The 60,948-nt window shown below is 46.4% G+C and overlaps 2 protein-coding genes across 2 annotated transcripts; one reads left to right on the top strand and one right to left on the bottom strand.

Annotated features, from left to right (window-relative positions):
• Positions 1-653: 653 nt before the first annotated feature.
• Positions 654-29,051, top strand: hdac1 (histone deacetylase 1). The gene is made up of 14 exons (XM_052036441.1): positions 654-777; positions 10,465-10,577; positions 14,319-14,436; positions 15,470-15,544; positions 16,540-16,678; positions 17,204-17,345; positions 19,041-19,133; positions 19,371-19,479; positions 20,342-20,482; positions 24,055-24,163; positions 25,331-25,461; positions 26,670-26,819; positions 27,107-27,164; positions 28,350-29,051. Exons 1-14 carry the CDS (start codon positions 726-728, stop codon positions 28,384-28,386), a joined length of 1,467 nt encoding a protein of 488 aa, XP_051892401.1. The 5' UTR covers positions 654-725; the 3' UTR covers positions 28,387-29,051.
• Positions 29,052-38,115: 9,064 nt separating this feature from the next.
• LOC127581674 (MARCKS-related protein 1-B-like) lies at positions 38,116-41,776 on the bottom strand. The gene is made up of 2 exons (XM_052036275.1): positions 41,579-41,776; positions 38,116-39,618 (listed from the first exon to the last, which is right to left on the bottom strand). Exons 1-2 carry the CDS (start codon positions 41,759-41,761, stop codon positions 39,046-39,048), a joined length of 756 nt encoding a protein of 251 aa, XP_051892235.1. The 5' UTR covers positions 41,762-41,776; the 3' UTR covers positions 38,116-39,045.
• Between the last annotated feature and the right edge of the window lie 19,172 nt (positions 41,777-60,948).

Here is a 60,948-nt window from a genome sequence, read left to right as displayed (position 1 = left end):
CCACACCCCCCTCCCCCTCCCCAACACCCCCCACACCCCCCTCCCCAACACCCCCCACACCCCCCTCCCCCAACACCCCCCACACCCCCCTCCCCCTCCCCAACACCCCCCACACCCCCCTCCCCAACACCCCCCACACCCCCCTCCCCAACACCCCCCACCCCCTCCCCCTCCCCAACACCCCCCACCCCCTCCCCCTCCCCAACACCCCCCACCCCCTCCCCCTCCCCAACACCCCCCACCCCCTCCCCCTCCCCAACACCCCCCACACCCTCCCCCTCCCCAACACCCCCCACACCCTCCCCCTCCCCAACACCCCCCACACCCTCCCCAACACCCCCCACACCCTCCCCCTCCCCAACACCCCCCACACCCTCCCCCTCCCCAACACCCCCCACACCCTCCCCCTCCCCAACACCCCCCACACCCAACACCCCCCTCCCCAACACCACCCACATTTGCCCCCCCACTTCCCCCCCCAACTACCCCTCCCCCTTCAGAGGCTACTGTGCTTTATCAACCAAACTTGCTAGCGCGGCAGCTCCGCCCCTCTATCTCGCCATTTGTTACCTCTGGTCGACGTCACAGAGTTTTGCGCGCGATCCCGCGAACCAGCGGCGCTGCCATTGGCTGGGCCTCCATCAATCAGCGTGACGCGGCCGAGCGAGCTTGGTTGCGGGCAGGGGGGGGTCGGCCGCGGAGCAGCGAGGCCGGGCGGCGGCAAGATGGCGTTCACGCAGGCGGGCGGCAAGAAGAAGGTCTGCTACTACTATGACGGTGAGGCCGGGGCGGCGGCGCCGGGGCTCCCGCACTCACAGCGCGCAGCGGCTGCACCCGGCGCGCCTTCAGCCGGGGCGCGGGGGCAAATCGTGGCCGCGGATTGTGGGGGGAGCGTAGGCCCGAGAGCCGGGGGCCGGGCCTGGGGTGGCGCTGCCCCGGTGCCCCCGCTCCCACCCCACCCCTCCCCTCCCCCCCCCCGCTCCCAAAACCCCGGTCCCCCCTCCCTCCCCCAACCCTGGTTCCCCCCCCGCTCCCAAAACCACGGTCCCCCCTCCCTCCCCCAACCCTGGGTCCCCTCCCCCCCCGCTCCCAAAACCCCGGTCCCCCCTCCCTCCCCCAACCCTGGTTCCCCCCCCCCGCTCCCAAAACCCCGGTCCCCCCTCCCTCCCCCAACCCTGGTTCCCCCCCCCGACCCCTCCCCCCCCCACTCCCAAAACCCCGGTCCCCCCTCCCTCCCCCAACCCTGGTTCCCCCCCCCCGACCCCTCCCCCCCCGCTCCCAAAACCCCGGTCCCCCCTCCCTCCCCCAACCCTGGTTCCCCCCCCCCGACCCCTCCCCCCCCGGTCCCCCCTCCCTCCCCCAACCCTGGTTCCCCTCCCCCCCCGCTCCCAAAACCCCGGTCCCCCCTCCCTCCCCCAACCCTGGTCCCTCCACCCCCCCTTCCCCCCGCCTCCCCCCTCCACCCCCCTTCCCCCCCATCTCCCCCCCACCGCTCCACCCCCCCTTCCCCCGGTCCTCCTCCCCTCCCCCTCGCTCCACCCCCCCTCCCCCAGTCCCACCTCAACCTCAACCTCAACCCCGGTTCCCTCGGCCGCTACTCACGCCAGTGCGCTGAGAGGAGGCATCGACCTCCACACCGCCCCCCCCCCCCCCCCCCCCCCCCGCTCCTGTAGTTTCTGAGCATATAGTGGAAGAAGTTCCCTTGATCCACCTCTTCAGTGCCAGTCACTCACCAGGGTAGAACTGTGTCACAAAACCAAATGGTGCGCAGTGGATAGACTCGGTTGTTCCTCAACTACACCTAATATTTTGGAATACCTGTTTCAAGACCTTTTTTTTTGCCAAAGTTCCCTTCCAGTAAAGATGGACTGAACCAAATGGAGACGTTTAAAGCTGGTACATTGTGCTGAACTTGATTCATTTAAATTCAAGAGCTGTGAAGAGCGCAGGAGGATGATGAGAGATGTAAAAGGTGTTAGGATAATATGGAAAAATGATGCATGAAAAATACTAGCAAGTAAAATCAATGAAAATTATAAATATAAGATGTAAAGGTGATTTAGGAAATGGATCTATCAAGTAACTTGCATGGAGATGGAATGCATCTCTGGGTGTAGATGTGAATAGTTTGCATTTGCACAAAGGAGAGAAATGGTGCAGGTTTATTTTGGCAAGAATAGTGAAACCCAGGATGAAAGTGAGTGGTGAAAGGAAAGTTGAGTTCACTACCTTGAACAATGATAAATCATCAAACCCATGCTAAGTATATTTCAAGCTATTTAGAAAAGAAGCAAGTGTGAAAATTGGAGACACAAGATTCTGCAGATGCTGGAATCTGGAGAAACACACACACAATGCTGGAGGGACTCAGCAGGTCAGGGAACATCTATGGGAGGAAATAATCAGTCGAAGTTTTGGGTTGAGACCCTTCATTAGACCTGAAAATTGCAGAGACTCTGGCTTTTCAGCCATCTTTAGTTACAAGTATACTGCTGGAGGGCAAGTAACATTGTCCCTTTTTGAAAAAACAGTACAAAGCGATAGGCCTTTCATCATTGGTGCAATTATTGATAGAAATTGAGAGACAATATCTTCATTTTAGAAAGGCACGGATAAATTAAGAACATGATTTCTTAAAGACATGTCATTTAGCAATGAAATGTTTGAGGTGAGAATAAGTAGGATTGATGAGGGAAGTGATTTGATGCAGTTGATATAGACTTCTGCAAGTTTGTGATGAAGTCCTGAATGGCAGGCTGGTTCGAAAAGTAACAAGGTCATAAGAACCAAGAGGAAGTGTTATTGGATCAAACTTGGCTCATGGGCAGAAATCAAAGAGTTGTGACTGGGTATTGTTGTGAGTGGGAGGCTGTTGCCAGTGAAGTGCTGCAAGACCCATTACTGGGACCCTTTGGTGATGTGTGGTATCACTTGTGTTTAAATGTGGGGACAGGATTAAGAAATTGGCAGATGATATAAAAATTCCCCATGTGATTGATGGGGAAGAAACCTATGGACTTTAGGGAAGTTTCTGATTGAGTGACAAATAGAACTCCATCCAGAGAAGAGTGAAGAAATATGTTTGCGAAGATGACAAGTCTCAACGGTAAAGGCAATAGACGTGAGGGTTCTGTGAAAGCTAGAGCGATAGTGATGTGATTGCTGAAGGTAACAGGCCATAGAGTCACAAAGTACTACAGCTCTGAAACAGGCCCTTCGGCCCATCTAATCCATGCCGGCCTGGTTTTCTGCCTAGTCCCATCTATCTGCACCCGGACCATAGCCTTGCGTACCTCTCTCGTCCATGTACCTATCCAAACTTCTCTTAAACGTTACAATTGAACCTGCGCCCACCACTTCTGCTGGCAGCTCATTCCACACTCGCACCACCCTCCGAGTGAAGTAGTTCACCCTCAGATTCCCCTACACCCCAAACCTACGACCACTAGTTGTAGTCTCACCCAGCCTGAGGAGAAAATCCTATGCATTCACCCTATCTATACCCTCATAATTTTGTATACCTCTGTAAGATCTCCCCTCATTCTCCTGCTCTCTAGGGAATAAAGTCCTAACCTGTTCAACCTATCCCTATAACTCAGGTCCTCAAGCCCTGGCAACATCCGTGTAAATTTTCTCTGCACTCTTTCAAGCTTATTGATATCTTTCCTGTAGATAAGTGACCAGCACTGCACACAACACTCTAAATTTGGCCTCTCAACATCTTGTACAACTTCAACACAACATCCCAACTCCTGTACTCAGATTTATGAAGGCCAATGTGCCAAAAGCTCTCTTTATGACCCTATCTACTGGTGATGCCTCTTTCAAGGAATTATGGATCTGTATTCCCAGGCAGGCATGGTAGTGTAGCGATTAGCGTAACACTATTACAGCAACCCAGGTTCAATTCTGGCCACTGTCTGTAAGGAGTTTGTATGTTCTTCCTGTGTCTGCGTGGGTTTCCTCCAGGTGCTCTGGTTTCCTCCCACACTCCAAAGACATATGGGTTAGGAAGTTGTGAGCATGTTTGGTCGGCGCCGGAAGCGTGGCAACACTTGCAGGCTGCCCCCAGAACACTCTGTGCAAAAAGATGCATTTCACTGTGTGTTTCAACATATATGTGACTAATAAAGATCTTTGTTCTACCACACACCTCAGAGTCACTGTGCAAGTCTGACCCTGGTTTGTCCTCCCAAAATGCATCACCTCACACTTGTCTGCATTAAATTCCATCTGCCATTTTTCAGCCCATTTTCCCAGCTGGTCCAGATCACTTTGTAAGCTTTGATAGCCTTCCTTGCTGTCCACTACGTGTCATCTTGGTGTCATCTGCAAATTTGCTGATCCAGTTTAACGCATTATCATCTAAATCATTAATATAGATGATAAACAACGGACCCAGCACCAATCCCTGTGGCACACCACTAGTCACAGGCCTCCAATCAGAGAGACAGCCATCTACTACCACTCCCTGGTTTCTCAAGCCAATGTTGAATCTAGTTGACCATGTGGACAATCCATATGGGTGAGCTGGTTAAGATTGTATACAGGATACATTTCTTTATTACTTGGGATGCAGAATTTTAGCTGGAAGGAGATTCCAGAACTACATAAAACACTTGTTAGATCACAACATGCCTATTGCCTACAGGGAGGATATGATTGCAGTATAAGAGGGTACAGCATATTTTTAAGGAAGTTGCCAGGGTTGGAGAATTTCAGACATGAGTTTGGCTAGACTGGGCTACTTTCTGTGGCGTGGTGGAGTGGACCATATTTAGTTAGGATGTATAAAATAATGAGGACATAAGTAGGGTGCATAGGAAAGCCATATTTAGCAAGGTCAGTAGTTAGGTGGCATAGATTTAAGGTAATTGTGGGATATTTAAGGGGAGCTTAGATCTCTTTTCATTCAGAGGGCATTGAGGGTGTGGAACTCTCTGCTCATGAGGCAGCAGAAGGACAAACCCTTGTTATTTTATATAAGAAAAATCTTGTGTAGCCAACAGCTCTTCAGTTTCTCATCCAAGACATGGATCAAGAGCTAAGAAGTGCTTGATGGGAATGGATGGCCCCATGCTGTAATTTCCATCTTCTGTGTAGGTGACTGGTATAAATATTAAACTTTAGGGTAGTGATGCCATAACTGGCATCATGTTCCTTGCATTTGACGTCTTGTGGAGAGAAGGTTGATTACATCCAAGGGCTTTCAGCTGTTGTGGTTGGAACCCGTTTCAGTAGGATAGTGGCAAGGAGTTCCTCTTATCTGCTGCCTGAGTAATTAGGCCCTAACACCTGGTAAGTAAATTTCTCATTTCCTTGGAAATGTAGGGAGGGTAAATGTGATCTGTTTAGAATTCCCGAGGCTCCAGGAAGATACTTTGGTCCGGGCATATAGGAATAAAGGGAATGAAAATATTTTTAAAAACTGCCATTGCTGGAATTCTGAAATAAAAATAGAAAATACTGGAGTCACTCAGCAGGTCAGGCAGCATCCGTGGAAAGAGAAACATTTAATGATTGAGGTCTAGAACCCTTTGTCTGAACTGAGAAAGGGAGAGAACAAGTTAACTTCAGTTGCATAAAAGGTGTGGGGGGGGGGGTGGTGTGGAAATGGGTTGAACAAAGGTAATATCTCTCATAGGATGAAACTAAATAAGTAAATATAGCATTTAGACATCGTTTTTGTGTTGCTAATAGCAGGGTTGTGGGGCAGGTACTGTTACAATGTGTTAGGTGGTGTGAACTGGTTTCAGCAGGATAGTGGCAAAGAGTTCCTTTTATCTGCTGTCTGACTAATTAGGCCCTTTTACCTGAAAGAAAATTTCTAATTTCCTTGCAAATGTAGGGAGGTAAAAGTGATCTGTTTAGAATTCCCGTGACTTCAGGAAGATACTTTGGTTTAGGCGTATTGGAATAACATGAAAATAAAAAATCCTGCAGATCCTGGAGTACTGAAATGAAAACAGTCAAATACCAAAAACACTCAGCAGGTAAGGCAGCATCTGTGGAAAGAGAAACAGAGTTAGTGTTTCAGTTCCAGAACCCTTTATCAGAACTGAGAAAGGAAGAAAAACTGAGTCAAAATCACAGATGGGTGACGGGCAGAGATGGCCAGCCCTGGGGCAAGGATGGTCAGTTCTGGTACAAGTAAATGAAGTTTGGGATATATGGCTTTTCCCCAGGGCTGAATTGGTGGCCACAAGGGGACATAGGTTTAAGGTGCTGGGGAATAGATATAGAGGAGATGTGAGGGGTAAGTTTTTTACTCAGAGAGTGGTGAGTGCGTGGAATGGGCTGCCGGAAACGGTGGTGGAGGCTGATACGATAGGGTCTTTCAAGAGACTGTTAGATAGGTATATGGAGCTGAGTAAAATAGAGGGCTATGGGTAAGCCTAGTAATTTCTAGGGTAGGGACATGTTCAGCACAGCTTTGTGGGACAAAAGGCCTGAATTGTGTTGTAATTGTTCTATGATCTTTTAGTCTTGAAGACAGGTGGGTCAGAGTGGGATGGAGAATTAAAGTGGCAGGTGACTGGAAGCTCAGCATTCACAATGTGGCCTCTTCAATATTGGACAAACGAAATCTAGATTGGATGATTGTTTAGTGGGAGACTTTCATTGTCAACTGAATGCAGTACACTAGGTTGGAAGTAGAGTATGTGAATTGCTGCACCTGGAAAGTCTGTTTGGGTCCCTGGATGGTGAAAGGGCAGGTGTTGCGTCTCCTGAGTTTGTATGGGGAAGCGCCATAAGACAGGAGGTGGTTGATGTAGGTGGAAGAGCGGACCAACGAAGGGAGCAAGCCCTTCGAAATGCACGGAGGAAAATCTTGTTGGACTTGGCAAAAGTTGTGAAATGAAGTGATCAAGAACTTCAAACTGCCCACTTATGGTCATTTGCTGATCTGTAGGTTCTAAAAGATCTTTTATTTCTCATTAGTAAGATCTTTAAACTGATGTGATGGTGTGTTTTCTATTAATCTGAACGAAAAGGATTGAGTTGTGTCCCAAACTTCATTTAAGTATTCTTGTCATCAGTTTGTATCTGTGCTTTTGGTATTTAATAAATGAGTGCACACACCATAAATTAATGCAAAACATTACCAGAAACTTTGTAATGAATTTTTTTAAACAATAGTTAAAAGGTATCCATCTGTGCTAGACAGTGCCGACAGAAACTGGGATTCAGCTGGGATTACTGTTGATTGCCATGCATTGAAGCAAATGAAAGAGAGAAAGAGCAGGACTGTTTGTGTAGGAAAACAGGAGTCAGCTGAAACGCGTGTGCCTATCTCCCCAGCTGTATAGTAATACAGCTTTGCAAAAGTTCTCTACCGAGACTTGTGTGTAGAGAATGGATTCATTGGAAAAATTGCCCCTTTCACTGGCCAGTGTAAATGTATTGACAGTTTTGGGGGCATGTTAGTGCTTAATTTACTAGGCATACTGCCAGATGTTATCTATTGATCCATAAACCAGAGTTTGAATCCCACCTTTGGCTGCTGTGGAATTTAAATTCAAATTATTAAATACATTTTGACATTTAAAAAAACTCAAACAGCAAAAAACAACTTTGTTGGAAAATATATCTGATTCCTTAATGTGCTAAGGGGTAGCATATCTTCCATCTTTGACCAATCTGGTCTGTGTGTGAACTCAGTTCACAGGCAATTTAAGATTGACACTGAGAACTGACGCTGTCAGCAACATTTGCATCATTTGAATGAATCACTGTGTTGACACCGTCAGGAGGGAAAGGAAGAAAACAACGTGTGTAGGGGTTTTGTGCATTTTGCTCAAACTCTGTGTCTAAACTATGATTTCTGATTCCACCGATCTCGGGTCTTCAAATGTTCCCAGGCCTGGAGGATTAGAAAACCAGTCTAAGGAGCCCTCACCAGTCCAGGAAAATCTAAAAGTTCAAAGCTTTCAAATGTTAGAAGTACGAAACGAGAAGGGTTGGGCAAAGCACTGGTGATAAAAGCAGAATGAGTAATAAAATGCAGATTAATTGGCTGAATGGAAATATCCTAAATGAAGAACTGGCAACAGGCATATTTTTCAATGACATGGCTACATATTTTATGTCACTTGCATTTTCTTTAATTACGTGCAGCTTGTCTGCTCAATGACACTTAACTATTTTGAAGTGGAAGCTTTAGAGAGGGTGCAGAGGAGATTTACCAGGATGCTGCCTGGATTGGAGAGCATGTCTTATGAGTATAGGTTAAGTGAGCTGGGGCTTTTCCTTTTGGAGAGGAGGAGGATGTGAGGTGACTTGATAGAGGTGTACAAGATGATAAAAGGCATAGATCAAGTGGACAATCAGAGACTTTTTCCTAGGGCAACAATGGCTAACACAAGGGGGCATAATTTTAAGGTGATTGGAGAAAGATGTGGGGGGACGTCAGGGGCAAGTTTTTTTACACAGAGTGGTGGGTCTGTGGGACGCACTACTGGCAGAGGTTGTGGGGGATACATTAGGGGCATTTAAGAGACTCTTAGACACTTGAATGACAGAGAAATGGAGGGCTATATGAGAGGAAAAGGTTAGATAGATCTTAGAGCAGGATAAAATGTCAGCACGACATTGTGCTGTAATGTTCTATTTTCCTGCGCCAAAAGGTTATATCTGTAGTCGTTGTAATTCAAAGGTAGACCAGTAAAATGTATATTTTTCTTTAAGAAAACAAAATTGGATATTTTGTGTGTCATTCTTTGTTCCATGGCTCAACTAGTTGGTGAAGCACTGAAAATGTCACTGCCATCTGTGCTGCTGGCTATCCAGACTCTGGCCAATAAGCTTAATTACAAGATGGGTCCTGTTGTGCATAATCAAACTTCAGTAGTGCAAAGAAATAATTGTAAGGTCTCGCCTCAGACATGAATTCAGGGGGATAAATTTAAGCATAATCTGATTCTTCCTTCATCTACTTGTTAGAGTTGGGCAGTTTTATATTTGTTTTAGATGTTTAATGTCAGTCTTGAATTTATCACTGATTTTTCTTTTGCATTTGCAGTTGCTTTGCTATAAATAATTTGTGGCCAGTTTGGAGTCACCTTTACAGAGCTACTACTAAAATAATGTGAGAGTATTTGATTTGTTAGTAAATACGAGCAGTATTTTGGTGTAGTTAGTGTTTAATTGATTGTAAAATAAGGGTGTCATAGAGGGTAAAGGCTGCGCTTGTTGTCAAATATTGATAAAGATTCAGATTTGGTCCCAGCACCTCTGGTCCAGTGTGAGGAAATAATGCTAAAGAGTTTCCAAATCTGAGTCTTAATGAAAAATAGTTGTTCTTGCCTGTGTTACCTTTATTTGAAAAGCTTGCTGATGCTCTGTCTGAGATACTACTGATACAAGTGTCTGAAGTGTCACGTCCTGTTTAAGAAAAAAGAGATGCTTGAGTAGCAGATGTTAATCCACGCCACTTGATATTCTGCTTATGTCCCAGTGTGTTTACTGTGTGGCAATAACTAGAAACATTGGAGTGTTTAAATATTCAGGGATTGAAAAAAATAACTATAGGGACTATTGAAGTGGGCATAATAGGTAGTTAGCTTATGCCGGAAATGGGGTTGATGGTTTGGATGCCCTTTTTTTTCCTAAGTACTTTCATATTTTGAGTTGTCATTTATATGAAGAGGTAAGAAGTGATGTTGGAGTGAATCAGTTGATGTATAAATTATTAGGTTGTATCTTGGTTTTATGCTTTATGGTTCAGTTGTGTCATGTTTTGTTGAGGTTGCAGCCCACCTGACTTGTGCAAACCCTCTCTCTCCTAGAAGTGGTCATTTTACCCCAGAAGTTTAAAGCCATCTCTCCTTCATTCCTTTGGTTGCCTATCCGTGTGGAATATCTTCCATTTTCTGTACTCTTATGATGTAGTAAATGCTGGACAAAGGGTCTTTGACCTAAAACATTAAACCTGTTTCTCTTCCCACAGATGCAGCGTGACCTGCCAGGTATTTCCAGCATTTTCTGTTTTTATTTTAAGTCTTCATCTGCAGTCTTTTTCACTTTTGAATGCTCAAGTTGCTGCCACTTTGGTCTAGTTTTTGTCTTTTTCTTGTAATCAGTGTGCTGGAGCACATCCCTCCTGCCTTTAGTATTGATGTACAGGACAACCTTTGGTTATTCACCCTTGGTCTTATTCTGTCATCAAGAGTGTCACCATCCTGGAATTGTATGTGACTAGAATGCTTATCTGCATCTCCAACAGTTTAATCCTTACCTCAGTTGCTTTCCTACCCTTCCTCCTCCCTCCCCCAACCCTACAATTCTCCACCCCTAAATAACTGGGTTGCCCATGATAGAAAGATACTCTTGCAACCTTGCTTCTGAAGTTTGGGTCAATTGATGTAAGATATTCTAATTGTACCTCTCAGATTTTCAGATGACATCAATAGTCCACCATTTGCATCCATAGACCTTGTTATACTTTTCATATTTTTAATGCAGGTGATGTTGGAAATTACTACTATGGACAAGGTCACCCAATGAAACCACACAGAATTCGAATGACTCATAACCTGCTGCTAAATTATGGCTTATACAGAAAAATGGAAATCTATGTAAGTATTATTAAGTGGAAATTTTTTCGTGCAGTTTATCTTTTTTCCGTGTTCTATCTGGTATAGTAATAAATCCTACACAAATAATTTGGGGTGAATATAGTCATGTTGCTCATGTGGATCATGGAGTCTTTAACAGGCGTTGGGCTGCAGTGAGAGTACAGCTGCAAAAGCTTAAACTGGAGCAATGTATGCATGCCAAGTAACTAAAAATCTGACCTTAAACTGATGTGTCTGACATACGTCCTGGAGAAGGTCCTATGTCTTTTTCTTCAAACCCAGTCATGGTTTGTTCAAAACATCACTCTGTCAGCCTTATTGTGGAGATTGATTTAAGTCCAATTGATTATTTGAGGATCAGGTAAGTGTCAGTTTGCTAAATAATAATCAAATTTCTTTTTGGCCCATGTATTTAAGAAATGGCCAGTGCAACGAGTAAGACTAATTAACAATAACAGTGCTTTCTAAACTACTGATTAACCACATTGTACTATGTTGGTAAAGGAAACATTAAATTTAGCCACTAAATCTTCAGAATTTCTTTTTGCAATTTTATGGCAGCTTTCCTCTAAAGAGGTTTCTACAGGTGATTCCAGGGTTCTGACAAGCAGCTGGAGGGAGCAGTGCTGATTGTTCTTAAGCTGTGAGAATATTGTACCTCTGTTCGGCAACTCTGGCAATTAGAAGACTGCCAGTTTTATAGTCGGGAATGTGTCATGTTTTCTCCATGTCACAGTTAAATAATCATATTTACATTAAATGAAGATTTAAATATAAATTATGCACTGCAACAACGTACAATGAACTAGCAAGAATTACTTGACCTGGTGATCTATAGTTTGGAACTTACTGTGCAGTAGTTAAGAGCACTCTGGAGGTAAATGTATATGTGCAATATTTTTTGTCTGTCATGCACCATGATAATATCTAACAGACCATTCTGCCCATTGTGCACATACTGTCTCTGTTCAAGAGCTATCAGTTTAGTACTCCTTCCCTTCTGCTTTATAACATGTGACAGTGCAGTTTAGATTGAGATTCCAAATCAGTTGAGGGCAAATAGTAAACAACGGTGTAATGTCTTCCACATTGCGTTGGAAGTGTTTCATAGGCAAAAGTGGCAATTAATTTGTGCATCCTAGTCTCAAAAAAGAATGAGATGAATGCCCAGCTGGTAGAAGACTAAATGATATCATTTGCTTTGGAATATTGTCATTAAAATTTATTGCATCTGCCTGAATGAACAGAAATCACCTCCGTTTTAACATCACATTCAAGGATGGCTCCTCTGGCAAAGCTGTAATTCCTCGGTGCTATACATGATGTCCGTCTCATTCGTGCTCAGATCCCTAGAGTTTACTTTGAATCAAAGGCCTTTTTCCATTTGAACTCTTGCTGAGTTAACTCCTGAAAAATGGCATGTACAAAATGGCTTGCCAAAAAGAAAAAGGGCGGACAAAGGAAGATCACATTTGGGGTACTATGTACGTTCCTGGTCGCCTTGCTATAGGAAGAATGTCATTAAACTGGAAAGGGTGCAAAATTTACGAGCATGTTACTGGGACTGGAGGGTTTGAGTTATAAGAAGATGCTGGAGAGGCTGAGACATTTTTCCCTGGACTGTAGGAGGCTGAGGGGGTGACCTTGTACAAATTATGAGGAGCATAGATAAGGTGAATAGCCACAGTATTTTCCCCAGGGTAAGGGAATCTAAAGCTAGAGGCTATAGGTTAAGGGTGAGAGGGAAAAGGTTTAAAAGGGACCCGAGGAGCAACTTTTTCCACAGAAGAGAGTGCATGTAGGGAATGAGCTGGCAGAGGGAGCGGTGGATGTGGATACAATTATGGCAATTAAAAGACATTTGGACAGGTACATGGATAGGAAAGGTTTAACGGGATATGGGCCAAACACATGCAAATGGGACTAGCACAGAGAACTTGGTCGGCATGGCCGAGTTGGGCCAAGGGGTTTGTTATCTGTGCTGTATAGCTCCATGACTCAATGCAATTGTGGAGGGCTGGAGACAGATCACACATCAAAAATAAAGTGTGAGAGAAATACTGAAAGTTATTGGGGAACAAAATGTTTAATAGAAAAAGTGGTAGTGGTTGTAATAAGGATATTATTATATATCTAGTTTTATCTTAAACTAATGACACAGCAGATCAACCTAATTAAATGTTTATTGTGTGGTTTACAGTGAGAAGGTTCTCTTACAAGTATGTCAAGCTCACTGGTTGCAAACTAGCTTCATTTGCAACTGGGTAATGAAGCGATCTGAGCCTGCATGCAGTCAGATCTGCACAACGTTCAGAGGGGCTGGCTGGTGGCTGATACCAGCTGTACTACACAATGATGGGCAGTGAAAAACGAGAGAGCAGAACAACCTCCCCTTGATCTCCATTGGCATTAACGTCATTGATTATGCCAAGGGGAGCTCGCCAATGACTACAGATTGAACTGAACAAACTACATAAAGGCCCAAACTTCTAGAATCAGTCAGAGCCCAGAACCTCTCTCCCATAAAGCAGGGGGCTTGTTCATCCTTCCTCTCCTTCAATAGCGTGTCTTCAGGGTGCATTGCAGAATGGCAGGCATCTTCAGAAAGACTTTCCAGACCCACATCCTGCACCACAGGAACAATGGTTAAACCTTTTCCCTCACCACATGAACCAGTATATCCTGATTTGGACATGTGACTTTGAAAGCACATTGATGCAAGGTCAAACACAAGCCTTTATAGCCTGTGGATTCTCGAGTGGTTTGGATTGGATATAAATGATATTGTCCACAAAGCCCTGAGGTTTAGGAAATTGTGTGGGAACTTATGAAGACTAAGATGGGGCTTGATGTTGATTCTCTATGTTAGAAGTTTATATGAAAAGTGGTCACTTTGCTAATATACTGGAGGGACTGATGTTTATGGAAGTAACCCCACATGTTTTTCTGAGTGAAGTTGCAATTGTGTGGATGCTGGAACATAACAGAAATTCAGAACCTCAGAGACAATTCAACCCATTGGGTTCTTTCTGGTCGACAAGGGATATATCTGGGGTTGACTCCAATTCCCAGCTCTTGGTCTCTAGCCCTATAATTATTCAATCATTCAAATACTTTCAGTTGCAGATCACCATTCTTTGGGTGAAAAATATTTTTCTCAAATCCCTTTTAATCCTTTTATGAAATAACTATGTGACATGATATTGACTTCTCTGCAAAAAGCAATGGTCCTTTCCGTATACACTGTAGGTATCTCGGTTTTGTACACCTCAGTTAAATCTTCCCATGGTTTTCGTTGTTCCAATGAAAACAAGCCCAAACTAGTCAACCTCTCCTCAACTTTGATTTCTAGCACTGACACACAGTTTCTGTGATTTGCAAACAGAACCATACATGAAACTTTATCTGAGCTGATGTTTTAAACAATTGTCTTCTCATTCCACATCTCACCCAGGTCTCCTTTATGCCGCCTTAGCCGTCATATATACCCATCCCAATACCTTAAGGGGTCTGTGGACAAGGCAGTTCTATTCCTCTGCATTTCTTACTCTCCTATTTATTGTGAATTCCTTTGCCTGTTTTTGCCCCTCCAAATCTGTCACCTTCACCATCCTACATACTGATTCCTCATGTTTTAAATATTACAATAAAGCCCTGCATTTTATCTTTTACATACCTATCACTCCAGAAAGTTTGAATTGTAATTGAATTATAAAGATTTCCATTTCTATTCTTCCAAAGCGCCCCCACAAAGCTTCAGCTGAAGAAATGACAAAGTACCACAGTGATGACTACATTAAGTTCCTGCGGTCCATCCGTCCAGACAACATGTCTGAGTACAGCAAGCAGATGCAAAGATGTATGTTGCTATTTCTTTGTGTAGTTTAGCTTTCAGATTTTATATTGAGTTGGTGTAAGGAAACATTGTAAATGAAGTTGATAATTTAAATATTCTTTATATTTACTGGTGAAAAAATGCAGTATTTTTCATAGTCTCATAAAGGGAGCTGAAAGCAAAGGAGGGCAGTTCAGTAGTTTCAAGCCATTGTTGATATGTGTCATCTCTAGTGCCTTTTCCATATTCTATCTAATATGAAGTAGTTACTGATCTTGTCCTTAGTCAGATCAACTTTTATATATCACTTTATTTATACCCTGTGACTAAGATTGAATTATAATTTTCATTATTCACATGGCAAGAAAATTAATAGCTTCCATAAAATGTTGAAAACACTGTAGATGGTAACAGCATTTTAAATGTAAAGGTCTTTCTCTATCACTTTTCTGTGCAGTTACATTTTGTATGCGGTGATGGGTAGGTCATCTCAGTGTTCTTTGAAGCTACTCATTGGGCATTGAAAAGACCATTAATGAAAATACCAATACTGCTAAAGGACTTTATGTTCTCATTGCATAAAAATCATCTACGTTATCCGTTTTCTCTCTCTTGAGGGCACTAGATCTTGGGGTTTGTTTCCAGACCGTGGTTTTGTGCCTTGAAAGTAATTGATCAAATGGTCAGTTCACAATCTTGCTATTACTTGAAAATTTATACACTTATAGTGGGATTTAGCTGGCAGTGGAGATGAGGGATTCTTGCATTTTTTCCCCCATATCTGTAATCAAATCAGTTGTCTTGTTTGACAGGCTTGGTGCTGTACTTAACTGTACTTTTATTCATTGGGGCCATGGCTTTGCAGACCCGAGTTAATTACAGTGAAATCTGCTGACCAGTTTTGGCAGGACAAAGAAGTTGTAATAATGGAATGGTGGCAATACAATGGAAATGTCTTCAGATATTTTGTCCAGTCATGTTTGTCGCTTGGCATTACTGTAAATCTGCACAATTGCCTGTTGTGAAACTGTATTTTAAAACTTGTTTTTTCTGTTAGTCAACGTGGGTGAGGACTGCCCTGTATTTGACGGGCTGTTTGAGTTCTGCCAGCTGTCGACTGGAGGTTCAGTCGGTAAGTGACACTGTATAAACTTGTAGCACAGCAAAAGACCTTACAGCTGAGCACGTGGAAGATCTCATTTCATTCCTCATCTCGTGCTTTCACCATATCCACTTCTTGTTTCCTCTGACTGCCTTGTATTTATGGACCCCAAGTTATGACTCTTCTACTGGTGGAAACATCACTTCCTTGACCAAGCATTTAAAACCATACAAAATACTCGCATTCTCCAATGGGTAACCCCTTAGTTCACTTTTTCCGGCCTATTCCCCAACCATCTCGATTCTATTATCCTTGTAAATCTTTTTCTGTCCCTTTTATCTTTATTATTACATGATGTTCAGAAAATTGCAACCAAGATCTTGTACACCCCTTCTTTCCAACTTTTCCATTAGCAATGAGCTTCAATGCATTCGTGTTTATTATTGCAGAAGTACTTCCGCATTCATGTTTGATTATCATCTAGTGTTATTGTTACAAAATTTAAAAAAAACTTCTTTTTAAAAAAAAGTAGCTTTTGGACAGAGTGAGGGAGCTAATGCCTTTTCCTGGTTTCCTTTACCTTTCCTTTTCCACATGTACTAAATGTATTAACAGTGTCCTGTAAATCAAAACTCCTTTCTGTTTCGACCCCTTCCAGCAACACGCCAACAATTAGGAGTAGGAACTCAGGATCAATGCAATTTTCACTTCCACTGAGGCTAATTGGAGAATCTATTCTAAAAACCATGAGGACTCTGGTTAATTTAACGTTAACTATTGCTTAAACCTTGGCATTGCTCTACTGGTTTAAACTTGTGTACGTATATGCCATAAATGTAAATGCCCTGACCCAAGGAGTTTTTATGAATAAAGCATTTTGACCTATTGTAATTCCTAATGCCTTTTTTCCATATATTTCATATTATGTAAACAGACTACTGTTATAATAAATTCTCTTTTGTGAGATGTATATTCCAGTGTATTAATTCTACAGTGGAATGAATGCATGTTGTGAATTTCTGCAGCTGGAGCTGTTAAGTTGAACAAGCAACAAACTGACATTGCTGTCAACTGGGCTGGTGGACTTCACCATGCAAAGAAATCGGAGGCATCGGGCTTCTGTTATGTGAATGATATTGTCCTGGCCATTCTTGAATTACTGAAGTAAGTACATCATATAATTGGAACCCTGTTACATCACGTATTGTGTTAACTCCAAAGGGGCTTCTTTGGAACCCTTTCCTTGCCACTTGTCCCCTTGTTGCACCTGCCCCCACATTTGGTTGTGATCAGGAATGATGGCCTGTGCCCAGAGTTAGTTAGGTTGGCACAAAATGGGAATTGGCCCCTGTGCGTTGTGTGTGCAGTGCAGTGGTTTTACCCAAGTGAGCCTTCATGACACGAGCCTAATTTTTAAGACCGTAAGACAAAGGAGCAGAAGTTGGCCATTCGGCCCATTGAGTCTGCTCCACCATTCTATCATGAGCTGATCCATTCTCCCATTTAACCCCACTCCCCCGCCTTCTCACCATAACCTTTGATGCCCTGGCTACTCAGATATCTATCAATCTCTGCCTTCAATACACCCAATGACTTTGCCTCCACAGCTGCCCATAGCAACAAATTCCACAGAACAAAGGAGCAAACTCTTCAAATCACTTCAATTTAATTTTTTTTCTGCCTTTTAAGGTATCATCAGAGGGTGCTTTACATCGATATTGACATTCATCATGGTGATGGTGTTGAAGAAGCTTTTTATACAACAGATAGAGTGATGACTGTTTCATTCCATAAATATGGTGAATATTTCCCTGGTACAGGAGATCTCAGGGTAAGAAGTATATTTCATAGTGTGTATTTTTACCCCAGGCTTTGAGGAAATCAAAGGTATTACAGCAATTTCCATCAGGGCAGGGAAGCCTATCTTTATAGATTTAAAAAATGGAAGGTTTTGAGGTGAATCAAAACTACCTTTTCATCATCGTCACAGGGCAAGGACAAAGTGAAAGCACTCTCAAAAATCAGAGGTAGGCTGGAAATCATAGGGAATCCTGAAAGCGTAGCAGAGGAATGAAAGGGAGGTTAGGGCAGAAATGAAATAGAAGGATAACTAGGTAATATGAAAAGAAATAATGAGACTCGGTATGTGAGGTCCAGGTGATCTGCTGGAACAGCTGGCTAGTTATAATAGCAACTTCCGGCTCTTTCATAAACGAAAACTAGAACTGTTATGGGAAATTGTTTCTAACACTCATGCTGTTCTCTCTTGGATGTGCACTGTCACTCCTTCGTTTTTGTAATTTTCTTTATGGAATACCATTGCATAAAGGACTGCAGAGATTTGATGACAAGGTGACCCACCACAAGTGGTGGTAGTAGATATCAGTATTGCTAATCCTAAAATAAATGCTACTATCAACTCATTGCCAACTGAAACGACAGATGGGTGTAGGGGGATATGAAGATGGGAGGGATTGTAATTTACAGGGTAAAGATGTGCTTAGTCTTTGCAAGTTGGAGTGGGTCAGAGTGTAAATTTGATGGGGGAGGGTGTGGATCATTTGTGCTGGATAAAGAGATTCTTGGGGAATAAATTGCAAGTTTGAGATGAATCTGACAATGGTGCCTTTAAGACCTGTTGGAAGAAGGTGAAGTAAAAGCAACATGCTTAATACTCTGTAGGTCAGGCAGCATTTGCGGAGAAAGAGAGCATGGTGTTTCAGGCGATAACATTTTGCATCATTAACTGTGTCTGTCTCCACAGATGCTGCTTGACGTATTTCCAGCATTTTTTTTTATTTCTGTTTCTAGTGTCTGGGAGTTACAGACCGTATGCAGGCAGATGGGATTAGTTTGATTTGGCATCATGGTCCCACATAGTGGGCCAAAGGGCCTGTTACTGTGCTGTACTGTTCTGTTTGTTTTATCTGCAATATTTTGCTTTTATAAAATGGTATTTCTTCTGCTGCTTTATATAATAACTAAAGATCAGGTGGTCTAATATCAATTGTCGGCAAATTGTTAGAATCCATGATAAGAATTTAATAAGGATCTTTAAAGGAATGATACAGTCAAGAGTGGCTGGGTGCCTGTTGAAATGGATCAGTATGAGTATGTGGGCTGTGTGTAGATTGCCAGAAGTAATGAGGTTGACATGCAGCAAAGGGAATGCAAAAGCTTTTAGGAAGTTTCAAGCTAGTTAATTGATTAGACAAGCACTTGAAAAATGCAATTTAACGTGCATTTAAGTGTGGGGGATAAAAACCGGAGAAGATGAATGGTAAAGAATAGGGCTGAAGCTAACAGATCAATACACCATTAAAAATGTGTCTGTGTAGAAAGCCATAGAATTCTGATCTCATAGGAGCTTTGATTAAGTAATAAATATGTTACACATCAGTTAGTCCACTAAGAGTACCATTTTAAATATTGCTTTACACATTTGCTCATAGCACGTCTAGAGAAAATGTCCCCTATTGTATTCTGTGTTGGCATGAAGCTGATTTGAGATTTTATTGCTGCACAGGATATTGGTGCGGGCAAAGGCAAGTACTATGCTGTAAATTTCCCGTTGAGAGATGGAATTGATGATGAATCCTATGAAGCCATATTCAAACCTGTGAGTATTTTCTTTGATAACCAAGAAATTCCAAGTGCAGTTTTCCAAAGCCAACATATTTTAACAAAGTTGTCATATGTATTCCAGAAGGATTTTTGTGGGCACGGTTTGATCTTTGTATAGGGTACGGGAATGACATTTTGAATATCTTCTGATTTTCTGCTGTTTTTTTTTGTGGAACATTTCTTTGTGCATATGGAATTTCAACGTTGTAAAGGGTTTTCTCTTTGTCACTAGATTATATGCAAGGTGATGGAAATGTACCAGCCCAGTGCCATCGCCTTGCAGTGTGGTGCTGATTCTTTGTCTGGAGACAGGCTGGGTTGCTTTAACCTCACTATTAAAGGTACAGTAATCAATGTTTAATGTACATGGACAGGTCCATTTGAATGCATGAGCCACAGTGATACTTGACTGATGTTCTTCTGTTTTAATTTCACTTGCTGGGCATACAGGAACATGGTTATCAGAGTTACGTAAATTTATTTTGCACCCTTCCTCCCCATATACTTGAGGTGACTGTTATCTCTGTATGTTGTTAGCTCTCTAATGTCTTGTTTAAATCATCATTCTTAAACTGTGTGACACACTGGATGTATTTGCATAATATTGCCATGGTCCTCTTGTACAATAGTTTGTTTCTGCAGCATTACCCTCTGAAGGCAGCAGGTTATATTGGGGTGTATTTGAATGATCTACTGTGTTTTGCTGCTTTGCATTCCCAGAATGGTTTCTGCAGTAAAAGTTGCGATAATTGCAGCTGATCTTAAACTTGCATTCTCAATGTGAATGTGCTTATCTGGGGCTGGATTGACTCAGCTGTGTGTGCGTCTAATAGTCACTTTCCTGGGATCAGATGGCTTCAGGGCAATATTTAACCAAATCTGAAATATCAATGCCATTGAAATTAAAATTGCTGCGGCCTTCATAATCCGTATCACCAGAGGAATAAAGGATTGAACAGCCTGAAAAGGCAAGCTTCATGTAAACAAACTATTCAGTGCTTTTGGAAATTCACGCTGGAAGTTTATCCCTAATGTACATCTCCAACATTTAAATAATTCTCCAAAAACTTGTAACTTTCATACATGTGCTATCATTACCAAATGACAAACAGTTTGTATAGAACAATTGGGATTTTCTTGCATGCAATGAGAGCTTAAGGATGAGGTTTTGTAGAAAATGCTAATTACGTCTTTCTTAAACAGGACACGCCAAGTGTGTTGAGTTTGTCAAGACCTTTAATTTGCCTTTATTGATGCTGGGAGGTGGAGGATATACAATTCGCAATGTAGCTCGATGCTGGACATATGAGACCTCTGTAGCTTTAGATTCCGAGATTCCAAACGGTAAGCCACTTTGACTGGGGCAAGTTGTGTAATGGATGTCCATAGCCCTAAAATTCCATATTAGCTTCCACTGATTATTATTGTTCAAAGGATCGACTGACCACAGTGAATGTGACTAGCTCAGTATGGGAACTGATAAATATATTGATGTGCTGACCAATTAACGGATGTTAAGGATGTGATTACACTGGAGAGATTGCAGAGGAGATTCACTAGGATGTTCTGTGGATTGGAGGGGCTTTGGTTACGGGGAGTGATTGGATTCCCTGTGTTTGTTTTCCCTAAAGCAAAGAAGGCTGAGGGGTGACCTGATAGAGGATATAAAATTATAAAGGGCATAGAGTCTTAGCATGGAAACAGGCCCTTCGGCCCAACTCATCCATGCTGACTGTGATATCTAGCGAGCTACTCCCATAGCCCTCTAAACCTCTCCGATCTGTGTACTTATGATAGAGTAAGTAATAAGAATAGATGGGAGAAATAATAAGAATATTTTCCCCATGGTTGGGCTGTCTAAAACAAGAGGGAATTGGTTTAAGGTGAGAGGGACAGATCTGAGGGGCAAGGTTTTCATACAGAGTAGCTGATATCTGACCGGAGGTGGTGGAATTGGATACTGACGCAGCATTTAAAAGGCATCTGGACAGGCACTTATAGGCAAGGCATGGAAGATTACAGACCTTACGGGCAAATGGGATTGGTAATGATAGTATAAAGAATGTGATGGGCCACCAGGCCTGTTTCTGCTTCTAACCATCGGTGACACAAACGTCAGTGAGTTGGAGGATATGCTAATGAGGTGTTACCAACGCTGAAATGAATTGCAGCTTTGGGTCAGCTCGCCCTCCCTCTTCAGAGCCTCCAATCAAATTCCCAGGATGCTTCCTTTGTTTCTGTTCCACTGTAGGGATGTTAATGGAGTGTGGGCAGGGGCTGTGTGAAGGAAACTGCAGCAACTGGAAGTATACCATTGCTGCTTCAGGGCTGATAAAGTTAGGCTTGCTTCCCCTATGTTCCTTGCCCTTCAAGCAGAAGGCTTGTGACTAGATCACTGACTACTGAGGATGTTTAAATTATGGGCTCCACTATTGTCAGTGTGGAATGAGGTTTTGAGGAAGTAACAGGTATTTATAATTTCCCATGTACAGTTCTTTATAGTGATGTGAGGGTGGGCTTCTGTTTGTGCACCACCTTACAAAATATGCTTTGGTATACAATCTCTTGCACCCTCTCTCCAATGCAGCACCTTGTAAAAGAAACTTGCCTCAGGCTCTCATTTCAGGCCTTGGGGTCAGCTGCAACAGCTGTAGTTTCTGCAGACTTTTTACATTTGTTAGCAATCTCCGAAATGGGAAGTTTTTTAAAAATCAATCCTTTATGGTAGATATGGCAGTACTTTGATTTATCTTCATCCCAGTAACTTAGTTGCTAAATATTTTAGAGTGTAGTTCCCTCGTGTTTGACTGAGATTAATGCTGAGAAATGTGGTAGAAAGTGAGGAAAGACAGTATAGAGGGCACACTTGTAGAAGGTTTGGGGATAGATGTGCACTGCAAGTGGTAGGGCAATTGAGGAAGTTCAGAAAACATTGGATCATATTCCTTTTAAATTGATAAAGTACAAAAGCAAAGAAGTCATGATGAGTATTTGTGGAATGCTGGTTCAGCCACGACCAGAATAATGTGTGCAGTTTTGGGCACCGTTCTTCAGGAAGGAAGTTAGATTGGAAAATAGCAAATTTAACTTATTTATTCAAATAAAAATGAGGGAATTAAAGCAAGAAACTATAGGTCTGTTAGCTTAAAATCAGTCATAGGGAAAACGTTAGAAGTTATTATTTATGGAGAATTGAATATAAAAGTGGGAAAGTTGCAATTCAAATATGTAAGCCATTGGTGGGACTGAATCTGGAGTACAATGTACAGTACTGGTCTCCTTAAGGATGTTAATGCATTGGAAGCAGTTTGGAGAAATTTTACTTGACTAATGCCTGGCATGGGCAGGTTGTCTTATGAGGAAAGATGGGATAGACTGGGCTTGGATCCAATGGAGCTTAGAAGAGTGTGGTCTGATGATTGTATCATTTGTGGGTTCTTGGAGTGAGGTGAGAACATTTCTTGATAATCTAGAACTGGGAGCCTCTGTTTAAATATAAGGGCTTTCCCATATAAGATAAATGAAATAAAATGTTTACTCTTGAGTGTTGAGTCTTTGAAACTCTTCCTCAAATGGAGTGGAGTCTTTGAATATGTTCAAGGCTGAGGTAAACATCCTGTTGATAAGCAAAGAGGTTAGCCCACTGCCTGGAGATGGGAATGGGGAGCTGAGCTTACATTCAAGTCAGCCATGGTCTTATTAAATGGTGGAGTTGGAGTGAGGGGCTGAGAGGCCACTCTGCTCCTAACTTGTGGAAAACTTGCAGAGGGTGCTGAAGAAATTTCCAGAATGATTCCAGGGATGAAGGATTTTAGGTATGTGGATAGACTGGAGAAGCAGAAGAAAATGCAAGGAATCTAAAATTAAGAAGGGTATGGACAGAGTAGATGGAGACTGTTCTCAGTGGTGAACGGGTCAGGTACCAGGAGGGATAGGATGAAGGTAATTGTCAAAAGAACAAAGGTTGACGTGAGCAAGTTGTTTGTAACACAGTGTCTGAAGTCCAATGCCAAGTAATGGTGGGGTCGGATTCAATTGTAGTATTTGCAGAGGAGCTGTATAAGTTTCAGAAAGGAAAGAATTTGCAGTATTGTGATGAGTGGGCAAGGGATTGGAACAGACTGGTTTGTTCTCACATAAAGTGAATAAGACATGAGCAGAATGGCTTCCTCTTATGCCACAAGCATTGTGATTTGGTGAATTCATAAAACATTAATCTTCACCCAGAATTAATAAATTGTTGTATTGCAAAAGTTTTGAAATTGGACTAGATGGTGTTATAGAACAGGCCCTTCGGCCCACAATGTTGTGCTGACATTTTATCCTGCTCTAAGATCGATCTAACCCTTCCCTCCCACATAGCCCTCCATTTCTCTATCATTCATTTGTCTAAGAGTCTCTTAAATGTCCCTAATGTATCTGCCCCCACAACCTCTGCAGGCGTGCGTTCCACGCACCCACCACTCTGTGTCTTTAAAAAAAAACTTACCCCTGACATCCCCCTTATACCTTCCTCCAATCACCTTAAAATTATGTCCCCTCGTGTTAGCCATTGTCACCCTGGGAAAAAGTCTCTGACTGTCCACTCGATCTATGCCTCTTATCATCTTGTGCACCTCCATCAAGTCACCTCTCATCCTCCTCCTCTCCAAAGAGAAAAGCAGGGAGATGAAGTGTTGTGAAGGAGAGGTTTGTGCCTGTCAGCTGGTCAATGAGAATGTACTTCTGAAGAAGCCTACAAAGTATTGACTGGCCAGTTTATTCAGTGACACAGTTTATTTGCTCAAGCACTGTATGTAATGATTTTGAGAACATTCCAATTGAAGAACAAAAATTGTATAGGTTTATAAATTCTGTGCTGGTGATTGCTTTCTTTGGCATGCAGAGAAATAACCACATTATGGTTTGTGTTTCAGAACTGCCGTACAATGATTATTTTGAATACTTTGGACCTGACTTCAAGCTGCACATCAGTCCTTCCAACATGACAAATCAGAACACCAACGAATATCTGGAGAAGATAAAGTATGCAGTTTCATTCGTGGATTCTATGAATAGTGCTGTCATCTAATATGTGTTAGTTTGCTCGGCCATAGAGCACTCTCTAAATGGACTGTGCTTTATAAAATTGCAAATTATTATCACAAATGAACTGTTAAAATATGCCTCTGTTCCAAACGTGGTGATAGCATTGGACTATCTGTGACAACCCAATTTGTTGATTCTGGCATAATCTCCCTGCTTTTATAATCTGACTTGGATTGTAAAAGAAAGTACCAAATTAGTTTATGGGAAGGTATTGAGAAATGTGGAGGGACCTTGAAATGCATGTTCATGGTTTCCTTAATGGTAGCGGGATTGGTGGCTACGGTGGTTCAGAAGACACAATAGGCAAAATATAAAAGCAAGTTAAGTGTCATCTTGGTCACTGGGTGTTGTTGTCGAAAAATGTGGAAAAGATGCAGAAAAGCTAATACTAACTGTTGATGAGGAGTTCAAGGTGATTGGGGTACGTCCATAGGGGCACTTCAAGGGTAATGGAATTTCAAAAGGACAATAATTTTGGTTGTGCCCTGCTGGGGTTGCATCAGATTGAGGAAAAGGGTGGAACCTCGCTGGAGTTGTCAGACTGAGCTGAACAAAAAATGAAGGTATGGGGGAGAAGTGGCTGTAGGCTATGGCAAAAGGCTGGCAGAATGCAAGGACAGGTTCAGGGTGAGTTGAAGGTTTTGGGGTGGGGCAGTGTCCAAGGAGCACAAACCATTTATAGTGGGCATTGTGGTCAAGGGAGTGAGATGCTGATTTAGAGCTGTGCTTCGTAAGTTACATCCCTGTTATCTGAACTCAACAGGGGGAGAACTCTCTCCTCCTGCTTGGATTTCCCTGCAATGCCATTATGTGTGCACGATTAAATATTCCTGACATCTGCATTGGCCAACTTTTCTCTGAACCAAGCTATTTTTCTGTGTAGTTTGGAGGTGTCTTTGAGCTGTTTCATAATTGACCATTAATGGAGATAAAAATTAAAACAGCAAATGTTGACAGTATGTGTGCAAGCCAATGCAATTTTAGGGCTGTCAACATTCGGGTAGTGCGTCTCTTGTGTTGTAAAATTATTTGCATTTTTTTTAAGCCAAACAACAGTTTTCATTTTGCCTCATAGGAAGGTAATTATTGTTTGTAAATCTGCAGGCAGCGTTTGTTTGAAAACTTGCGTATGCTGCCCCATGCACCTGGCGTTCAGATGCAGTCTATCCCTGAGGATGCTGTTCCAGAGGATAGTGGAGATGAAGAGGAGGAAGACGCAGACAAACGCATTTCTAGTGAGTTCCCCTGCTGTTTATTACTTCACATTTTAAATTGGGAGTGGTAGTACATTTCAGTATTCGTTCAGCTGACACTACCCAACTTTATGGCAGGTGGACCTTGGCTGCAACTTAAGCTGCCTGAGGTGACCTCTGTCCATGCATCAGGTGTACTGAAGGGGATATTGCAACTCAGTCTAAACCATTCCTCAGTTTAAAGTCAACATTTGCATACTCTCCCAATCTCTGCATAAAAACTGGGGATACTAGTTTTTTTTTCCCCATTATTTGGAGATACAAAGCTAATTATAGTGGCACTGTTTTTGGCATTTGAAACAACATGGCCGAGATTCAATAGCTGGTCCGTTCTGTTCACCCCATTGGAGAACCATGCTGAATAAGTGAAACAATTTCCAGAAGCTGGGCACCAGTCAAATATTCTGCTGCCTGACCAACATCTTTAGAATTTATTGTGGTGATGTACAGATATCAAATCTTTTCTGAAAACTAATAAGTACAACCATCCGCACCTATTGGGCACCCAGAAAATGCAGTTGCAAGATATAAACGGTGACTGCTGGAGATTCCTTGCTCGCCCTTGAAAGTAAGGAGCTGGAATCAGGGTAGCAATATATCCATCCTGTAAAAGGAAAATATTTCCAAATGGTTTAAAGTGTTTAATGGATTTGAACACTAACCTAACAGCCAAGGGGTATAGCATTTGCCTATTGCCAGGGAATATTGTGGGGGAGGGAAGATTTGGGGCATACTGCTCCTTCAGGCAACTCACCATTCAGTGTTATGGCAAGTTCACATTTTTTCAGTATCACATTTTTCTTGTGTGTGTTGTCTCTAACGTTATGTGTCTGTGATACCGCTGCAAGCAAGTTTTTCATTGCACTTTGCATATATGTACTTGTGTACATGACAATATGACTGATCTGCCGCTTACCTTGATCCAGTTTCCCACCCACGTCCCTTAGGTCCCTTACTATTTGCTTCTCTCTGCTTCTGGTTTTGGGAAAGCAGCACATTACAAGATATATCAGACAACGCTGGTTACTCAGCAGTTGGCAAAGAATCTTATTTGGAGATTTGGGTGACAACAGTGGAATCTATAGATGGTCTAAATAATCTTAGCAGTGTCAACTACACCAAGCTGAATAGCACTTGCAAAATTAAGCAATTCTTTACATTTCCATTCCCCTGGTTTTCTTTCTCAACAGTTCGTGCTTCCGATAAGAGAATAGCATGTGATGAAGAGTTCTCTGATTCTGAAGACGAAGGGGAAGGAGGCCGGCGTAACGCTGCAAATTACAAGAAACTAAAGCGTGCCAAAGTGGAAGAAGAAAAGGAAGGAGAAGAGAAAAAGTCAGGTTGGTGATGGACCAGCCTTTCGTGATTGAAATGGTGCACTTCTTTCCACAGTGTTTATTCAGCATAGGTGGAGAGAGAATTTCCCCAAGTGTGAGCACCCCTTAACTCTCAGTCACAATTGCAGCTGATCACTAATTAATGCAGTGGCAAAATAAGGAATCTTTACTTGGAATATGTAGCATAAATTCCAGGCCAGATTAGTTGGGTGAGGCTTGTGTTTCTGTGGCTGATCAAAAATGTTTGGTATTTCAGATATAAATAATTGCATTTGTTTTTCATTTTCTAGATGGGAAAGAGGAAGAAAAAGCCAAAGATGGTGTGGCAGAGAAATTGGAAACTAAAGGGTATGGTGGTTTATTCGTGTATAAATTATTCCAGACTCTCTTACAGGGCAAAAATAAAAAGTTCTCAAACTTGTCGTCTTTGTTCCTTTTCTGGCTTGTTATCTTGTTCTATTATCTTCCTTTCTGTATGCCTTGTGCATTGATTTTGTTCAGCTTTAAGCAAGTCACCTCCTGTGTGCCTCCTCTCCCAGATGGTTTAATCCTTCATGTTCCTGAGTGATGACTGGCCTGGTGTTTGCCTCGTGCAGATGTTCAGTGGTTGTATGCGTATTGTTATGTTCTAATGTGTACATCAACTCACTTTCCTGCTTGGATCTGCTATGCCCTGTTGCATGCTTTGTCCGTCTGCTGTTGCACATTGTCCATCTAGTCCATTATAACCTTTGTCTCACGTGTTGATGTCGTCTCCTATAGCCTGTCTTTGTTCCCTCTGCTTAGAATGTGTTCACACCCTTGTATTCAATTCCTCCAGCCCAGCATTTGATCTGTATGTAGTAGCAGTAGTACCAGTGTCTGGGGCTTGTGTGTAGGTTAGAGGTGCAGAACTTGTTATGCATGCAGAGATGGATATGAATAGCTTGGACCAGTTAGATTGGTGGGACACAGATAATTGTAGATTTATTCCAGTGTTACGTTAAGTTTAAATACAATCTAACAATTTACAGTATAGAAATTAATGGATTGTAAACTTAAAACAGAATGCACATCATAAACGGTGAACTATCAGAAGCATTAGTGACTGTAGTTTGGAATTGCTACTTCAACAGATTTACGTGGTGATTGTTTATTCTCCTGTTGTATATGTGATTAAATTGGTTTATTTTTATGCAAGTAGCTGCGCTGTGAACCAATTTCTGTGTTCTCCATCACAAAAGGGGAGGCAATGACACCGGCATTGAAGTATTTGCGAGTCATTGGTAGGTGGGAGGGAACCAAGCCAAAGATGAAACACTGGAATATTGGAGGGAGTGAGAAGGCAACAACAGAACGCCTCTGCACTTGTGTGGCCCGGGGTTGTATTCACAGGGGAGATAGATGATAAGAGAGCCGTCGTGGCTGGACATCTTCTTTCCCAATAGTCTGGAACCGAACTTCATTGTTAGCATGGGCCACAGCAGTATGAATGACACAATTTTAACTGAGTTTTGTGCAGTTCACCAACTTTTGATGTGCTTTTCCCTCTAGAATTAAGGTGGAAGAGACAAAACCAAGCAATGCATAAATCAAGATGGAAACGTATTGGCTTCACTTCCCTTGCAGCATGGTTACTGTAGCGTAGCATTATTAGATGACCCTAGAAATGCTTATTTTTTTACAACGTACAATGGACCATGTAATTTATTTGTAAACACAGTTTTGACATTGGAAGTTGTTTAATCTGTGATCCAAAAAAAAAGTTAAATTGTTAAGTGAAGTTGACTAAGGAGTTGTTAAACCTTTCCTGTATTTTCCAGTGTAAACAAATGGCATTTTTTTTGACTCCTTTGCCTGGGCAGATTTTTGCTAAGCACATAGCACTCTTAAGTCAACCCTGTAAAGTTGTTGATGACGACTTGGCTTCCATTTTTACTACCCATAATGTACCATTTGTATTTCTGTGAAAATACTGAGAATCATGTAACCCTCCCATGTTATAAGTAGTAATCAGATGTGTGAGATGGATATTCTATTAATTTTTTTTATATATTATAAACTGGGTAAAATCAGTTGACTTGTATACTTAGATTCCTTAAGGAAATGTTTTCCATTTTTAAAAATCTTTATAGTATCTTATTGCCCGACTGAAACATGGGTCAGATGCGTGTTTTTTATCTTGCTGCTTGTGAATTAAGTTTATTTCATGACCTTTTTTGACCAAAACTTAATTAAAATATTCAGTCAAACTGACTTGTCTTGTTCTCGAAATATGAACCTTCTATTTTGAGAGGCAGCTATAATACCGTGTAATTGTAGAATACTGAACCATCAAATACCTCGGCAGTTCCCAAAGGCTGAGTAAGTACACATGAGGGTTAGGGGAGCTGATTTAAGTTTAACTGATGTGAGGCTTCTGAAGGTGGTTGGCATTGGGGCAGGACCAACGTCTGCAGGAAGACTTGGGAAATTTAGTGGGATGTCTGTAGGCTGTGTGATTATCCATGGAAGTATTGGGGAGAAGAGCATCAGCATTTCTACAGGCTGACCTGGATCCTGTGGGCTTAAAGTGTCACTGAGACAGTGTGGTCACTCTTTCAATCAGTCTAAAGCAGCAGAAGTCTCCATCTGTTATCCGGGTGCAGCAATGTTCAGACTTGCTGTTGACCAATTGCTTCAGCTTCATTATCTTTCTCTCCCACCTCACTCAGAGAGATGGTAAGCAAGTATTCCTTCCTTCCAATTCCTTTATGGTCATGTTTGAGCTCTGATATCTTGCTTTGTGTAACTGGTCCCTCTAGCACACTCCCTAAATCTCTGATTCAATGAGTTTGCTAGAACTTGTGTTACCAGTAAAGTTGCTGTGAAATTAAGAACCTGCTTCTTGTACTGAATGCCTGTTTCAAACTAGTTTCTAGTGTGCATTGCCCCATGATTATGGTACTGGAAACCTGATGGGAGATCGTTGAGATTTAGATTCAGCTGTGTCTGTGACTGAGTCCGTCCCTCTTTCCCTAGGCACTGACCGACATGGGAAGATGCAGTAGGATGGGGAGTGGTAGGAGGGGCAAGGGGTGGACCAGAGAGTACACAGTGAGCTGTCCCTGTGAGATGCAGAAAGGGGAGGAGAGGGGGAGATGTGTCTGGTGGTGGTGGTGGAGCTGGAGGAGATTGCAAAGGATAATATTGTTTGTGAAGGCTGGTGAGGACCCAGGAGCTCCATTGTTCTGTCCCAGTGAGGAGAGGGAAGAGCAGATATGTGGGAAACAGAGGAAATCTGGCTGGAGCTCCTTCTGCTGTGGCAGCGATGAAGCCACGTTTCAATAGGGAGGACATTTCAGAGGCACCAGAGGGCAAGGCCAGCAATAGCTTACAACCCATGGTGTGTGTGAGGAAAAATGACCATTACAAGGTACCACAACTGCTATCAGCAGGGAATCACGTAAACACCATTAAAAGATGAAGATAGGCTACCTATTTTAGTAATAGTTGAAGCTTAATTGTTTGGATTGTGCACAGAGACATTAAACAAAGACTCGGGAAGGGTATGGAGTCTTTGATTAGTATTGGTTTAGTTTAAATCCTACAGAAAGCTTACAGTGTGGGCAGAGACAGCTAGCCCCCACTGACAGTTCATGTTTCAGATGAAGCTCCCACCTGGTGCATCTCCCCCTTTCATCGCCCTTGTCCAGCTCCACAAGTGCACTATATCAGTTTCTTTAACTACTGCTTGTGGTTGCAGACTCCATATTCACCTCCAAAGAGCAGTGAAGCTCAAATATAAATTATATAATATTGTGGTGGTTTGCTTCTGCGGCAGTGAACACTAGGGTTTGATTAATATTCCAGTAAATATAATTTTGAATCCCATTATGGCAGCAAAACAACTGGTATCTGCAGGGTAATCACCAAGCTGTCAAATCGTAACTAAAACCCAACTGGTTCAGCAACGGCCTTCAAGAGAGAACACCAACTGTTACCTGGTCTGACCTGTTGCGTGATCCCTGTCCTCTCCAATGAGTTGAAGCAGGTTGGAACCATGGAACAACACAGGCCCTTTGGCCCACCATGTTGTGGGTGCCACTCATGGTGAAGCTGCAGAACCATCCTTGGGGCAATGTGACACAGGCAATTGGTTTGGATCTGACAGAGATACCTACATTCTGAGAGTACTTTATTTGGGCTGAAACCCAACCTTCCTGTGCTTTGTAAAATTATTTTGTTTACTTGTATTGGAATGGAATCCAAATATCTATGGAAATAGGGAGTGATGGTTCTGAGATCTTAAACCGAGAAACCAGGTTCAAATGGGACAGGGATGGAGCTGGTGATTGCTATGAAATGATCTGTGACATACAACAGTACAGCACAGGAACAGGCCCTTCGGCCCACGATGTTGTGCCGAACTAGTGAAGCTGACGATGCTAATCGCTTCTGTCTGCACGTGGTCCATGGTCTTAACAGCATCTTTAAACCCCTCTATCATATCTGTCTCCACCACCACCCCAGGCAGTGCATTCCAGGTACCCACCACTCTCTGTGTAAGAAACTTGCCCCACACATCTCCTTTCGACTTACCCCCCTCACCTTAAATATGTGCCTTCTAGTATTAGATAATTCGACCCTGGGAAAAATATACCAGCTGTCTACTCTATCTACACCTCTTATAATTTTATAAACTTCTATCAGGTCTCCCCTCAGCCTCCACCACTCCAGAGAAAACAACCCAAGTTTGTCCAGCCTTATAGCACATGCCCTCTAATCCAGGCAGCAACCTGGTGAACAACTTCTGTACCCTCTCCAAAGCCTTCACGTCCCTCCTGTAATGAGGTGACTAGAACTGAATGCAATACTCCAGAAGTGGCCTAACCAGAGTTTTATCAAACTGCAAAATAACTTCCTGACTCTTGAACTCAGTGCTTCAACTAAGCATGCTTTTTGCAGCCTTTACCGCCCTATCAACTTGTGCAGCCACTTTCAGGGAGCTATGGACTTGAACTGCAAGATCCCTCTGTACATCAACGCAGTTAAGCGTCCTGCCATTAACTGTGTCCTGTCCCTTTAATTTGATCTCCCAAAGTGCAACATCTCACACTTGGCCAGCTTAAACTCCATCTGCCATTTCTCTGCAATTGATATATCCTGCTGTATCCTTTGGCAAATTTCTACACTGTCCACAATGCCACCAATCTTTGTATCATCTGCGAACTTTCTAACCCACCCATCCACGTTTTCCTCTAAGTCATTCATATATATCACAAGCAGCAGAGGTCCCAATACGGACCCCTGTGGAACACCACTAGTAATGGACCTCCAGCCAGAATAAAACCCAAACAACCATTCCCCTCTGTCTTCTATGGGCAAGCCTATTCTGAATCAAAGCAGCCAAGTCTCCATGGATCCCAAGTATCTTAATCTTCTGAATGAGCCTCCCATAACGGACCTTGTCAGATGCCTAGTAATATCCGTGTAGACAACATCCACAGCTCTACCTTCATCACCTCCTTGAAAAGCTCAATCAAGTTATTAAGAAATGACCTGCCCTACACAAAGCCATGCTGACTGCCCCTAATCAGCCCATGGTTTTCCAAATGCTTATTGAATCCACTCCAATAGCTTCCCTACCACTAATGTGAGACTCACTGGTCTATAGTTTCCAGGATTATCCCTGTTTCCATTCTTGAACAAAGGAACAACATTAGCTACTCACCAGTGTTCGGGGACCTTGCCTGTGGCTAGAGAGGACACAAAGATCTTAGTCAAGGCCTCAGAAATCTCACCTCTTGCCTCTCTCAATAACCTGGGGTATATCCCATCAGGCCCTGGGGACGTATCCGCCTTAATGTTCTTCGAGAGACCCAACATCACCTCTTCATCTCCAAATGCCCTGCATATTAGTACACTCCACACTGATCTCCCTGACCTCCACGTCCCTTTCCTTGGTAAATACTGACACAAAGTACTCAACTGAGACTTCGCCCACATCCTCCGCCTCCAAGCACATGCTCCTTCCTTTATCCTTGAGTGATCCTACCCTCTCCCTAGTTATCCTCTTGCTCTTGATGTATGTGTAGAATGCCTTGGGATTCTCTTTAATGCTACTTGCCAAGGACTTTTCATGGTCCCTCCTGGCTTTCCTAATTCCCTTATTGAGTTCCTTTCTGGCTTCTTTATAATCCTCAAGGGCCCTGTTCGATTTTAGCTTCCTAAACCTTACATATGCTTCCTTTTTCTTCTTGACTAAATTTACCACCTCTCTCATCACCCAAGGTTCCCTTACACTACCATCCTTGACCTTCCTTCTTACTGGAACATCCCTGTCCTGTACTCTGTGCAGTTGGTCTTTAAACATCCTCCAGATGTCAAATGTGGACTTGCCCAAAAACAGCTGTTCCCATTTAACTCTCTGGAGCTCCTGCCTAATATCTCATAATTTGCCCTCCCCCAATTTAATAATCCCGCAAGGACCATACTTATCCTTATCTATAGCTATCTTAAAACTGAAGGAGTTGTGGTCACTGTTCCTTAAATGTTCTCCCATCAAAGACCCCACCCACCTGGGACATTCTCTCTTCTCTCCTCTTCCATTGCATAGAAGATGCAGGAGCCTGAGGGCACGTACCACCAGACTTAAAGACAGCTTCTACCCCACTGTGATAAGACTATTGAACAGTTCCCTTATACGATGAGATGGACTCTGACCTCACAATCTATCTTGTTGTGACCTTGCACCTTATTGCACTGCACTTTCTCTGTAGCTGTGACACTTTACTCTGTACTGTTATTGTTTTTACCCATACTATATCAATGCACTCTGTACTGACTCAATGTAACTGCACTGTGTAATGAATTGACCTGTATGATTGGTTTTTCACTGTACCTCAGTACAAGTGACAATAATAAACCAATACCAATACCAATGAAAAGCCAGTCACCTGGCCAGGCTCATTTCCCAATACAAGGTCCAGAGTGGCCCCTCCTCTCGTTGGACTATCCATGTAGTGTTTTAAGAAACTCTTGGATGCACCTAACAAATTCTGCCTGGTCTAACCCTCTTACACTAAGGAGGTCCTAGGCTATATTGGGGAAGTTGAAGTCACCCACAACAACCCAGGTATTTTTAAACCTTGCCCTAATCTGCCTGCATATCTGTTCCTGAATGTCCCAGTGGCTATTGAGGGATCCGTAGTATAATTCTATCAGAATCTCCTGTCTGTTCCCCTACCTACCTACCACTGTTGACCTGCCTGACTCCTCCCTTCCTCACAGCCGGTCACAGTACCACAACCTGGCCACTGTCGCAGCTGGGATAGTGTTGTGATGGGACCAAAGATAATGGTTTCAAATGTTCAAAGGTTTGGATAGGATGAATATTGATATAAAAATGAAATTGGTTTTCTTTTAAAAAGGAATCCTTGACTTATTGAGTCTTAAAGCACAAGTATGTTAAGGGATTCATACATAGTGAATCAACTTTGTTACAGAGACGAACAGTTACACAAACCAGCCACAGATGGGGCCAGATTTACCCGGATCCTTTGCACTTATCCAGTCATAGCTAATGGCTTGTCTTCCCAAACCCAGACAGTTAGCTCTAGTGTCCCAAGGATCAATCCCTCTAAATCCCATCTACACATTATCCCTCGGCAGCTTCAGCCAAGAACGTATCGTCAGGTTCAACACGTACACAGAGGACACCCAGGTGTACCTCAGTGGTTTACCTGATGCCCAGCGCTGGATCTCATTAATTGTTGGGTAATTTGAAACCGTTATCAAACATACAGCTCTGGGACTAGCTTGGATGGGGCATCTTGGTCAACATAGACCAGTTGGGCCGAAGGGCCTGTTTCTGTGCTGTATAACTATATGAAATCTATACAGCAGTACCGCACAGGAACAGGCCCTTCGGCCCATGATACTGCGCTGAAATAATTAAACTAGTAATTAAATGTCTAACTAAACTAATCCCTCTGCCTACACAATGTCCATCTCCCCCCATTCTCTGCACATTCCTGTGCCAATCTAAGAGCCTCTTAAATGTCTTTGTCGTATTTAAATGACATAGGATAATCCATCACAAATCATTCCATAGTTGGCGCAATTCCATCCCTGTTCCTGGCAACCATTTGAAGCTGAACCAGACTGTTTGCTGCTTTGGGCTACCTCGGCATTGGTTGAGTTTGGGATCCCAGTGCCATCAAGAAGACTCCCTCTCCCCCACCTGGGCTCATCTGCTGCTGAAGCCATCACCTATGCCGTTACCTTTAGAGGTGACTGTCCCTCAGTCTCCTTCCTTCACTCTCCAAGGCTGCCCACCCCTGATGCGCGCCAAGTCCTGTTCACCCACCACCCGTGCTCGCTGAGCTAAGCCAGCACCCAGTTCAGCACAGCTCAACATTTCTCCATGGCCTGATCCTTCCTCCCTCCAACTGTGAGATATCTGCTTCGCCCCGCCGCATATTCTGGGCTCTTAAACATCTCACATTTAATCAGATCATCTTTAACAATCGTGCCCTCAGTTGGCAAGGCCCCGGACTCTGGAATTCCTCCTAAACCTCCCTCCTCACTACTTGTCTGTCCTCTTGTAGGATGGTCCTCAGTCCCTCGTTGTCCAAGCTTATCATTTGTGAAGCTCAGTGCAAAATTAATTTTGTTTGACAACACTTGTGTGAAGCACTTTGCGACAATTTTGAAAATTTAATGACTTTATACAGTGAAGGTTGCGTTGGTTGAAGTGTTTGCAATGAATGTTTGAGCTGTTGTGTTTCCGTCCTGAATGTAAAATTGAATGGCTGCAGTTCTGCCTCTGAACACTTGAGGGAGCTGCCAGACCGCTATCAAACATTCCGTTCCCAAGTTTTGCATCGCTCTGCAGGTCTGGTGGTCACGGAAGCATTGATGTGGAGCTTTCCATGCTGGTATGAAGTGGGCAAGCCCATGTTGTAGTTTGTAGATATCATTGTTCTGTCATCAACGTGTTAACATTCTGTTTACAATCGATCCGTCCTCTGGAACCAAAGCCCCTCAGTTACTGTTCTGCAGGAAACGCAGCGGGTCTTTGGACAGTGAACGGCCAACGTGTTTGTGTTGACAGATTCTGTAAGTTCAGCACGAAGGGACCCTCCTGCTTCCTTCCAAATCTGCACTGTGTATCCATTAACACCGCAATGAAAAGACTTGTCGCGCTGCACCCTGCCCTCGGGCTACACTGAAGTCCAGACTTCCTGAGATAATGGATCAGTGGAAACACCTTGTAAGTGCCAAATGTTTCCAAGGCTTTGCGTCTAAAGGTGCAAACACTCAGCATGTCCGGCACTGTCTACGGAGAGAAAAGTTTGTTCATGGCAGAAGATTTTAATTCTGGGAACATTTTTACGTGCAGGTTGCCTTATCCTCTCTGTCTGACTGTGGATCCAATCGCTGGGTGAAGCAGCTCCCCGTGTCACCGGTGAGCGTGGTTCACACTTGGTGCACACCGACCGGTGTGACGGGATAAGTGCGCGGCCGGTCTGGGGGTCTGGGACAATTGTAGTGCCCTTCATGGTTCAATAGCTGGCGGGGCGGGGCGGGGCGGGGCGGGGCGGGGGAGGTTTGGAGAAGGTTTGGATCAGATTACATTTGTGGGAGGGGCGGTGCCGAGGGAGCGCCGCACTGTGACACCGAGGTCCTGCCTCCACTTCACGTGGATATGTTGCAGTATTTTGAAGCGGACCTGAGTACCTGGTCAGTCCTCCTCCCTCAACCAACATCGTGCTGCTTTCTGTGCACAAGTCAGCCCCTGTTATTGTCGCACTGGAGGAACACTGCTAGTGAAAGGCGGCGAGCAATGCAAGTCTTGTTATTGAAGTCCACGCCAGGCTTCCAGGTCCATTGCTGGAGTCTCCAAGTGTCAGCTCAGGGCGAGGACACCAGTCCACCAGGGAGGCCGGACCTCCGATGCGGCATGGATCCCACTGCAAGGCCCAACCAGCTCTGGGGAGCTAAACCTTCCTGTTCAAAGGTGGTCTGCAGATCCTGTGGGGGAGATGTTTTTCATCAAAGGCACAGCCACCGACATTGGTTTTGTCAGTTTGGAGTTATTCCAGGAATTAGAAACAATTCTGTCAGCACCAGTGGAGAAAAAATGCGGTCAGAACTCAGTACTGAAGGGGCCCAGGTTGAGTCCAGCACCATGAATGGGGTTCAGTTAGCACTACTCGCACTGCTCCGACCCTGCTGAGTTACCCCCACCTGTCGATTTCTATATCCCACACCATGGCCACTTGAATTAAAACCGACCATCAAATTATAGCCGACACTTACAGAATGTTACCACCGAAATCCAAGTGTTCAGTGGATAAGGAGTATGTTTTACTGATACACCAACATCCATTAACACTTCTAAGTTGTCGGTAGTAACTGCCCAGTCCAATGGTAATTCAGCATGGTCTGAGACACATGGGGAAAGTAGCCTATGAAGATGCCTCAACGCTTGGATCTACCATGGTCCTCACCGCACCCATCCACACACTTCAGGTCCACATTGATAAACATTGTTCCTGAATGGGTGTTTGTTACCCTTCACCATCACTACTTGACTCAAGTAGCAACAGAAAATGTTTAAATTTCTTCAGATGGGGCATGCATAATCTTTTGCTTCAAATCATTCACTTTTCTGGACAAACTCCCAATCAAAGGTGCTGTCTCCAGAAGTACAGAGTGATTGGAGGTTAGTTACATAATCAGAATTGGTCTCCATCTCTAACAACCGTGATGTCACCAAGCTGATGAGGGAAGAATCATCTCCACTGTCCCCGGCCACTTTCAGCATCGGCAAGGGTACACACTGGATGAGAAGGTACACGTACTGCTTCACCAAACATAAATGATCAGCCTCTGGTTCAATCCTTGATCTGGGAATTACATCACCAGAAAGCCGTTGTCTGATTGGCAATGGCAGAACATTTCCTCTTCCAATAGTTACAACCCAGCAGTTCACCAATAAAACAGCAACCCTTATTTGACAGAGCTCCAAGTTACCCCCACTCTCCCAAGCTAATCTTAGACGGTTCGATTTAGAATTTATCCTCCAATTTGGCCACAAGGAACTGACTCAGGAAAAGTAGCAAAACAAGGAAAAATAAGAAACTGCACGTCTCCAGGGTCATCTGTTTGGAGAAGTTCTTAATTCCTTCAAGCGCATTCCAGTAGGAGGAGAACCCCGTCAAACTGCCAGCATTGTTTCTGCACTAACCACGTGCAGAGGTCCGTTGGTTTGTGCCTCCAGTGGCTCATTAACCACAAGCTGCAGAGAAGAGAATCCAATCATTTCCATCAATATTTTCCATTTAGTTTATTGGTAATAAGACTAAACCTGTACAATTACTACACTGTTGAAAGTGACAATGAAACAGTGGAAATCTATTTAACAAAATCAGTAAAAATTGACTAAGTGATGTTCATTTGTTTCTTGCAAAATTCCTACAAGTGTAAACCGAGGTTAACGTTTACGGTACCACTCAGCCCGGGGAAGGTGGAGTTACACTTGAGAACAGTCCACAGGTAAAATTTATTTTCCCTTTTAAAATGTTACAATAGTCAAACCACCTTAAAAGTTAGCAATAAAAAAATTGCAAATCAATTTGGCCAAAGTTTTATTTACAGGACAAAACAGCAAAAACCATCACATTTAAAGGTTTGCACTCCCCCTCGAAATAAAAAAAATCAATGGGAACACATGCTTAATTTTATAGTGTTGTAGTCAGACTTAAAACTACAAAAGAAACTAGAAGCTTCAATCAAAAAACTGCCGTTTGCCTAAAAAGCACAAAAATGTCTCAAATCAGGAAACGAGAGAGGAATGCAAATGCTAATGAACGGACAGGAAGGGGCACAAGTGTCAGTCAGACCCATGTCCAGTTAAATGCCAGAACTCAGAGCACAGGACAATGCCACGTGTAGACAACCGAAGGAACAGAGCCACTGGTCAGTTCACATCCTCATTTCTTCAATAAACTTGATTGTTAAATTCCAGGACTGGGGAAAGGAATATTTATTGCACCCAAGCTGTTCCCAGGTAAATACATGTTTAAAAATTCAGTGGTGAAAAAGGCAAAAACAACTTAATACTGAGACAATTTGAAGACTAGTTGGATGAGCAGATCTAGCATCAGGAGGTGTGGGTGTGCTGAGCAAACCCACGGTTGGGGTCGACTGCTTTAAGGGGCAATGGTATCGTGGCAGATCAAAGTTTGTAAACAACTCCGCTTCACTCTTCCTTCTGCTCGGCCGCGGAACCGGCTCCCTCGCTCTCCGCCGCTCTGGTCGGCTCCTCCGTTGCCTCCTGCTCGACTTCTGTCCCCGACGTCTGTTGCCGCTCCTCCTTCGCTGGGGCAGCCTCCGTGCTCGGAGGCTCCTCGGTGCTCGCTTTGGATTCCTGCCGCTCAGAAGCACCGGTTTCTGCCTGTCCCTCATCCCGAGGCTCCCCGGCGCCCGTCTCCTGCGCCTCACTGCCGGCCGTGTTGGCATCGTCGGCCGCCCTGGCCTCAGTCTTTTCTTCGGTCGGACTGGCTTTCTTGGTTTTCTTGAAGGTCATTTTACCCAGCTTGAGCGACTTGAAAGACAGCGTCTTTTTCTTCTTCTTCTTGGGGGTGTCCATGTGCTCCGACCTGGCCGCCTCGCCTTCAGCGGCTGGGGCCACCTCGATGACATCTCCCGAGCCCTCGGCCGCTTCCTTCACGCCCTGGGCACAGGCGCCGCCGTCCCCCGGAGCAGCCGAGACCGTCTCCCCGTCCGCCTGGCTCGGAGAAACATCCCCGTTCGCCTTAACGTGGCCGTTCTCCTGCGGCGGGAGGTGGCAGCAGATTAGCGGAGGACCCACCAGACACCCACCCACCCCCCCTCCCCACCCCCACCACGACACCCACCCACCCCCCCTCCCTCCCCACCCCCACCACGACACCCACCCACCCCCCCTCCCCACCCCCACCACGACACCCACCCACCCCCCCTCCCCCCTCCCCACCCCCACCACGACACCCACCCACCCCCCTCCCCACCCCCACCACCACCAGACACCCACTCACCCACCCCCCCTCCCCACCCCCACCACCACCAGACACCCACCCACCCCCCCTCCCCACCCCCACCACCACCAGACACCCACCCACCCCCCCTCCCCACCCCCACCACCACCAGACACCCACCCACCCCCCCTCCCCACCCCCACCACCACCAGACACCCACCCACCCCCCCTCCCCACCACCAGACACCCACCCACCCCCCCTCCCCACCCCCACCACCACCAGACACCCACCCACCCCCCCTCCCCACCCCCACCACCACCAGACACCCACCCACCCCCCCTCCCCACCCCCACCACCACGACACCCACCCACCCCCCCTCCCCACCCCCACCACCACGACACCCACCCACCCCCCCTCCCCACCCCCACCACCACCAGACACCCACTCACCCACCCCCCCCCCCACCCCCACCAGACACCCACCCACCCCCCTCCCCACCCCCACCACCACCAGACACCCACCCACCCCCCCTCCCCACCCCCACCACCACCAGACACCCACCCACCCCCCCTCCCCACCCCCACCACCACCAGACACCCACCCACCCCCCCTCCCCACCCCCACCACCACGACACCCACCCACCCCCCCTCCCCACCCCCACCACCACCACACACCCACCCACCCCCCCTACCACCACACACCCACCCACCCCCCCTCCCCACCCCCACCACCACCACACACCCACCCACCCCCCCTCCCCACCACCACACACCCACCCCCCCTCCCCACCACCACACACCCACCCACCCCCCCTCCCCACCACCACACACCCACCCACCCCCCCTCCCCACCACCACACACCCACCCACCCCCCCCACCACCACCACCAGACACCCACCCACCCCCCCTCCCCACCACCACCAGACACCCACCCACCCACCCCCCCCACCACCACCACCAGACACCCACCCACCCCCCCTCCCCACCACCACCACACACCCACCCGTGGGCTCCCCCCCCCACACCCACCCGGCGCGGCGACAGGGTGCTGGGGCAGCCCGGCCACTGGAACCCAGGGCGAGGGCCAACTCCGCACCGGCGTTTGCGGGAAAGTCGCCGCCGATTGGAACCGGTGGGTGCGACCCACCCACCCCCCCCCCCCCGGGCACCGGGCAGGTGGACCCGGTGCCCGGCAGCCCCGCGCTCCGCTGCCAGGCGGCGCTCTTGCGCTTCGGGCGAGCGGATCTCCCGCAGAACAAAGTAAAAATCGGGGCAACAGCGGGTCCCGCTGCGGGGGGCGGGCGAGGTGATGGGGGTGGGTGCCGGGGCTGCGGAATGGGTCACCGGGCGGGTTACCGTCGCGCACCTCCAGCCGGCACTGGGTAAAATCAGCGGGGGCGCATTGTTCGGGCGCCCGCTCCCGACTCCGCAAACAAAAACCCACCAGCCGCACAAAGCGGCTCCGGAGACCCGCAGCCGGGGGGGGGGGGGGGGGCGGGGGGATCGGTTCTCGGACAACAGGAGGGAGAAGGCACCGGCCGCCTGGCCCCAGACTCTGCAAACCCCGCTCACGGCGCATCTTCAGGCGGTGGGATCACCGAAACCCCGCAAACCGCCCGCAATCGCAGGGTTTAACTCGCAATGGATTGCGCGCCCCCAAATCCCGGCGGACCGAGCCGATATTCCTCGGGACTGGACCTGGGGTTGCGGGCGGGTCGCGGTCCCGTTCTCCGCCGGTGCGGTGGGTTTGCGGGCGGTTAGCGGGACACATACCTGTCCGCTGGACTTGCCGGGCTCCTGAGGTTTGGGCTTGGCGAGCGTGCTTCCCATGTTGGTGGCGGACGGTCTCCGGACACTGGACACCGGGCAGGACACAGGGGCTCTGGGCGAGCAGCCGCACGTTGCCTCGGCAGCTCCCGCACCGCACTGAGCGCCGGCCGCGCCCGCCCGGCTCATAAGCGGCAGCGCCCGGGCGCCGGGGATTGGAGGCGGGCGGAGCGAGCGCGGCCAATCGGCACCGGGGGGCTGGCCCAGCGGCGAACAATGGGGAGAGTCCCCCGCCGGGCGCCCGTCCCGTCCCCCGGGTTACGGACACACTCCCGGCCCGTCCCCGCCGCCCCCCAGGTTACGGACACACCCCCGGCCCGTCCGCCAGGTTACGGATAGAACCCTGACCCATCCCGGCCGTCCCCCGGGTTACGGACACCCCGTCCCCACCCCACGGAGCAGGGGTTTGGGGGGGAGGTGGGGTTTCGTCCCCCGGATTATGGACACCCCACCCTCGCGGCCTCTGACCACATCTGGGGCAGAGGTTCATCGCCGGACGGCCTTAGCCCATGGCCGGGGGAGCACAGTCCGATCCCAGGGCCCAGACACCACCTCCCCGTGTCCGAGCCCCGATCTCCGCTCCACCGAACCCAGGACACGGCAAGGTGCCCGGCTGGGACGGCACTGGGCTCGGGGGGGGTGGGTTTGGGGAGTTGGGGAGAGGGCAGTTGGGGGGGGAGGGCAGGGGGAGAGGGTGGAGGTGTGGAGGGAGGGAGGAAGATGGGGAAGGGGGAGACCGCTCCCTCTGAAGCTCCCCAGTGCTGGACAGAGGGCTGGGGGCCAGTCTCACTCCGTGGCTGCTGGGGATTTCCAACCAGAAATACCCAATGAATCAGTCTGGGCTTTTTCTAAATAACACGCTGAGAAAGCACGCAGCACCCCGTTGGGTTATTCTGAGGACTATATTTCTTCAGGATTTGGTTCTGAATTCAGTTGAGGCATCAGCTGACCAGCGTTGCCCTCAGAGGGGTTTCTGCCCTCCCACCCTCCTGCCCCTCTCCCCTGCACCTGCCCTCACTACAAGATGAATCATGGAGCAATACAGCACGGATACAGGCCCTTCGGCCCAACCAGTCCATGCCAACCACGGTGCCCACCCAGCTAGTCCCAATTTCCTGCGTTCGGTCCATATCCCTCTAAGCCCCGTCCCTCCATGTACCTATCCAAGTGCTTCCTCAATGATGCTGTTGTACCTGCCTCACCCACTTCCTCTGGCAGCTCGTTCCATACACTCACCGCCCTCTGTGTGAAAAAGTTGCCCCTCAGATCCCTTTTAAATCTTTCCCCTCTCACCCTAAACCTACGCTGCATAGTTTTGGACTCCTCTACCCTGGGGAACACACAGCTACCATCCACCTTATCTCTGCCCCTCATGGTTTTATAAACCTCTATAAGGTCGCTGCTCGACCAAACGCAGAGTAGGTGACCATTTCGCAGAACACCTGCGCTCTGTCCGTGACCGCGATCTGCATCTCCCCGTTGCCGATCACTTCAACTCCCCCTCCCACACTATCACTGATACATCAGTCCTCGGCCTCCTCCACTGTCAGGAGAAGTCCAAGTGCCAACTGGAGGAACAGCCCCTCATTGTCCGTCTTGGAACCTTGCAGCCTAATGGCATGAATTCTCCCAATATAAGTAAACCCCAACAGCCCCCCCCCCCAAACCAGCCTCTCTCTCTTTTCTACTCTCCATTTTCCCTCCTTACCTGTGACCCATCCCCCAGTGGATCTGCTCTCCCCCCCCTCCCCCCCACCTGCCTATCACCATCTCTCACCTGCATCTACCTATCACCACCCTGTGCCCATCCCGCCTCCCCTCTTTTGTCCACCTATCACTGCTCTGCTTTTCCCTCCTCTATATTGGGCTTCCCCTTTTCCTATCTTCAGTCCTGAAGAAGGGTCCCGACCCGAAAGGTTGACCGCCTGCTTTTCTCCACGGGTGCTGCCTGGCCTGCTGAGCTCCTCCAGCATCATCGTGTTTTTTATCCTGTACTCAGTGCCCTGACTGATGAAGGCCAGCATGTTAAAGGCCTTCTTCACTACCCTGTCTACCTGTGATGCCACTTTCTTCGAACTACGCACTTGTACTCTGTTCCATTACACTCCCTAGAGCCCTACCATTCACAGTACAAGTCCTACGCTGGTTTGACTTTCCAAAATGCATCACCTCACAATTATCTGTATTGAAATCCATTTGCCACTCCTCGGCCCACTTCCCGAACTGATCAAGACCCCCCTGTAGTCACTGTCAACAGATTGGAGTGGTGTATTTGTTTCGGTGCCTGTGTGAGAGAGGACAGCAGCTGTCGCCTCATGTGAGGGTGGGAGGGAGATCTGAGGGAGGATGCTGCTCGATCCGTGCTGAACACCTCTGTCACCCTGGGCCACCGAGGTGTTTCTGATGGTTTGTTTGGAGGTTAAATCTGTGAGGCATCACTTGAAGGAATCATACCCTCCAGCCCAGCATTTCCAAACTAGGGATTGAGCTGCTGTGGGTGGGATCTTACTGTGTTTACTCAGATAATAACTGTCTCTAGATTTCTAAATATTCAAATGTAAAACACAGAACAGTCCAGCACAGGAACAGGCCCTTCAGCCCACTGTGTCTGTGCTGACCATGATGTCAATCCAAACTAATCCCACCTGCCTACACATAGTGCATATCCCTCCATCTCCTGCCTGTTCATGTGTCTGTCTAACAGCCTCTTCAACACCACTATCGTATCTGCTTCCACCCCCACCCCTGGCAGCCCATTCCAGGCACCCACCACCCTCTGTGTAACAAAACCTTGCCCCACTCATCTCCAACTCCCCCCCCCCCAACCTTAAATGCATGACCTCTAGTATTTGACATCTCTACCCTGGAAAAAGGACTCTGACTGTCTACCCTGTCCGTGCCTCTCATAATTTTATCAACTTCAATCAGGTCTCCCCTCAGCCTCCGATGCTCCAGAGAAAACAACTCAAGGATGGACAAACTCCTCTCCTTATAGGCCATGCCCTCTAATCCTGGCAGCATCCTGGTGAACTTCTTCTGCACCCTCTCCAAAGCCTCCACATGAGGCAACCAGAACTGCACACAATACTCCAAGTGTGGCCTCACCAAAGTTTTACATACCTACAACATGGCTTCCCGACTTTTATACTCAACACCCCGACCGATGAAGGTGAGCGTGCTGACACCTTCTTTACCACTCTATCTACCTGTGTTGCCACTTTCACTGAGATATGGACTTGCACTCCAAGATCCCTCTGGACATCAATGCTCCTTAGGGCCCTGCACAGTCCAGCACAGGAAGGAACAGGCCCTTCGGCCCACCATGTTGTGCCAAACTAATTAAGCCAGTAATTAAATGTCTAAGTAAACTAATCCCTCCTGCCTACACAAGGTCCATACCCCTCCACTATCTGCACACTCATGTGCCGATATAAGAACCTCTTAAGTGCCTCTATCATATCTGCCTCCACCCCCACCCCTGGCAGCACATTTCAGGCAACCACCACTCTGTGTGTAAAAAAACTTGCCCCACACACCTCCTTTGAACTTGCCCCCCTCACCTTAAATGCATGCCCTCTAGTATTAGACATTTTAACCCTGAGATAAAGATATTGGCTGCCTCTCATAATCTTATAAATTTCTATCAGGTCTCCCCTCAGCCTCTGCTGCTGTAGAGAAAACAACCCAAGTTTGTCCAACCTCTTCTTATAGCTCATGCCCTCTAACCCAGGCAGCATCCTGGTGAACCTCTTCTGCACCTTCTCCAAAGCCTCCACATCCTTCCTGTAGTGGGGCGACCAGAACTGCACACAATACCCCAGATGCAGCCTAACTAGAGTTTTATAAAGGCAAGCGTGCCATACGCCTTCTTCACCACCCTATCAACCTGTGCAGCCACTTTCAGGGAGCTATGGACTTGGACCCCAAGATCCCTCTGCACATCAACACTGTTAAGGGTCTTGCCATTAACAGTGTACTGTCCCTTTACATTTGATCTCTCAAAGTGCAACACTTCACAAGTGGCTGGATTAAACTCCATCTGCTATTTCTCCACCCATATCTGCAACTGATCTATATCCCACTGTATCCTTTTTGCAATCTTCTACACTATCCACAATGCCACCAATCTTGGTATCATCTGCAAACTTACTAACCCACCCATCTTCATTTTCATCCAAGTCATTTATGTACATCACAAACAGCAGAGGTCCCAGTACAGATCCCTGAGGAACACCACTAGTCACAGACCTCCAGCCAGAATAAGTCCCTCCGATAACCACCCTCTGTCTTCTACAGCCAAGCTAATTCTGAATCCAAACACCAAGTCACCATGGATCCCATGTATCTTAATCTTCTGGATGAGCCTCCCATGAGGGACCTTGTCAAGTGTGCTGTATACTTTCTTTACTGTACACTTTCCTCTTACATTTGACTTCCCAAACTGCAACACTTCACACTTGTCCAGATTAAACTCCATCTGCCATATCTCTGCCCACATTTCCAACCGGTCTGTATCCTGCTGAATCCATTCCCAACCTTCCTCAATAAGCACAACTTCACCAATTTTTGTGTTGTCTGCAAACTTACTAATCAGCCCACCTGCATTTTTATCCAAATTATTTACATACATCAGAAACAACAGAGGTCTCAGCACTGATCCCTGTGGAACACCACTGGCCATAGACCAGTCAGAACACCCCTCCACCACTACCCTCTGCCTTCCATGGCCAAGCCAGTTTTGAATCCAATCTACCAAGTCTCCATGGGTCCCATGTGTCTTAATCGTCTGGATTGGCCTACCATGAGGGACCTTGTTGAAACCTTTACTAAAGTCCATGTAGACGACATCTACTACCCTCCCCTCATCAATCCTCTTCAAAAATGTAAATGACTCGAGAAACAAAAACAGAAAATGCTGGAAACACTCCAGGCCGCGTCTGTGGAGAGAGAAACAGAGTTAATGTTTCATCCAATGAAAGGTCACTGACGTGAAACAGTATCTCTGTTTCTGTCTGCATGGATGCTGCCTGACCTGTGTTCGACGTCTTTATTTCAGACCACCAGAACCTGCTCTTCAGGGGACTGGAGAGTTTAGATTATTTTTAGTGTAGGAAACATAGGAGAGATTACAGTGGACAAAATACTTCAGAAATGTTTTCCACACATCCATCATAAGGGAAGTGAGACTGCAGATTGTTTGAAAAAAATAAAGAGGTCAGCGAAATGTTTTGTAGAGAGTTGTCGGGCATGGAATGCCCACACACAAATCAGGAGCAGGAGTTGAGCTTGCACTGCCTTTCAGTTAGATCATGGCCAATCTGACTGTTACATCAACTCCACCTTCCCATCTACCCACAGTAACCTTCCACTCCTCGCTTATCAAGAATCAATTTACCTCTGCCTGAAACATTCAAAGACTTTGTTTCCGTAGAGTTCCAAAGATTCACAACTATCTGGGAGAAAATTTTTCACTTCGTAGTCATTGAGCAATTCATCTCTACCTTATTGTTAAACATTGACCACTGGTTCTGCATTCTCCGCAACATCCAACCTGTCCAAACCCCCAGCATCGTTTGCTTCAATCGTTTCCTCTCACTCTTCAACCTCCAGTGGTTACAAGCCAAGCCTGTCCAGCCTTTCCTCATGACACAACCCACCCATTCAAGTAGCAGCCTCACAACCTTCTCTAAGTTGCTTCCAATGCATTAACACATTTCCTTATAAGGAGAGCAACCCTGTACACAGAGTACCCCAGATGTGACCTCACCAACCGCCTATATAACTCCCTACTTTTGCATTTGATTCTCCTGCAACAGTGAGGGGTGCGGGATCTTATCTCAAAATGTTCCTCAATAAAGATTTGGACCTGTGAGGAGAAAGGGACAAAGCCCAAAAATGGAGCATTGCCTGTGCTGTAACTTTCTGCAATGACACAACTACATCTCCCTTGATTGTATCACAATTTGGAATAAGCAAAGTTGGAGGAACAGCAACAGTTCAGAGACTGCTGGGTCCACGCCTGAATGAGTAGGGTACAAATCTCACTTCAGACAACAGGTAGTGTAGCGGTTAGCGTAACACTTTACAGCACCAGCAACCCGGGTTCAATTCCAGCCACTGTCTCTAAGGAGTTTGTACATTTTCCCCATGACTGTGTGGGTTTCCTCCGGGTCCTCTGGTTTCCTCCCACATTCCAAAGACTTACGGGTTAGGAAGTTGTGGGCGTGCTATGTTGGCACCGGAAGCGTGGCGACACTTGTGGGCTGCCCCCAGAACACTCCATGCAAAAGATGCATTTCACTGTGTGTTTTGATGTACATGTGACTAATAAAGATACCTGATCTTATCTTAAAACCTGTCTCCCCTCATGGGGATGTTTGATTGGTGTTATTGCAAAAAAACAGCACTGGCAACTACGGAGAGCAAGGAGTGTTGTGGGAGATGGAAAGCCAAGAACTAACTGTTGCAGAGAATACGTGTGGCTAATATTTGTATAGAATCCCCACGTAATTTGTAATCTCGGAGGTAGAAGGGTGCCCAGTGTAATACAGAACTTTCCACCGGGCAGTTTTGTGATTCAAGAGCTCATGTTAAATGTTGCGAGGGGCTCTGCCTCCACCACCCCCTCACGCAGTATGTGCCAGATTTCAACCTCCCACTGAGTGAAAGAATTCTTCCGTGGCTCTGCCATCGTTTTCTCTGGCTGGAGTGTCTAAAATCAGGGACGTAATCCCAGGAAAAGGGTTCACCCAATTAGGACTGATTAGAAGGAATTCTTCACCCAGAGGGTCAGAAGCTTTGTAATATTCCATCCAGGGGATCGTGAATATTCAGCTGATGCATTTATTCCAGACTGATGTAGAACAATTTAGAGCAATTGAGGAATAGGATGATGGCATTGCTGTGGTAGTCATGGTCTCATCGACTGGTGAAGCAGGTCTGAGAGGACATTGGTCGCTCTCGAGTTCAGGTGTAACCTGTCCCTTTTGTACAGATCATGTTTCCCCAGAAGAGATCCCAGTGATCCACTTATCTGAAACCCTGCCCCCTGCACCAACTCTTCAGCCATGCATTTGTCTGCCAAATCTTCCTTTTCTTACCCTCACTGGCACATGGCACAGGCAGCAATCCAGAGATTACCACCCTTGAGGTCCTGCTTTTTAACTTCCTTGCTACCTCCCTATATTCCCTCTTCAGGACCTCATCCCTTTTCCTATCTGTGTGGTTAGTACCAATGTGTACCACGACTTCTGGCTGCTCACCCTCCCACTTAAGAACGCTGTGGACTCGATCTCAGACGTCTCTGACCCTGGCACCTGCGAGGCAACATACCATCCAGGATTCTTGTTCTTGTTCACAGAATCTCCTGTCTGTTCCCCTAACCAATGAATCTCCTATCACCACCACACTCCTCTTCTCGCCCCTTCCCTTTTGAGTCATAGAGCCAGACTCGGTGCCAGAGACCTGGCCGCTGTGGCTTTCCCCTGGTAGGTCGTCCCCCCCAGCAGTATCCAAATCGATATACTTGTTATTGAGGGGAACGGCCACAGGGGTACCCTGTACTGACTGCCTCCCCTGACAGTCACTCAGCTACCTGCATCCTGAAACCTTGGTGTAACTGCCTCCTGGTAACTCCTGTCTATCATATTCTCAGTTTCCCGAATGATCCGGAGTTCATCCAGCTCCAGTTCCCTAACAAGGTCTGTGAGGAACTGTAGCCGGATGCACTTCCCATGGGTGTAGTCATCAGGGATACTGGAGGTCTCCATGTCTTCCCACATCCTGCAAGAGGAGCAAACTACTGCCCTGCCTGCCATTCCCACTGCTCTAAACTGTGCAATAAGAAAAAAAGAGACCTTACCTGAACCTCACCTTAGCCCCGCTCACTTCCTCTGCCTCTTCACACTGAAGCCTCTTGAGCCAAATCCTCAAGGTGCCACTTGACCACTTCAACAATGGCCGCTCCAAAATGGCCGCTCCGCTTGGCCCTGACTTTTTATTGGATGCGGCCAATCAATCATTGCCATCGTGTATGCTTCTACCACCTCCCCTGGCAGCGCCTAACAGGCACCTAACACTCTCTTTTTTAAAACCTGCCTCACACATCTCCTTTAAACTTTCCCCACTCAAGCCTATGCCCTGCAGTATCTGACATCTCCATCCTGGGAAAACGACCCTGACTATCCACCCTCTCAATGCCTCTCATAACTTTATAAACCTCTCTCAGGTCGCCCCTCAGCCTCCAATGCTCTAGAAAGTATAAGGCACTTCAGTAAGGAATGGTTAGGAGATAACAGGATCATATGATGATAGAGGTGATATTAGCAGGAAATAAGGCCATTATTTACAGTGGAGCAACACACACAAAGTGCTGGAGGAACTCAACAGGTCAGGAAGCATCTGTGGAGGGAAATGAACAGTCAGCGTTTCGGGCTGAGACCCTTCATCAGGACCCTTTCCTCCACAGATGCTGCCTGACCTTCTGAGTTCCTCCAGCATTTTGTGTGTGTTGCTCCAGATTTGCAGCATCTGCATCTCTCTTGTGTCTTTATGTACAGTGGATTGTGAATATAACATAATGCAGAATTGGAAAGTGAGAGACACAAGAGACTGTAGATGCTGGAATCTGGATGCTGGTCAATTCGACTCCCTTTCCTCACTGACCTGTCTGTCCTCAGCCTTCTACACTGCCAGGCTGAGGCCAAATGCAAACTAGAAGAACAGTACCTCGTATTCGGCCTGGGTAGTCTACACCCCAATGGTGTGAATATTGAATCTTCCAATTTCTGGTAACCTCCACCCCCTGCGTTCCTTCCTCTCTCCTTATATCCTCCTCCCCACTTCTATCCAACTACCCCCCAGCTTCTTCCCCCTTCCCCACCTGGTTGCATCTGCCCGTCGTCCCTCTCTTATCTGGTTCCACTTAGCACCTTCCTTACTTATCAGCTTCCTAAATCTACAACCCTCTGTTGTCCTGACCTATCACCTTCCAGCCTCTGTGTCTACCTCCACCCTCCTCTCCTCCACCCGGATCCATCTGCCCATCATCTCCCTCCTCACCTGGTTCCACCTATCGCCTGCCGGCCCTGCCTCACCCCTCCTCCTTGCCTCTTTATACCGGCCATCTCCCCTCTCCACACTTAGTCCTGATGCAGGGTCTCGACCCGAAACATTGACCATCCCTCTGCCTCCACAGATGCTGCCTGACCCGCTGAGTTCCTCCAGCAGCTTGTGTTTTGAAGAGCTAGAGATTCTCCTTATACAAGTATTTTATAAAATATGAAACATGCCTTGAAGTCATCAAACCGTTCCACCTTATCCTGTGAGAGGTGAACTGATTCACAGTTGAAATGGAGGTTCTACTGGTGAGGGTGTGAAATTGTGGTAGATTTATTTACCATTACTAAACCGCCACATTTGGTATTTATATTAGGAATTTTAAAAATGAAAGGGTAAAATGATCTTTGATTTCAGGCTTTATTCCAAAATTTGTCACTGGCTACTAGATGACTAAAAATGCAGTGACTCCGAGATATGGCAGATTATGTGTTCACATGGTGGACTGTGCCCTCCCTCTGTGCCACAAACCTCCGTGGTCCTAGGAAGTTCTGGAACGGGGTTTGAACCTGCATCAGTCCATTTGGTCACAAATGCTACCAGTTAAATCAAGCTGCTGGGATCTTGTACCAAACTATTTTGTGTCATTGCAAAGCATTCACCGTGACACCAACTGGGAACGGTGATCATTTTTACATTTAGGGAGAGTCCCCAAGGGAGAACAGAACAAAAGGATACATTGTTGAGCTGATATTAAGCAAATAAGAATGGTGTGATGCACGAAGACTGGCATCGATCCTGGGAACCCAAACTATACATCCTATATATTAATTTTTACCACAAATTATAAATGTGGAAGAAAGAAAGAAAATCCATTTCAGCTTTTCTATTTTAGGGAGTTCTGCATCACTTAAGATTATCAATGTGAATACATTAAACGTAATAAGTATAGAGCCTACTCCACTTTATCTTGTTTGGGTCTGATCTGGAGTGTGTTTCTATGGCAATAATTGCATAAAATAAACCAGGGAATGCTATTGCAAAATACCGAGATAGAATCATTATCGTGGAGCTCACACTCTTTAGAAAAGGGTCACTTGAAGCTTTAAGTGGGACTGTGGTTTCGAGATAAGCACAATGCAGTCATTCGGAGTAACACCAAAATACTGACCCATGAGAAAGCAATATAGAAATCAATGAGAGGGTGATGTCTTTCAACCCTGTGAAGCATTTCAGTTTCCATGGAAACAGTAGACACAAATTCCAGAAAACTAAGATGAGTGGAGTGTTGAATCCACAGAATCTTTCTCTGTATTGCATGTTGTGGCAGATTTTAATGAGAAATACCGTAATGCTTTGCTTTGGTTGATAATTATTATTAGGAAAGATTTTTATTTAGAACTGGTAGTAATCTTCGGTAGAAGCCTCAGTCCTCTTCACCATTGGAATCTCAGCCATGTAATTGCGATATAGTGGGGTGGAATGAATAGCTGGCAGTGGGATAAATGTCCTGGGTTTGCATTTAATCTACAAACAGCTAGTACATCATGAGACTATGTCAATCAAGGCAAAGGTAAAATATTACAAAGTACTTAGAGATGAGATGAATAAAATAACAAGAAAATAAGTTGATCCTCCGTGTAGGTTTGTTTCAACTGTAGATCCTATTTAAAAAAAAATGAGATTATTCAACAGCTAAACCCAAACCTGTTCTCACCCGACATCTTTGCATGTGATCCTTCCCAATGACAGACAGTAAATTCCTCTCTGATGCCTGAAGGTGATTAGGAATTTGTTTCAGGAAGCAACATTGCCTGTGGGATACCTCATCTCAAAATACATCTGCCTCTTTGAAATGTCACCGACATTCCCTGCTTTCTGGTCAATGTTTGCACTTATTCCAAGGGTTTATAATGCTGTAAAAATTAACCCCAAATGCACATTTCTGTGTGTCCCCCGTCTAATTATAAACCTCCTTTAGGCTATATTCAAATCATTATCTAGCTAGATACAACTTGCTCCTTCATATAATTTAATCAAATTGTCCCAAACAACACCTTCCTGATGTAAAAGGATTATGTTTCAGTCTGTGATAAGGGCTTTTATCTACATATTAAGCCAGTGGTTCTCCACTAAACCAGGACCTCTACACCCAGCCATGTGGGGGACCAGAATGGACAGCATGTTCCAGGTGTGATCTAATCATGGTCTTGTACAGGACACAATGCCGTGTTTGTTCAATGTTTGTAACAATGTACCAGATCTCTGCAGTAGGAGCTCTCATCTCCCTGTTTAACGCTGAGAATTTTCCTACATCCTTAATTCGCTCTGCAACTTCCAGATTACTGGCTGTACCCATCTATTTCTTAATTATTCACCTTCCACATGGGTAAACACAATGCCCATTCTGGAGTGTGTGAAAAGTCAGCGAGCACAGTCTCCAGCGAAAAGAAAATCTGGGACTGAGAAGTGAAATATTTCAGAAAAGCAGAGAGGACAGGAACTTGTGGCCTGTTCTGGATGAATCTGATGCTTCACCCTACCAGACCAACACCAGACCCAGAGGCACAGAAACACAGGAGGGAATGGTGCTCTGTAGGAGGTGCTGTCTTTAGGCTGAGATGTTAAACTGAAGCCCTGTCTGGTGTAAGGTCGATGTACCAGATCCCATCTGAGAGCAGAGTGGGAGCGTTCGGTCACATCTACTGAATTTCCCCTTCAGCCAGTATCACCATAAGAGCAGATCTGGTTATTGTGATATTGCTGCCTGTGGGAGCTTGCGGTGCACATTTTCTACGTTAACCAGTGACTGCATTGCAGGTGGTGTTGCAGTGACTGGGAAGCCCTACCGGGCATCTTGAAGAAGAAACAATAGTCTGTCTTTCTTTATTAAAGAATCTGATACAGACAGTTTGTTCTGAACCCCTCCACCCTCAACCTGCCACCTCTGCCCATCCACCCTCTACCCTCAACCTGCCACCCCCTGTCCATCCACCCCTCCACCCTGAACCTGCCACCCCCTGTCCATCCACCCCTCCACCCTCAACCTGCCACCCTCTGTCCATCCACCCCTCCACCCTCAACCTGCCACCCCCTGTCCATCCACCCTCTACCTTCAACCTGCCACCCCCTGTCCATCCACCCCTCCACCCTCAACCTGCCACCCCCTGTCCATCCACCCCTCCACCCTCAACCTGCCACCCCCTGTCCATCCACCCCTCCACCCTCAACCTGCCACCCTCTGTCCATCCACCCCTCCACCCTCAACCTGCCACCCCCTGTCCATCCACCCCTCCACCCTCAACCTGCCACCCCCTGTCCATCCACCCCTCCACCCTCAACCTGCCACCCTCTGCCCATCCACCCCTCTACCCTCAACCTGCCACCTTCTGCCCATTCACCCCTCCACCCTCAACCTGCCACCACTGTCCATCCACCCCTCCACCCTCAACCTGCCACCCCCTGTCCATCCACCCCTCCACCCTCAACCTGCCACCCTCTGCCCATCCACCCCTCCACCCTCAACCTGCCACCCCGTCCATCCACCCTCTACCCTCAACCTGCCACCCCCTGTCCATCCACCCCTCCACCCTCAACCTGCCATCCCCTGTCCATCCACCCCTCCACCCTCAACCTGCTACCCTCTGCCCATCCACCCCTCCACCCTCAACCTGCCACCTCTGCCCATCCACCCCTCTACCCTCAACCTGCCACCTTCTGCCCATTCACCCCTCCACTCTCAACCTGCCACCCCCTGTCCATCCACCCTCTACCCTCAACCTGCCACCCCCTGTCCATCCACCCCTTCACCCTCAACCTGCCACCCCCTGTCCATCCACCCCTCCACCCTCAACCTGCCACCTCTGCCCATCCACCCCTCCACCCTCAACCTGCCACCCTCTGCCCATCCATCCCTCCACCTTCAACCCTTTAGCCATCTATCCTCTACTCTTTATTTGCCTCTTAACACTCACTGTAGTGGTTTAATTATTGGTAGACATAGGATATATATTTCACTTTGTTTGCACAAGGGAATAATTCCAGCTTCTGCCTTGCAGTTGGACAGTGGTTCACACGAAGGGCGTGTCCATCCCTTATTTAACGATCAGAGGTGGTGGTCAGAGAGTCCATCATTTGCAGTGTGCACTCCAACTGCGACGTGAGCTCTCTGAGTGCATCCCATTACACAGCATAACATGAACCCTGTTGTTAAGGATTGTTGCTGCCTCTCTCCCTTTGCCTCCTCTGGCTCCAGTGAAGTTGGCTTGGTTGTTGAGGAGAGATCAGACAGGCTGACCTAACACCCTCCTCATTAAAATGCACAAAATCCATCTGTGGTTTGACAGTTTGGATGCAGGGATGATGTTACCCTGGTTGGAATATCCAGAACCAGCTGCGGACAAGGGGTCAGCCATTCAGGACAGAGGTACAATGGCATTTCTTCACCAGGGTACAGCCAATCTTCAGAATACTCCACCCAGGAAGGTTAATGCAGAATAGTAGTGCTGTGGCTGAAGATCAGCCATGATCTTATAGAACACACAAGAAGACAGGATCAGGAGGAGGCCACTCGGCCCCTCAAGCCTCTCCCACCATTCAATGTGATCACGGCTGCTCTGCCCCAGGCCTCGTCTCCTCCTCTGTGCCAGAGACCCACAGCCTTCAATTCCTCGGTTTCAAACATTTATCTGTCTCCACTTTAAATACTATAAACGGTCAAGCCTCACAAACCCGTGGGGTAGAGAATTTCAGAGATTCCCCACCCCTGCCTATTCTGTAGCTCTGTCCCTTTGTCTGAGACTCTCCGTAGAGAGTAGCAAATGTCATGCTTTTGTTCAAGAAGGGAAATAGGGATAATCCAGGTAACTATAGGCCAGTGAGCCTTGTGTCAGTGGTAGGGAAGCTATTGGAGAGGATACTGAGGATTTATGCACATTTGGAAGGGCACGGCCTGCTTAGGGACAGTCAGCGTGGCTTTATCTGGGGAAGGTCATGCCTTACAAACTTGAATTAGTTTTTTGAGGAGGTGACAAAGGTGCTTGATGAGGGTAAGGCAGTGGACGTTATCTACATGGACTTTAGTGAGGTATTTGACAAAGTCCCTCATGGTAGGTTGATTCAGAAGATAAAGAAACATGGGAGCCAAGGTGGATCGCAAGTTTGGATTCAGAACTAGCTTGTCCATAGAAGACAGAGAGTAGGGGTGGAAGGCTGTTATTCTGGCTGGAGGTCCATGACCAGTGGTGTTCCACAGGGATCGGTACTGGGACCTCTGTTGTGTGTGAGATATATCAATGATGTGGATGAAAATGTAGATGGGAGAATAAGCAAGTTTGCGGATGACACCAAGATTGGTGGAGCTGTGGACAGTGTACGGTCTATCAAAGGATACAGCGGGATATAGATCAGTTACACATATGGGCAGAGAAGTGGCAGATGGAGTTTAATCTGGGCAAGTGCAAGGTGTTGCACTTTGGGAGGTCAAATGAAAGGAGAAAGTATACAGTTAATGGTTAATAGGATTGAGGTACAGAGAGATCTTGGGGTCCAGGTCCGTGGTTCACTGAAAGTGGCTACACAAGTGGATAAGGTGGTAAAGAAGGCATATAGCATGCTTGCCTTCATTGGTAGGGGTGCTGTGTATAAGAGTAAGGAAGTCATGCTACAGCTGTATAAAACTTAGCAAGACCGCACTTGGACTATTGCATGCAGTTCTGGTCACCCCCATTATAGGAAGGATGTGGAGACTGTGGAGAAGGTGCAGAAGAAGTTCACCAGGATGCTGCCTGGATTCAAGGGTATGAGCTATAAAATAGAGGTTGGACAAACTTGGGTTGTTCTCCATAGAGTGTCGAAGGCTGAGGGGAGACCTGACAGAGGTTTTTTTAAAATTATGAGAGGCATAGATAGGGTAGAAGGTCTGAATCTGTTCCCCAGGGTGGAAATGTCAAACACCAGAGGACATGTTTTTAAGGTTAGAAGGCGGAAGTATAAAGGTGATGTGAGGGGCAAGTGTTTTACGCAGAGAGTGGTGGGTGCCGGGAACGGGTCACCAGAGGTAGCAGTGGAAACAGGCAGTTTGGTGGAGTTCAAGAGGCTTTTAGGGAATGGAGGGATGTGGATGATACACAGGAGGAGGACATTTAGTGGAAATTGGCATAAAGGTCAGCACAACATGGGCCGAATGGCCTGTCCAGTGCTGTGCTGTTCGATGATTACAAATATCCCAACATCTACCCTGTCAAGGATCCTCACGATCTTTTATGTCTTAACAAGTTCACCCCTCATTTTTCTAAACTGCAAGTAACACACCCAACCTGTCCAGCTCTCTTGACAGAACAACCCTCCTATCTCAGGAGTTACCCTGGTAAATCTCCTGTGGACTGCCCCCAATGTTCCTACATCGTTTTTTAGGTAAGGGAACTAAATCTGTGCGCAGTTCTCCAGATGTGGCCTCACTGACACCCTGTACAAATTGAAAACAACCTCCCTGTTCTTAAACTCCAGTCCCTGCAATAAAGGCCAAAATATCTTATCTTATGCTGTTTGCCTTCCTTAATTACTTGCTGCACCTGCCTGCTAACCCTGCACTTCACTCATGTGCAGCCTCTCTCCACTTACGTCTCCTGTCTCCTGATTCCTCTTACACAAGTGCATGACCCCACACTTCTCCATATTAAACCCCATTGCCAAGTTTCACCCACGCACCCAACCTTTCTATATCCCACCGCAGAGTCATAATGCTCACAGTGAAACCTGCCGTCCCAGTAACGTATGTAGTAAATAAGTGAGGGCAAGAGAGAGTGGAGGACAGGCAGGGTGAGGGGGGGCAGAGTTTGGGGGTGGTGGCCAATTAACTGAACGGTCCATCTTTGGGATGTGGGAGGAACTGGAGCACGGGGGTGGGGGGTGGAGGGGAAGCCATAGGAGGGTGTAAACTCCATATATGGGAGATACACGCAGGCGAAGTGAATAGCTGAGGGTGTGGCAGATAGAATAAGGTGAACCAACATGCAATCATTCAAGTTTGTACAAAAAGTAGAAGAGCTGAGTATTTTTTAAATGGAGAGAGATTAAGAACATAGAACACAGAACAGTACAGCACAGGAACAGACCCTTCGGCCCATAATGTCTGTGCTGAACATGATGCCGAATTAAACTAAATCTCTTCTGCCTGCACATGATCCATGGTCCCTCCATTCCCTGCACATTCATGTTAAACCCCTCTACCATATCTGCCATCACCACCACCCCGGACAGCCCATTCCAGGCACCCACCACTCTCTGTGTAAAAAAACTTTCCCCTCTCACCTTAAATTGGTAAATTGGTTTATTATTGTCACATGTACTGAGGTACAGTGAAAAACTTTGTTTTGCATGCCGTCCATACAGATCATTTCATCACATCAATGCATTGAGGTAGTACAAGGGAAATCAATAACAGGATGCAGAATAAAGTATTACATGGTAGTGTAGCGGTTAGCGTAATGCTATTACAGCATCAGCGACCCGGGTTCAATTCCGGCCACTGTCTGTAAGGAGTTTGTACGTTCTCCCCGTGTCTGCGTGGGTTTCCTCCGGGTGCTCTGGTTTCCTCCCACATTCCAAAGACGTACGGGTTAGGAAGTTGTGGGCATGCTCTGTTGGCGCCGGAAGCGTGGTGACACTTGCGGGCTGCCCCCAGAACACTCTATGCAAAAGATACATTTCACTGTGTGTTTCGTTGTACATGTGACTAATAAAGAAATCTTATCTTATCTCATCTTAGTTACAGAGAAGGTGCATTGCAGGTAGACAATAAGGCGCAAGGCCATAACAAGGTAAACTGTAAGGTCAAGAGTTCATCTTATCATACTAGAGGACCGTTCAATAGTCTTACAACAGCGGGATAGATGCTGTCCTTGAGCCTGGTGGTACGTACCTGGGATGTGGAGCAACACTCTGCTGGAAGAACTCAGCAGGTCGAGCAACATCAGTGGGAGGAACGGAACTGTCGACGCTTCGGGTCGATAACCTGCATCAGGACTCTGATCACAATCAGGACTCAGAGACCTAGTGCAGGGTTTCGACGAAACGTCAACAATTCCGTTCCTCCCACAGATGCAGCTTGACCTGCTGAGTTCTCCCAGCAGATTGTTTGTGGATAGATTTTTAGCTGTGAAGGGAATAAAGGGAGCAGGTTTTGTGGTACTAAGGTCAAAGATCAGCCACAATCTGATTGAATGGTGGATCAGGAGCGAAGACTGAATGAGACTCAAGAAAGACTGTCAATGCTGGGATCTGGAGCAACACACAAAGTGCTGCAGGAACTCAGCGGGTCAGGCAGCATCCGTGGAGGGGAATAAACAGTCGGCATTTTGGGCCGAGACCCTTCATCAGGACTGGAAAGGAAGAGGGCAGAAGCCAGAATAAGAAGGTGAGGGGAGGGGGAGGAGCTCACGCAGGCAGGTGACAGGTGAGTCCAGGTGAGGGAGGGGGATGAAAGGGAAGTGAGAAGCTGGGAGGTGATAGCTGGAAAAGGTGAAGGGCTGAAGAAGAAGGAATCTGATAGCAGAGGTCAGTAGATAATGGAATACAGGGTGGGGAATAGATGAGCAGGTCATGAGGGCAGGGGAGGGGAAAGAGAAGGGGTGAGGGGGCCACAGGAAAAGAAAAAAACAATGGGGGGGGGACAGAGGGAAGTGGTTACTGGAAGTTAGAGAAACCGATGTTGATGCCGTCAGGTTGGAGACGACCAAGGTGCAATATGAGGTGTTGCTCCTCCAACCTGCATCTGGCCTCAACGTGGCAGGAGAGGAGGCTGTGGACAGACACGTCAGTGTGGGAACGAGAAGTGGAATTAAAACGACTGACCACCAGGAGGTCCTGGCCCTGGCGGCGGACGGAGCGAAGGTGCTCGACGAAGTGATCCCCTAATCTGCGTCGGGTCTCACCGATGTACAGGAGGCTGCACCGAATGCAACAAATGACACCCTCGGACTCAGGGATGAAGCAATGCCTCACCTGGATGGACTGTCTGGCGCTCTGAGGTGAGGAAGGTGTAGGGACAGGTGTAGCACTTCACACGGTTGCAGGGATAAGTGCTGGGGGAGGGATCGGTGGGAGAGACGAGTGGACAACAAGAATCGCGGAGAGAACGATCCCTGCGGAAAGTGAGAGGGGAGGGGAGGGGAGGGGAGGGAAGATGTACCTGGTGGTGGGATCCCGTTGGAGGTGGCATAGGTTGTGGAGAGTGATGTCTTGGATGCAGAGGCTGGTGGGGTGGTGGGTGAGGACCAGGGGAACCCTGTCCCTGTTATGTTGCGAGGGAGATGGGGTGAGGGCAGACGTGCGGGAAATGGAGGAGATGCGGGTGAGGGCAGCATTGGTGGTGGTGGAAGGGAAAGCCTGTTTACTGAAAAAAGAGGACATCTCGGATGTCCTGGAACGGAAAATCTCATCACGGAAACAGGTGCGGCGGAGGCAGAGGAAATGAGAGAAGGGAATAACATCCTTGCAAGTGACAGGGTGGGAAGAGGTGTCGTCAAGGTAACTGTAGTCAAGGTAACTGTGACTACACCTCTTCCCACCCTGTCACTTGCAAGAAGAGTTGGGAAGGTACCATAGGAAGAGGTGTAGCCAAGGTAAAGGTGTAGTCAGTGGGTTTGTAAAAGATGTCAATAGATAATCTATCTCCAGAGATGGAAACTGAGAGATCAAGAAAAGGGAGAGAGGTGCTGGAGATGGACAAAGTGAATCTGAGGGCAGGGTGGAAGTTGTAGGCGAAGTTAATGAAGGTGCCGAGCTCTGCACGGGTGCAGGAAGCAGCACCAATGCAGTCTTCAATGTAGTGGAGAAAGAGTTGGGGAGCGTTACCGGTGTAGGCTTGGAACATGGACTGTAACCAATGATCAGGCAGGCATAGCTGGGGCTCATGTCAGTGGCCATGACCACACCTTTAGACTGGAGAAAAACACGATGATGCTGGAGGAACTCAGCAGGCCAGGCAGCATCCGTGGAGAAAAGCAGGCGGTCAACATTTCCTCTGAAGAAGGGTCCTGACCGGAAACGTTGACCGCCTGCTTTTCTCCACGGATGCTGCCTGGCCTGCTGAGTTCCTCCAGCATCATTGTGTTTTTCACCTGGATTCCAGCATCTGCAGTCTTTTTATTTCTTTAGTCTGGAGGAACCAAAAGAGAAGTTGTTGGTTTCTCTGTTTATGTTTTGGTTTTGTTTTGGCTCTCCAGAATCTGCAGCATTTTACTTTGTCCTTTGATAGT

The sequence above is a fragment of the Pristis pectinata genome, chromosome 22, assembly GCF_009764475.1.
Source record: "Pristis pectinata isolate sPriPec2 chromosome 22, sPriPec2.1.pri, whole genome shotgun sequence".
NCBI classification, from domain to species: Eukaryota; Metazoa; Chordata; class Chondrichthyes; order Rhinopristiformes; family Pristidae; genus Pristis; species Pristis pectinata.
This window is presented reverse-complemented; position numbering and strand designations above follow the sequence as displayed.

What these genes read in the sequence shown, in the direction of transcription:
- hdac1 (XM_052036441.1), top strand. Translation starts at nt 726, where the DNA reads ATGGCGTTCACGCAGGCGGGCGGCAAGAAGAAGGTCTGCTACTACTAT. An exon ending in GGTCTGCTACTACTATGACG is followed by an intron (nt 778 to 10,464) that starts GTGAGGCCGGGG and finishes TTTTTAATGCAG; the next exon opens with GTGATGTTGGAAATTACTAC. An exon ending in CAGCAAGCAGATGCAAAGAT is followed by an intron (nt 14,437 to 15,469) that starts GTATGTTGCTAT and finishes TTTTTCTGTTAG; the next exon opens with TCAACGTGGGTGAGGACTGC.
- LOC127581674 (XM_052036275.1), bottom strand. Translation starts at nt 41,761, where the DNA reads ATGAGCCGGGCGGGCGCGGCCGGCGCTCAGTGCGGTGCGGGAGCTGCC. An exon ending in CCGGCAAGTCCAGCGGACAG is followed by an intron (nt 39,619 to 41,578) that starts GTATGTGTCCCG and finishes CTCCCGCCGCAG; the next exon opens with GAGAACGGCCACGTTAAGGC.